This window comes from Megalops cyprinoides, chromosome 5 (genome assembly GCF_013368585.1).
Source record: "Megalops cyprinoides isolate fMegCyp1 chromosome 5, fMegCyp1.pri, whole genome shotgun sequence".
Taxonomy (NCBI): domain Eukaryota; kingdom Metazoa; phylum Chordata; class Actinopteri; order Elopiformes; family Megalopidae; genus Megalops; species Megalops cyprinoides.
The window spans coordinates 38,309,078-38,379,301 of NC_050587.1; the positions used below are offsets into that span (position 1 = coordinate 38,309,078).

At 46.9% G+C, this 70,224-nt stretch overlaps 5 protein-coding genes across 7 annotated transcripts; all 5 read right to left on the reverse strand.

The window, feature by feature from the left end:
- Positions 1–660: 660 nt before the first annotated feature.
- Positions 661–4,500, reverse strand: LOC118778460 (cationic amino acid transporter 4-like). Its single transcript, XM_036529992.1, has 4 exons — positions 3,519–4,500; positions 1,511–2,196; positions 1,079–1,187; positions 661–794 (listed from the first exon to the last, which is right to left on the reverse strand). The coding sequence occupies exons 1-4, from the start codon at positions 4,498–4,500 to the stop codon at positions 661–663; spliced, it is 1,911 nt and encodes a 636-aa protein (XP_036385885.1).
- A 2,786-nt stretch (positions 4,501–7,286) lies between these two features.
- Positions 7,287–11,230, reverse strand: LOC118778461 (cationic amino acid transporter 4-like). The gene is made up of 4 exons (XM_036529993.1): positions 10,249–11,230; positions 8,331–9,016; positions 7,657–7,765; positions 7,287–7,420 (listed from the first exon to the last, which is right to left on the reverse strand). The coding sequence occupies exons 1-4, from the start codon at positions 11,228–11,230 to the stop codon at positions 7,287–7,289; spliced, it is 1,911 nt and encodes a 636-aa protein (XP_036385886.1).
- A 1,409-nt stretch (positions 11,231–12,639) lies between these two features.
- Positions 12,640–19,343, reverse strand: noc4l (nucleolar complex associated 4 homolog). The gene is made up of 15 exons (XM_036529826.1): positions 19,198–19,343; positions 18,699–18,819; positions 17,995–18,101; positions 17,446–17,553; positions 16,754–16,903; positions 16,372–16,474; positions 16,218–16,252; positions 16,047–16,097; positions 15,846–15,957; positions 15,423–15,483; positions 14,989–15,099; positions 14,361–14,524; positions 13,793–13,875; positions 13,234–13,347; positions 12,640–13,012 (listed from the first exon to the last, which is right to left on the reverse strand). Exons 1-15 carry the CDS (start codon positions 19,318–19,320, stop codon positions 12,893–12,895), a joined length of 1,563 nt encoding a protein of 520 aa, XP_036385719.1. The 5' UTR covers positions 19,321–19,343; the 3' UTR covers positions 12,640–12,892.
- A 1,620-nt stretch (positions 19,344–20,963) lies between these two features.
- On the reverse strand, positions 20,964–24,108 carry pus1 (pseudouridine synthase 1). The gene is made up of 6 exons (XM_036529893.1): positions 23,923–24,108; positions 23,426–23,688; positions 23,159–23,293; positions 22,843–22,945; positions 21,981–22,678; positions 20,964–21,075 (listed from the first exon to the last, which is right to left on the reverse strand). Exons 1-6 carry the CDS (start codon positions 23,987–23,989, stop codon positions 21,043–21,045), a joined length of 1,299 nt encoding a protein of 432 aa, XP_036385786.1. The 5' UTR covers positions 23,990–24,108; the 3' UTR covers positions 20,964–21,042.
- A 2,998-nt stretch (positions 24,109–27,106) lies between these two features.
- Positions 27,107–59,056, reverse strand: ulk1b (unc-51 like autophagy activating kinase 1). Of its 3 annotated transcripts, none has more exons than XM_036528499.1 (28): positions 58,453–59,056; positions 57,558–57,650; positions 57,411–57,452; positions 49,289–49,321; positions 48,704–48,740; positions 46,953–47,126; positions 46,134–46,207; positions 45,389–45,490; positions 43,793–43,851; positions 42,865–42,947; positions 42,414–42,464; positions 42,017–42,102; positions 41,408–41,567; positions 40,843–40,903; positions 40,199–40,288; positions 39,003–39,137; positions 38,579–38,733; positions 36,409–36,480; positions 35,629–35,873; positions 35,019–35,212; positions 33,471–33,586; positions 32,820–32,945; positions 32,307–32,494; positions 31,967–32,148; positions 31,352–31,470; positions 30,672–30,829; positions 30,022–30,157; positions 27,107–29,606 (listed from the first exon to the last, which is right to left on the reverse strand). In XM_036528499.1, exons 1-28 carry the CDS (start codon positions 58,540–58,542, stop codon positions 29,551–29,553), a joined length of 3,117 nt encoding a protein of 1,038 aa, XP_036384392.1. In that variant the 5' UTR covers positions 58,543–59,056; the 3' UTR covers positions 27,107–29,550. The 3 variants fall into 3 exon arrangements, with proteins under 3 accessions (XP_036384392.1, XP_036384391.1, XP_036384390.1); XM_036528498.1 differs by having other exon boundaries at positions 39,003–39,134; positions 42,017–42,105; XM_036528497.1 differs by having other exon boundaries at positions 42,017–42,105.
- Between the last annotated feature and the right edge of the window lie 11,168 nt (positions 59,057–70,224).

Below are 70,224 nucleotides of genomic sequence, written 5' to 3' on the forward strand. Positions count from 1 at the left end.
TTTGATGCAAGTATGTAAGCATGTAGTTTTGCAAGATCTAAAGGGCATATATGTCTCTTTCTATTAAAAAGATGTCCCAATTGTACAGAAAACTTTTGCACTGCCAATTAGTACTGCATTAGCAATCAAGACAACATAGTTGCCAAAGAACACTTTTTACATCTCTCCTTTATGCAAAATAAGGATGTTGGGTAGAAAGCGGTTCTTGTGCACATTCAGATACTCAAAAACAATAAGCCAACAGCTCTTGCTACCGTCCGATGGATGTTGGCTTACGTTCATATGCCACCAAACAGTACTGCATTCCTACTGTCATTGTGTTGATAATGTAAGGCACAAAATTCCCATTTTAAACTGAGAAGAGAATAAAAAGGTATGATAAACCTTGACGTGGATTATGTGCAAGAAAGAAAATATTATTTTAATCAATTCCTGAAACGCATTACTCACCTACTGTCAATATACATTGAGAATCATTTTTGTCTTCAGTTTAGAACTGTGCTGTATGTATTTATTTTTTCTTGGGTGAAGTACATTACAGTACTGAATGCATTATAACAGATGGATAGAAAAGGGGGGGAAATATGAAAGCAAACAGGGGAACAGGGAAAGGAATGATATTCTGTCTTCCACTGTTGCCTCAATCTATCAGTCAATTCATCAGTCGAGTTTTATCCCAGCCTGCACTGACTCTCCCAGGCCACCGGTGGGCAGCACTGATTGCTCCTGTGCTGGGAGATCCTGCAAGCCCTCCTTGCTGTGCCTGATCCCATAGCTGAAATACAGCACCAGACCTGCAGAGACACACAGAGGCAGGCAGGGATGTGCACATATACACCTGTACAGCAGACTCACACACACACGATACAGGCACACACACACTGCAAAAAAATACGCAATCAAAATGACCAATCTGAATGTGGCGTTAAAATTCTTTGACAAGCAACCTTGGTCGTGCAAATTCTATGACATGTGTTCTAAGAATGTGTATATGGGGTTCGTCATTGGAGCATCTTTGGGAAATACCATAGGTGTGTCCATGGCAATGGCAGTGGTGTTCTCTGTCTTGGAAGCTTACCTATAAACAACCAGACAGCAAATCGGATCCAGGTGAAAAAGCTCAGATTAAACAGGAGGAAGACATTGAATAGAATGCTCACTCCAGGAATGAAGGGAACCAGAGGCACCTGGGGAGACAACAGCCAATAGTGATCAGGCCTGAGTCCTGGGGGTGTGGTTTACATATGACAAACATTGATTATACCAATACATTCACAAACTGAACCCAGATGACCCTGTTTAATTCTGAATCTAGATTTTCATACAGGCTTTTTTTCCCACATGCTTATACAGTGTGTAATAAACCCAAGAGGCAACACACAGTCTATAAAGTGGGACTAATAATACTTTAGTCCTTGGCAGGGTAGAGCAACTACAGAGCATAGAGTAGTGTGTGAGTGAGTGAGTTGTGGAGTCTGTGTGACTGAAGGAGGCTGTGGGCGTGGCTCACCTGGAATGTGTTGAGCTTGGCCTGTGGCTCGTGGGCCCAGATGAGTCCCAGGCTGAGAAAGAAGGCCAGGCCAAACACCAGCAGCAGCAGGGCAAAGGCCCACAGCGGCAGCAGCTGCAGGTCACTCCCGAACACCAGAACAGCACACAGGCACACCGCGCTCACCATCAGTGCCAGCACAGAGTACTTCACCACCCGTCCCGGCCTGCAGTTACCCAGGGAGCGGCCCAGGTAGCGCTCCCAGCCGGCCTTGAGCTTCCCCGGCACCGGCTGCTCCTTCATCTCCACCTCCACCAGCTGCAGGTCGTCAGAGAAGACATACGGCTTCATCTCCCCAGCAGGTGGAGGATTTGGCATGGGGCGGGGCTGGGGGTCGGTGCTGGTGGAGGATAGGAATGAGGTCCCGGCGCTGGTTCTGTGGGGCTGGAACCGCAGCACAATCACACTGGCTGCCACAAAGGTGTAGGCCAGGAGAGTACCGATGGAGAGGAACTGGACCAGCATTTCCACATCAAAGATCACAGCCAGCAGCACCATGGGACAGCCAAATGAGATGCTGGCTATAACAGGAACCTTGGTGGTCTTGTTGACTCTGGAAAAGATGGAGAAGAGCAGGCCATCGTCTGCCATGGCGTACACGATCCGGGGCAGGGCAAAGACGGTGCTGAGGAGGGTTGTGGTCATAGCTGGCAGGGGAGAGGCGGGTTGTCCTGTTAGCACTGTGGTCACATGATCAAAAGACTCAAAGGATCAAAGTGCCTTAACATCATCTGAGAAATAAATCCTACCTTTTCTTTGAATTTTTATTTTTTATTGTGAGCTTTATTAGGCTGTACATCTCAGCAGTCTACCCAAAAACACAGAAATGCCAGGGCACTTTAATTACATAGACCTGTTGGTTTCCATGCAGTCTCCAGCATATCTCTAACATGAAAGATGTGGGTACACAAAGCAGGAAAATTTGTAAGCCTCCCCAGAGCATGTCATCTATATGGAACTAAAATTAAAAATATTATTTTCTGGCTCTTGTTGATTTCAAAAGATTTCACAGAAAGCTACAGAATCAAATCAGAATGTTTCTCATTGCATTTCTCTTGATTTAACTAGGAAAGCCCAATACACCAAATGGAATTTCACCTACATTTACAGACCATCAGTGGACTGCACTGGAATGGAAAGACTAAGCTAACTGTATGTCAGAACTTCTACTAATCCCAGCCTACAACTGGTGCGCTGCCTCATCAGATTCTGCACACATATACTATACTTCTCCTTATACAGCAAACACGACAGCCCATCTCAGGGCTTTGTGTTCTTTGACCCCATGTAATCTAGATACTAAGCTCACATACACAGTTTTATGAAAGATACATAGTACTAGAATACAACAAATACTGGCCTTAATATAAGGCAGTCCATGCTATAAGTTGAGCAGCTGTTTGGTCTAGTGGCAAGGAGCAGGGCTCATAACCAAAATGCTGCTGGTTGATTCCCTGTTGGGGCACTGCTGTTGTACCCTTGGGCAAGGTACTTCATCTAAATAAATGAATAAAATTCTAACCTCTATAAGCTGCTCTGGATAAGAGTGTCTGCTAAATGATGATAATGTAATGTCATCTTAAGTTTTACAATTGTATCTTGCAGTTTAGTGAAAACTGCTGAAAACTACTAAGTGATGAGATATGGCACCATTGGTCAAAGAAACACCCAGCAGATAGATGGACACAACTTTTTACCCCTTTTTCACCCTCAGTTTGGAACCATTAGTAGAGCATTAACTTTTGCAGTGAAATGTTGAAGTCAGGTGTGTGCCAATACATATCACCCCACATACTCTCTGCGAGGAAAGTGTTTTGTTGGATGTATCAAAAACTCGTAAAGAAAGTGCCCCTTACATGATGTATGCTGATGTATAAATGACTGGAAGATCCAGCCAAAAACTTTTTTTCATCTTTTCTGACAGAACAACCTTTGAGGAACTCTGATGGACAGACAGAGAATCACCCACCACAGATGGCACCGCAGACCACAACGTAGCCAAACCAGCTGTAGCCTCGGCGAAAGAAAGCGTCTGAGATGGCAGAGTCAGGATCCAGGGTGTTCCAGGGCACTATGAGGGTAAGCATGGCAGAGAACAAGGTGGAGAGGGTGCCCACCAGGGCCAGGGAGAGTGAGGTGGCGACGGGCACAGACTTCTGGGGATTCTTCGCCTCCTCACTGGATGTTGCAATCACGTCGAAGCCCACAAAGGCATAGAAGCTTGTGGCTGCGCCAGCTAAGATCCCAGATAGCCCAAAGGGCGCAAACCCTCCTTCGTCCTGGCTCCAGTTGTCAGGTTCGGCCAACACAAATCCGAAGACGATGATGATGGTGATGATGACTATGTTGATGCATGATAAGACGTTGTTCAGCCAGGAGGAGATGCGCACCCCCAAGCACACGAAGCAGGTGACCAGCACAAGAATTCCCGCAGCCAGGAAGTCAGGGTAGCTGGCCAGGAAGGGCACGTCCCAGTGGCAGATGTAGGTCTCAGTAAAGTTCTGGATAGTGTGGTTGAACACGGAGTCCATGTAGCTGCTCCAGGACCGAGCCACAGAAGAACCAGCAATCATGTACTCAAGGATCACATCCCAGCCAATTATGAAGGCCCAGATCTCTCCCATAGACACGTAAGTGTACACATAGGCTGAACCAGCCTTGGGCACGCGGGCCCCAAACTCGGAGTAACAGAGGGCAGCCATGAGGGAGGCAATGGCAGCCATGAGGAAGGAGACCACTATTGCAGGCCCGGCAGTGTCTCTGGCTATGGTGCCAGCCAGGACATAGAGCCCAGACCCCACCATTCCTCCCACCCCCAGGAGTGTCAGGTCCAGGATGGACAGACAGCGCTGCAGTGACGTCTCCATCACGTCTTCCTTTAGACTCTTCCGCCGCTTCAGCTTCTGCCCCAAGCGGAGCAGGGGGGCACAGACCAGGCTGCTGTTCACCATGGTAACGCAGCCAAGCTGGTGATTCAGCTGGAGACACAAGCAGAGTTAGGGGGGGGGAGGGGGGCAGTTTGAACATGAAGTTACATACAGCCTTCATGTGATAATACCAATCATATAATGGTGTTCAACACAAACAAAACCCACTCAAATTTTTCTGTTTCATTGATGTATTAAACATGGTTTCAGTGGACTATGACTGACACTAAAATTGCAGTACAGGGGTACACTGCAGTGAATTGTTAAATGCAACATTGTGTGGTGTATATTTATGAGCAGGCTGTGAGTGAAATAACCCATTCACCCATTGGAGACATCACTCTATTTTCAGTATCACAGAATGTCAAAATCCAGACCCCACATGTCCATTTCTAACGTCTTCAGAATCGGTGTAACCGCGATGTTTTCTCCTTACTTCATCAGACTGGTTTTAGCCCACTATACAACACAAGCGGTCTAAATATATTATACAACGTAACATGCGTAAACTATGAGATGCAAAGCCGGTTTGCGGCATACAATGGAAACAAGGGTTTACGACTATTTGACTAATGGCGGAGCACACATGCGACCCTCGCCTACTCAAGATATATATTAACCCTATTAGGGAAGGAACGCTATTAAGTTCCAAACCGTAAATATAACTCTTAACAGCCAGTCTGTGATCAATATGAAGACGAACGTGAGTGCATTTCAAAGGCGCAACAGTTTCCCAATGCGCACATTACGGGACAAGATTTTCAAATGAGCATCATCAGGCAAGCAAACAAGATCACCGTGGTCTAGTGTGGGTAAAACTCTGGTCAAAATATTCGACTAATGCCAAAACATGTCAGATATAGCCTATTTGTGACCTGTGCGCTGCAGTCCCCCACGTCATGTCTTACCTGAGTTGGAGAGGATGAGATGTTGCGTGGTTTTCGTCAACGGACAGAGAGGAACCGCTTTGCTGGGAAAACTGTATCACAATTACTCGGCCTAATTTACAAGTCAAAAAGTGCGAGCATATTTAGGGTTCGATTATCGTAGATGCTTTTCTCGGCCGTGAAGGCCGTACTCAAGGCATCTTTTCGCAATACTCTTTTAAGATAATTGTATGAAATATATGCAATCAATGTGGACAATGTGGAAAATGCAATGAAAGAACGATTCGATATGGCCATACCAATCATACACGTGACATACAATTTTGTACATTTTAAAATAAGGACTGCAACAAGAGCGACATTTAAATGAATGAAAACGTCATATTTTAAAATTTGGTATAAGTTAAACTTCTCATAGTCATGTTTTCAGAGAACCATGTATCCTATTTATTTTTACCTGGATGTAAAGCCTAACGTCAAAATAAATCATTATTTTGATACCATATTATAACTTAAAAGCAGCATTCCAAAATATTCTTCACATTAGTTTCTTTTATGATGTCTAATGTTTTGTAAGTCACTCTGGATAGGAACATGCCAAATTAACGTAACATAAATGCAATGTATTCTGATTATTAATGTTAAGAAGAATACTCAGTAATGTAAGACCTCACATTTGACATGTTCCATATCACATTTCCGGTGTTTGACTTGTTATTTTAAAATAAATGAGTTGCTCTTTGCTTTTAGTGAGTTAATGGCACATTTTACCTGTTGTAAATGTTTCCATTGACTGTAAAAATATTTTATAGGCGAATATGATTATTTTCGCACACAATGTTTTACTCCTGCTTTGCTGACCGGGGGACGGATTCGCTTCGAGAGGTGCGGCGCTCGTGTTATACAGTATTTTGATTTCTACGCCGTTGTAGATAAGCAGGCCCTTACATTCTGAGTCATTCCGCTTGCAGGCAGACATTTTGGAGAACTAGTTCATCTGCACACTGTCATCCAGCAAACAGGTGACAGCTCGGGAACAGAACTGTTTGAAAGTCAAGTCGGCCATGCAAAGGCAGGTAAATTTTATGGCCATGTTTGTTTTTACAGTTTTTTTTTCTCCGAAATAACTGAATCGGAGTGAACTTTATCACAACCAATACAGAAACCGGCCCAGGAGACTTACTACTCAGATAAGTACAAGTCAGATGACCGTTCCTCGTAACTGCACCTCCTGCCAGGATGTCCGTTCCCCTTTTTTGAACAGCGTCAGTTAAGTGGTCATCAGACTTTACTGAAGACCAACTAAAAGAATGAATGATGTCAGCAATGCGAAGTGTTGATGCCAGACTGCCAAAAGGCGAAAGTATGCACATTTTTAACGGACATATAAATATAGTACAACGAAACCACATCAAGCAAGTCTATGGCTCTAAATATAATACAATATACCCACATCAAGTGATCAGTAATCAATCAGTTAATCAATGATCACCAGTCTGATTCTGATATCAGTCCTGCAATGGCTGCAACACAGTGCAGACTTGGTCTCCCGTGCTGAGCTGCAGCACCGTGGGCAGTGTCAGTCCCGTGGATCCCGTTTTTTCAATTTTTTTTTTATCTTTGTTCAGTACAATCTAAAGGAGCTAATATGATTTATACACAAAACACTTTGATTTTGGTCAAGCGATGGAATATTATTTTATTCAATGCCTCATACACATCACTCACTGTCAAAATAAATTAAGAATAATTGATCAATTAAGACATTTTTTTTTTTTTGCTGATGCTTTTTGGGTAAAATACAGCTTCTACACATTGAATACATTTTAAGACACCGGGAAAAGAGAGAGAGCAAAAATTTTTGCACAAAGAAGTGGACAGGAGCAGGAATGATATTCTGTCTGACACTGTTGCCTCAATCAATCAGTCGAGTTTTATCCCAGCCTGCGCTGACTCCCCCAGGCCACTGGTGGGCAGCACTGATGGTTCCTGTGCTGGGAAGTCCTGCAAGCCCTCCTTACTGTGCCTGATCCCATAGCTGAAATACAGCACCAGACCTGCAGAGACACACAGAGGCACATCAGGCAGGGGTGTGCACATATATACCTGTACAGCAGACTCACACACACACACACATGTGCAGCACAGAACACATAATTCTTTGGTGTGGATCATGAGAGTGTTTTTGCTGTAAATGAGGTCATCTGGTACAAAAGCAATTATGGTGTTGATCACCTCTGTAGGATATACACTTGTGTCCGTGGCAGTAGTGTTCTCTGTGTTGGATGCTTACCTACAACTATCCAAACAGCGAGTAGGATCCAGGTGAGAAGGCTAAGGTAAAACATGAGAAAGACGTTGAATAGAATGCTCATTCCAGGAATGAAGGGGACCAGAGGCACCTGAGAAGACAACAGCCAATCGGGGTCAGCCTTGAATAATGCCGAAGGTCACGTGACCTTAGTGTGGTGTAATCTGAATAAGGCTGAATGACATGAAGGACTGTTAAAATACAGAAGTACCTTGGAGAAAGGAAAGGTAGCAGGGATAGGTGAGTGTGGTGAGCGGCAGCCAAATGTAGTTGTGATTGAATGGACAAGCTGATCAAACAACATGTCCAGGATATCACTGAAGTTGCTGGTCCATTCTTTGGATTAATATAGGTAGTTTATTGGCCTATCTATGTTTGTTAAAGGCAGCGGTGACATATTTAAATACACAAATATACAAAAATACACCTGCATAAAAAGACAAGACAGAACCTCATAATCTGTTCATGTGACATACCCCAGACTCTGTCTGTGACACAGTTAAGGTTGAGCTAAAGTGTCTTAACCCCCAGCCAGGAATTATGACAAAAAGTGCAGTGTTTGTGGTTGCAGGCTGATGATTATGCATGCATGTATGTGAGTACAGAGTTTAGTTGTGGAGTCTGTGTGACTGAAGGAGGCTGTGGGCGTGGCTCACCTGGAATGTGTTGAGCTTGGCCTGTGGCTCGTGGGCCCAGATGAGTCCCAGGCTGAGAAAGAAGGCCAGGCCAAACACCAGCAGCAGCAGGGCAAAGGCCCACAGCGGCAGCAGCTGCAGGTCACTCCCGAACACCAGAACAGCACACAGGCACACCGCGCTCACCATCAGTGCCAGCACAGAGTACTTCACCACCCGTCCCGGCCTGCAGTTACCCAGGGAGCGGCCCAGGTAGCGCTCCCAGCCGGCCTTGAGCTTCCCCGGCACTGGCTGCTCCTTCATCTCCACCTCCACCAGCTGCAGGTCGTCAGAGAAGACATACGGCTTCATCTCCCCAGCAGGTGGAGGATTTGGCATGGGGCGGGGCTGGGGGTCGGTGCTGGTGGAGGATGGGAATGAGGTCCCGGTGCTGGTTCTGTGGGGCTGGAACCGCAGCACAATCACACTGGCTGCCACAAAGGTGTAGGACAGGAGAGGACTGATGGAGAGGAACTCGACCAGCGTCTCCACATCAAAGATCACAGCCAGCAGTATTATGGGACAGCTCAACACTACACTGGCTGCAACGGGGACCTTGGTGGTGGGATTGATCCTCGAAAAGATGGAGAAGAGCAGGCCATCGTCTGCCATGGTGTACACAATCCGGGGCAAGATAAAGAGGACTGAAAGGAGGGTTGTGGTCAAAGCTGCAGGTGGGGGGGAAAGAGGGTTTTTTCATTGACATTATGGTCACATTAACAGTTATTGTGATGCAAAGGGCCAGTAATCACATCTGAGAAATAAATATCGCCATTTCTTTCCATTACTCGACTTTTCATCAACATAGGCTGCATATATCTCAGAAATAGTATAATAAGAAATAATCAATACTATGATTCTGTTGGTTTCAATATAGTCCAACTCATACCTTTCTCAGGAGCATGGCAACTATCATACTGAACCAAGTATAAGGTAGTCCTGAATATAAGGTAGCCCTCCTTACCAAGGGAAATAATGTTATTACCAATAATAGACTACAAAAATAAACTTATCAAGCCATAAACATCATACAACTTCAGCAATCAATGGAGGAAAGACACTTTATTCCACACAATAGGAAGTTGCCAGCTATCTGGTAGAAGTTGCTTTGGTAATCCATTAACAAGGTTTTAAATTCAATAACGTAATGCAAAACATCTTACACATCATGCCATTGTTTTACATTAATTTCTGTGACACCATATATTTTTAGTAGCAGTGCATGAATTTGAGGAGTCATTAAACTTTATGCTTCTTTAATTATCATGATCTTTATCATAATCTTCTTGCACGTATCTGCCTCTAGTTCCCAGCACCTGCAGCAATGTTTTAACATTCAGAAATGGAGACAGAGGGAAAAATGCATTCTGGGATTTCTTTGAGACTTTGATTGTTGTGGAGCTTGTCCTGGAATCAGTAGAATTTCAGATTAGGTTGTTTTATTGCTTTGTAAAAGCAAGTGATCTGCTCTTCTCAATGTGGAAAATAGCAACACGTACATTTCTAAAAGTTTTTTTTTTTAAAGTATGGTTAAATTATATGTAACTGTCACTGCACACCCTTGCCCCACTTTTGGTATAATGGTCACTGCAAATTGTTAAGTAGTCACTGCAGGTGGGCATATACAATTTTGTACAACTGTTTTATCTAATTATACAGCGGGATAGTTTCTGAGTAAATCGTGGGTGAAGTACCTTGCCCAAGAGTACAGCAGCAGTGCCCCAGCAGGGAACTGAAACAGCAGCCTTTCGGTTATGAGCCTTGCTCCTCGCCACTATGCCACACTGCTGCCCTGGTAGAGCCAGTCAAACGCTTTCCCATAATTCCATTTCGGTCTCACAGAGCACCCCTACGTTCATGCGAAACACGGAGACCGACAGACAGACAGAGAATCACCCACCGCAGATGGCACCACAGGACACGACGTATCCCATCCAGCTGTAGCCTCGGCGAAAGAAAGCGTCTGAGATGGCAGAGTCAGGATCCAGGGTGTTCCAGGGCACTATGAGGGTGAGCATGGCGGTCACCAGGATGTAGTAGGCAGCCACCAGGGCCACAGAGATGATGCTGGCAATAGGCAAAGACCTCTGGGGGTCCTTCGCCTCCTCGCCAGACGTTGTGATCGCCTCAAACGCCGAAAAGACAAAGAAGCATGTGGCTGTAGCTGCCAAGATCCCAGACACCCCAAATGGCACAAACCCTCCCTCGTCCTGGCTCCAGTTCATGGGTTCGGCCAAAACAAAGCCAAAGACAACAATGAAGGCAAGGACAGCCATGTTGATGCAGGATAAGATGTGGTTCAGCCAGGAGGAGACACGCACCCCCAAGCACACGAAGCAGGTGGCCAGCACAAGAACGCCTGCAGCCAGGAAGTCAGGGTAGCTGGCCAGGAAGGGCACGTCCCAGTGGCAGATGTAGGTCTTAGTAAAGTTCTGGATGCTGTTGTTGAACATGGAGTCCATGTAGCTGCTCCAGGACCGAGCCACAGTGGCACTGCCAATCATGAACCCAAGGATCGTGTTCCAGCCAATTATGAAGGCCCAGATCTCCCCTATGGACAAGTAAGTGAACACATAGGCTGGCCCAGCCTTGGGCACGCGGACCCCCAACTCGGAGAAGCTGAGGACAGCCAAGAATGTGCCAATGGTGGCAATGAGGAATGACAGCATTGCGCTAGGGCCGGCAATGTCTCTGGCTGTGGTGCCTGTCAGGACATAGACCCCAGAACCCAACATTCCACCTATCCCCAGCAGCACCAGATCCAACGTGGACAGGCAGCGCTTCAGTGACGTCTCCATCACGTCTTTCTTTAGAGTCTTCAGCCGCATCATCTTCCGCCCCAAATGGACAAGGGGGGCACAGTCCCATCTGCAGTTCACCATGGTAACGCAGCCAAGCTGGGGATTCAGCTGGGGATACAAGCGGAAGTAGAGGGTCTAAACAGGAAGTTACATATGTGCTACAGGTGATAATAGGAGTTACATCAATATTATGTTCAACATATAAACAAAATTCACGTTTTCATTTTAATTTCATTGAACCTGACTTTTTTTGTCCAAGTAGATTGGGACTTTATGCTCCCCTTATAGTACAGGCTACAACACCATCTAAAAATCAAACAACTCAAATAACTTGAGTGCTTGCAATAATGTGCACTGTGCACAAAACAACTAAAGTGTTCAGCTGAAACGCGGAGACAAAGCTGATGTTACCGTTTCTTTCCAGGAAGAAGTGTCATTCAGGAAGACATCCTTTTCCGTAAGGTACGCTGTTCAGGTGTAAAGGGTGAGCACAGTTTCAGTATCCTGAGGACTGTCGAGTTTCCCTCGAAGGACAGAAAGGAGGAGCTTTCCTGAGTAAAATTTACCTGCACTCCGTGGCTTTATTTGCATGTCAAAAAGGACAAGCACATTTTTGTGTAGTGCGCTTTTTGTGCACATTGGAGTCAAACACATTTTAAAGGTAGGTTACTCAATGTCCTGATGAGGTTCCTTAGAGGAAAAATTAAAAATTCCCATAATTTTTAATTTAACAATCTGCACCCTTGATTTAATAACTCCTTCCCAACATTTATCAACTGGTATCCTCAATTTTAATTTTTTTTGTTTTAAGTTGTACATCAGTTTAGGCTAAATAAGCCCGTATGTCCTCAGCCATTGTGTCTAAAATTCTTGATGGAACTAGTTTTATTTGCAAATGGTTACAGAAGGCAAACGAGCAAGGGGAGAATGCAACTATTTGAATGTGAAGGAAGCTGGGTAATGATGCAATTCACTTTACTGTCCGTTCTTGTTTGCATGCTTTGTTTGAAAAACAGGTATACCTTGGTTTATGACACTCCTGAAAACAAAGCTTCTTATAACAAAGTTTAAACTATTTTGTAAATGATTAAAATGATGCAGGTTATTTATTTCAAAGTGAAATCCCCATAACTTACATCAAGCTATACAAACAGTGCAAAATCACTTGCTTACATAATGATTAAGTATATATCAGTGCGTTTAGCCAACTGCTGAGTTGCTAGTGTTGAAAGGGTACGGTACAGGAGAGGTAAGTCAGTTTGGGCTAAAAGTTTGTGCAAGTCGTTTAGTATGAGGCTTTCCCCTGGAATAAAACAGTCAATCGAGGGCGTTTTCTCCTCATCGTGTCTGTCAATATTCCTCTGTGTTCAGTTCTCTCAACCCAACACACTGCCACAGGTCAGCTGTCTGCAGCAAACTGGATTTACACTGCATTCAGCATAGTGGTGTCTTGCCTCACACCCTCACTTTAGCCCGTCCGTTTCTGAGGTCATCAAAATACGCACAGTCATTCAATCTGAAATGCACACCAGGCATTCACTGTGGAGAAAGTGTGTTTATTTCTTCACCGTTTTATACAAAAGTCTGACAGCTGACATGCTGTGATGAAAAAGTCTGTTTGCTGAAAGTCACATGGATATAATGATTAACAGAAAGCCGTCTGCAGTGAGGCTTATTGTGGGATGGGGTGGGAGATTAGGGGACCAGTGTGGAGGAAACGGGACGATTCCAGCATGGTGTGTTTTACTCCAGGGAAAAGTATGCACCCAGGACCCCAGCTGAGCCCTGCAGTAACTGTGTGGCAACTTCAAACTCCAGCGGCACCGCCTGCTTCTCACTGTGCTGCAAGCCGCGTTCAAACAGCTGTGGGGAGAGACAGAATCGCACTCACTCAACAGCGTGTTCAGATACAATATGCACGCACACATGCGCGCGCGCACACACACACGCACACACACACACACACACACACACACTCGCACACACTCGCACACACTCGCACACACTCGCACACACTCGCACACACACACACACACACTCTCTCTCACACACTCACTCACACTCGCACACACTCACACACTCACCTCATAGGTGGACAGCTCCAGCAGCTCGCTGACGTCATCCTCCTGCTCTGACAGGGGGTTGTTGATCGCCATGGCAGCCTTGGCCACATCCGGGTGGAAGTGCTTCTGCAGGGTCTGAGGGGGGTGGGGGGGTGGGGGGGGGGCGCATGGGGGCAGGGTTAGAGCAGAGAGGAAGTGTATAAATGATCCAAAGCAATGGGAAAGCACACTCATCACTGTCTATTGCTGATCAATGGATGCTGAGGAAACTAGCATCGTGAGACTGCCTAACACCGTGGCTCACATGTAAGCCTACCTGTGCTGTGGGGACCTTGTCTGCAGATGTGTGCATTAATCTGTATCTGCTTCTGTCAACGTGTGCGTTTACCTGTCTGTCTCTCTGTCCATATACCTGTCTGTGTTTATGTCTGTCTGCCTCTATGTGTCTGTCCACATGTGATTATCTCCGACCATGTGCCTGTCCAACTATGCAAGGTTATATCTCTGTCCATATGTGCTCATCAGTCTGTCTATGTGTCTGTCTGTCCATGTGCGTTTGTCTGTCTGAGTGCCAGCTCACCTGCAGCTCCCACAGGCTGCTCTCCAGGGCGTGGCAGTGGGCGGGGTCATCCTCCTCCATCAGGTACGGGTCATCACAGGGCTCTGAGAAAGCATACGACGGAGCTCAGTGTGAATGCCAGGAAGGCCATCCCCTGTCTGAGCTACACCTGATACTGACACAAGACCAAAACTCCTATTGGGGGGTCCCGCTCCACTGATGAGTACAGCCCTCGCATAAGAGCGTCTGCCAAATGAGTGTAATGTGTTGTTATGTAATGTAAAGTATTATTAGACACGGAACCCATGGTACGTTCACGAGTCTCCTCCGTGAAACATTTGATACCACACCAAAATAATGTTCATAATCATAGCAATCATAATTAATCCCCCCAATTACATAAGCAAACATAGGGACAGTTAGCGCTGCTGGCTACCAGCACATGGTCCACACAGCCTTTTGGGTCTGGTAAACATCATGAAGATGTCCTTCACACAGGTTAGCTGTTCCTCAGAGCTAGGCGTGGCCAATGGGAACAGGAGTGTTACTCCAGAGGGCTGGTAGACTGACTTTGGGGGGCGGGGCTTACCGTCAGATGCACTGGGGCGGTGGATGAGGACTCGGCAGGCCGGGTGTCGGCGGATCAGGTTACAGATGAAAGGCAGCAGCATGAGCAGGGCAGCAGGGGGAGCTGTCAGCGCCAGCCGGGACAGGCGCTTGGCAAACGCTGCCACCAGGTACACCGGCAGGTGGCTGAAAAATGACCAGAGGGTTTCGGGTGTTGAGTGACATCATTGTGTACAAGAATATGGAACGCAAGACAAAGAGATTATCTTTCACTCAAGGGTAGCGGTGTGGTGTAGCGGCAAGGCGCAGGGCTCATAACCAAAAAGGTTGTGGGTTCGATGACCTGCTGGGGCATTGCTACTGAACCCTTGGACAAGGTACTTAACCCACAATTGCCTCAGTAAATATCCAGTGTATAAATTTATAAAACTGTAACCTATGTAAGTCACTCTGAATAAGAGCATCTCCTAAATAACAATAACGCAGTGTAAGATAAGCTTCATTAAACCCCTTTGACACAAAGAGCTGTCCTTCCCTATGTATAGAGTTACCTAAAAAGCTCCCGTGTGTCTTTGACCAAACGTAAAGAGCCGTGTGCGTGCAGCGGACAGGTGTGTGGCGAGCAGTGAGCTCCCGCGAGACGGACTCACCTGGAGGAGAGGAACAGGTTGGCCAGGTGGAAGAAGCGCGCTCTGTACTTGACATGGAAGACAGACGGCTCCAGCAGATTGTACAGCTTCTTATAGAAGTCAGGGTAGTCACTGCAGAGACAGACAAACACACAGATGCAGGGCAGCTGTAAGGGACGGAGGACTCAGCTGACTGACTGACCAGGTGATCTGTGATTCTGTGGTGCAGTGGTTAAGCAGCTGGGCTCATAACCAAAATATTTCAGCCTCAGTGGCTCCGCTGCGGCTCACATGAGTCAGCGCTGTACTGTCTCTGTAAAAGGGTGATGTGTACAGTGTAAAGCAGAGGCAGCTGCCTTGGATATAGCTAAATGCTAAGCTAATAAATAATGCAAATTAACAGTGTGTTTAATGTGGATTTTCAGAGAGAGGGAGGGAGGTGCCTCCTAACTCACAGGTTGTGCTCGTGGATTAGCACAAACAATCCATTCAGCGCCAGCAAGCTAATTGCGCCCCCTGGTGACAAACAGAGAGAAAAACATGCATCAGACATTCTAGATGTATACACAAGACAACCAGCAACATCCATGAGACTTTAAAGCCTATCTGCTTTCTCAGTTACAAAGACTGGCCTGTGTGAGCTAAGCCAGTTACATGCTGCAGGATAACAGTCGCATTACGAACCAGGTTTGCAACTAGTGTTTCCTTAACCATACGAAGAGCAGGAAGTTACGATCCAGAGGCCAAAGAACTTCCACCAAATCTCCACTACATGGCCCTGTTAAAGTCATATCCTCAACACCTCACTCAGGATCTGTTCAGTCACACCCCTGCTGGGGGGGGGGGGGGGGGGGGTAGGGATGTCATTCCAGACTCACCAACATCGTATGCCGCTGTCAGGAAGTCTATCATCAGGGTCGGCTTGCTCATGTGCGGCAAGATGGACTCATGCAAGATCACCAGAACCTTCTTGTACATGTTGCTGGGCAACTGCAGGGGGCAGGAGAGCAGAGTCAGGGGGGCGGAGTTTGTGAGAAGGAGGAGGGGCTTCTCACTGGCGCAGCTGCTGTAGGGCTTACCTTGTACTTCAGAAAGCAAAGCCACATTCGCTCAAACACACGCTTGTGTTCCTGGACAGAGAGGAGAGATTGCGGAAATGGTGAATGGTCATCTAGCTCAATGTGGTCAAAACATAATGTACCAGCGGATAACAATTTCATGGACGCAGACAGCTAAACGCTTCAACTCACTTTTAGTTTTGCTGCTTTCCAGTCCTCATGTTTAGCTGCAAAATAAAGAGAGGAAAAGCCAAACTCAGTTGGGCTACAAAGAGCTCAGAACATCCCAGCTTCCACTGCTGATGTGGGCATGAAGCAGGATGATGGTCAAAGAGCTTGGACTGACCTGCCTGCTTCACCAGGAAGTTGGTGAGTTCACTTTCCTGACTGGGCATGCTGATGTTGGAGATCAGTGTGAGCACATTGTTCTGGTAGATGGGCTGCACAGCCTAAAGGGAAAGACATGAAAACATGAATTTAGTCACTCACTCACAAATACGTACGTACGTACACACACACACCTGTAATGCCAGAGACACAGCAAGGCTAATTTTAATCCCAGTTCCAAACTATCCAACACTCACACACTACAGCAGCACTGTTTTAACCCACTTGACACAATCTAGAGGTCACACAAGGTGCTGAGGACCTGTGCTCAGTGCTGCACAGCGGCAGTGTGGCACAGGAGGCATTAAACTGTGCCGCCTGTGTGAGGCAGCCAGCCGTACCCCTCTGGCTCTCTCCATCACCCGGCCCACGCTGTCGCAGACGGAGCTCATGACGTAGTAGCGCACGTCCTCCATCTCCAGGAACTCCTGGAACCTGGAGATGAGCAAGGACATGTCCTCCTTCTCCAACAGCAGCCGGTCCACCACCGCCTGCGGGGAGAGGGAGAGAGCGTCACAAAACACACACACACACACCACCTATACAGAGAGAGGGAGAGAGCGTCACAAAACACACACACACACACACACCACCTATACAGAGAGAGGGAGAGAGCGTCACAAAATACACACACACACACACACACAAACCACACACACACCACCTATACAGAGAGAGGGAGAGAGCGTCACAAAACACACACACACACACACACACACACACACACACACACACACACACCACCTATACAGAGAGAGGGAGAGGAGAGGGTCACATGACACACAGCAAAACACACACACACCCTGCAGAGAAAGGGAGAGAGGATCACATGACAGACATCCACTCTCACACATACACGCACACCACCTCTGCAGGCTGCAAATGATCACCTTCCTGTCAGCTCTGCTTTCCAATGAGTAAATGCCTCTATACACACACCATTCCGCATGTTCAAAAAATTTACATGATGGTCAATCAAGACATTCCAAACAGGCAGTCTGTATGTTATCCTCCACTTTTATAAGAAACCTACCTTGAGCAGCTCCCTGGGGAAGTTGTAGTGCTCCTCCCAGTCTACAGCCAGAAGGGGGAACTTCCCCTCCACAGACACAAACTTCATGAGTGTGCAGAGAACGCTCTCCTGCAGGGGGACAGAGACAGCGGCACATGCTTACTGCGGCCACGTCCGCAAGGGCGACCTGCTGTCAGAACCACACAGCTGAAAGGGCAGGTGCACTGAGTTAGGACCTGAAAATGAACCACATGCAGCGTGTGTAGTTGAACGTGCAATGCTTAAACAATGGAAATGGCTAACACAAGTCAGACCTGAATTCTTCAAAAATCTCATTGAGAGTTTACCATTTCCTGCTTCAGAAAATGTTTGACACAGATACACAGACACGTTCATGTACATTCACACACACACACACACACACACACACACACACACACACACACACACACACACACAGACCCTTGCCTTGACCTGAGCATCTAAACAACAAACAGCGCTGATCACATGGACACTGAGGAGGATCTGGGGCAGTGCAGTTCACCAGGTCCTCCGCCCCATCACCCTCACCTTGACCTGGTAGGACTCGTGGCCAATCAGATCCAGTAACAGGTCCCTGCAGCTGTTGTATCGGTGCCGCATGAACATGCTGTACTTCTCCTCTGCACTGCGATTTCCTGCCACAACAAACATCGCCACACTGTTCGTACATTTTGCAAAACACATAACACTTCTATGGAAGCAAAAACTCAACATGACAGCTCTCCTTAAACTGGCCATTTCATTTCCTGTGTACATCTTAGAAATGTGGAACGGCTCTTTTGCAAAATGAATATTTTAGCTACAATGCCCAAGTTACGTGCAGAGACAACGAAATTACTAAATACAAATATCATACTGATTGATCACGGGCATCAGATCAGACGAATGGTTGTGCAAACCCACGCATTTCTATGTCATCGACATGGGCCGCCGGTAACTGAAGCATCATTACACTGACGCATTTCTATGACATTCTTGCAAACGGGCATCAATTCAAGCAGGCACTGCGCATATTTAGTATTCTTTACATGGTGTAAGATATCCGTCGCTCTGCACAACCGTTTTCCTAATCTGACGCCCGTGATCAAAAACTAGATTACTATGAACAGTATTGACAAGATCCTCAACACATGCGCAGGTTAGCACGTCGATATTGCAACATGCCCAATTCATTCGGATCACTGCCAGTCTCGGTTACGGTCTCCGGATCCAAAGGAAACACGGTCGCTTACCGGTAAGCAAATCCTCTTCATTGGGCAACCGACCCACGAACAGATCGCCCCTCTCCAGCAACGTGCAGCACAGCTTGTTGCAGGCATTGACCGCGCAGATAACATCCTTCTCTTTGTCCGCCTGGGTGAAAAGGGAATGGCGAAAACTCTCTTTCCACTGAAATGTTGGGACTGACCGAAGAAACTAAGCGTAACATGCTCATTCTAACCACACCTGGACGGCTAGCTAGTTAATCTTGGCAACACCCAATCAAATAGCTAGCTAACCAAATACCTTATTACGGCAAGCTATCCGAAAAAGTTAACCCAATTTTTACTGTTACAGTAAGTTAAAACGCTCGGCTAAACAGACTAGGCACCTGGTAACCTAACGCAAGAGCGAAGTAGCGAATGTTTAGCTACATTACGCCGAATATAGTTCCTAGTTGCCGGCAAGTCGTATTGACTCGCTGGAGACAGACAGTAGTTAAGTTTAAAGAGTACATAATAGGCTACATACCTGCAAATACTCTAGTATGTCAAACACATCATTAGCGTGTTTTCTGTTCTTTATAACAAGTTCTACTTTGGAGTTTATGTCTTTTTTTGAAGACTTCTTTGCCGTTTCTTCGGACTGCCCCATGTTCACGTTGCCGTTTGTGGACGCCGCCATGTTCCCAGTGGAATGTCGACACCAAAGAAATCGAGCTGATCCTCCGCATTTCTCGAGTGAGTTTACACCGCCACCCTGCGGTTGGAGGGTGCATTGCCTTTAAAGACGTGGAACATCTGTCGGACACTGTATTTCCCTAAAACAAAACAACCTGAATTATTCTCAGAATTTCAATGGTTATATTTATCTCCTGGGTACATAACCGGGGTGTATGTTGCATGTGCTAAAGACTACAAATGCAATAAAGAGTTACAGGAACTAATGGAAAAGGTGAGAATAGTACAGTGGAAGCAATTACCATGACTCTAATATTAATTTTGTATATATTGGCTTTTTATTTTCAGAATGTCCTGTTAACTCTTCAGTTAGGTTTATGTCCATATGTTGTGTTTAGTGATAAAAGTGACATTTTGTCATTGTAATTAAACTCTGCATATATTGCTAACAAACGCACTTGCCTGCATATATGCACATTTCTTTATAACCTAAAATGATTACATTGGAGCAAATATTTTTCACACGGCAATCAGGCCACCAACTGGAGTAACAAAGTTTAAAGCAAGTGCTTCAGAGATACGATAATATTAATAACAATCAGTGACTGAATCTGTGCAGGTTATTGACACTCTACTACCATAGGATCACAATATCTTCTTCACTGCTGCTCACTGACCAATGAGATCCCACGGCTGAAGGCCGATTTCAGTTGGTCAGACTGAAAGCATGAGTTCGGTCCGGTTCTGTTCCACGCTGGAGGATAGGGTAGCAGATTGCAAATGGCTGTTGCTCTCCCAAGTTTGAGCAATAAAACAGAATACAAATATATGCGCATAAAATACAGAAATTCAGGTTTTATATAACACGCGATTGAAGGGAGGCATTCTACTGTTGAGCCAATGACAAATCCAATTCAAACACAGGAAACTAATGTTTACAATAATTTTTAAACCAAAGAACCAAATACACTGCAAATTACTCCATGTCCTCTTAAGTACCCTGTCACAGCGGACACACACACCATTACCCTATAACCTGATAAGAAAAGAATGTTTTGTGAAATGCAATCCAAAATAATGTTTTCCTGTGAAAAAAAAATTCAATATTTGTCAATTATTGTAAATGCACTGTTAGTTTCTCTACAAATGCAAAGCCATTTCACCTTGTTTGAGAGTGCTTGCAGGACTGACGGACACAGATCCTCTCAGGATGTAAAGCTATTATTAGGTTGCTCTTTTACATTTTCATGATTAATGTGGAAGATTAGCGATAATTAGCATACATGTAATAAATTACACAGCCAATGTAAAGACAAAAATGAATCCATTGGATCCTCTGTGAATATTCACAGTACATGACAATTTCAAGAACAATTTTAAACACAACTGCTTTCAAAGCAATTTTCCAACTGAAATCAGTGGTAACAACACTTCCAATTCAAGGTGAACCACTTGACTGCGTATTATAAAACACTATAAAATGTTTAGAATAAAATAAAAAAGGCTTTTACAGTAATTGATTTCAAGCTTTAAAATGCTGATTGCTCATCAATCACTTCATTCAAGTTACAAGATAACACTTGAGTCCTTCCCCTCACAATAAACATTTGTCCTTGCTCAGCGTAACCGGGGGGAGAGGGTAAACTCTCCTTGAGACTCGAGGGAACCAGTCGCTATCCATAGTTTCAGCGGAAGTCTAATCCGATCCACTTGCTTCTTCACTGTCATCCTTTGGAAAAAAATAACAATGCGTATGTAAGCAGTGGTCAGAGGTGAAAGAAGCTCATGATAAATACGAACAGCACAACCAGTGACTGCATGCAGCCAATCATGTGCAACCTTCATCAGGGGATGGAAATGGCACTCCCAACGCGCTTTCCTGCACCCAGTCACGCGTGGAGTGGTTCAAACTGCTGTGCATCAGAGCAACTCCACACACATTTGCAATTCATGCACAGCTATCAGTTTATGGAGGAGCTTAAGAATATTTGTAGTCAAAAACAGAAACCATTACAATGTTCAGGGCCTGGCTTGACACAGTGCTAAATGCACTCTAGACTATATTACATTATTGTCCTTTACCAGACACTCTTATCCAGAGCAACTTACATAGGTTACAGTTTTATCCATTGACTGGATATTTACTGAGGCAATCGTGGGTTAGGTACCTTACCCAAGGGTACGACAGGGAATTGAACCAGCAACCTTTCAATTAATAGCCCTGTTCCTTACCATTACACCACACTGCTGCCTGAACTTAGCGTTATCCTCATCCAAGGTAGCTGTGTATACTTTGCGTTTTACACATTAACCTTTTACAGAGGCAGTTAAGGTCATATGAGCCACTGCAGAGCGGCTATTGGAAAACGAGCCAGAAACCTGATGGTTATGAGCTTAGCTCCTTAACTACATTTACATTTACTCACTTGGCAGATGCTTTTATCCAAAGCGACTTACAAGTGAGGCAGAGTACAACTACTACACCACAGACTCACACCTACTGTCAGAACGGTGCACCTAGCTGAGCTGGACAGCCTGTTTTCCTTAAGCATGTTAAGCTGTCACATTCCCTGGCAGTGCCGTTTCCACCCCTGCTGCAATGACCTCATCTGTAAATGTCACACTGCCACCCACCTGCCCAGCGTCTCCTCCCTCCTGGACCCCTGTCCCGGCGGCCTCGAAATTGTGCATGGGCAGCGTCGCCATCCAGCCCTGCATGGACCTCTCCTCCCGCTCCGTCCGAATGATGCTGGAGTAGATGTGCTCCTCCTTGAAGGCCGCGATCTCATCCCCCTCCCGGGTCCAGTCCAGGGGCTGATGGAGCCCGTCAGCGCCGTAGCGGAGGTTGTACTTCTCAAAGTGCACCTGCTCCAGCACCAGGCCTAGGCCCGGGGCTTTGGGGACGTCCACCTTCTCCTCCCCCCAGCTCCGCTCCAGCACGCTGTCCAGCGCGTAGCCCCTCGCCACGGCGATCACCAGCCCGATCATCTTGCGGATCTGGTGCATCATGAAGCTCTGGCCCTTCACCGTGACGATGGCGAACTCCGCCCCCCGCCGCACGAAGGGCTCGCCGCACGCCATCGCCATCACGAAGCGGCGGGCGCTGGCGTCCCGCGCGCCCTTCTGAGAGGTGAAGTTGTGGAAGCTGTGGGTTCCCTCGTACAGGGAGAACAGCCGGTTCACCCTCTGGATGGTCTCCCTCCCCAGCCGGAAGCCGGTGTCGTCGGGGTCCTGCTCTTTGGGGGAGAAGGCCACGGTGGGAAGCAGGTAGGAGTAGGACCGGGCGTCGCAGTTGAATTTGGCGCTGAAGCTTCCGGTCACTTGTCTCAGGCCTGGGGTGAGGGAGACAGAAGCTATGTGGGGGAAATTCTGCCACCTCTGGTCAGAATGGAAGGATAGAAGATTCCCTTTTGTAGTTTCCATCTCTAGATAGCCTTGTAAATGAGCTCAGTTTCCTTGAGGAGACAGCAGCAGAAGAGATGCACTCTGGTCTTACCCAGCACCCTGATCTGCGCTGGCAGGTGAGTGTTGATCTTGGCGATGATGTCATCAATCAGCCACAGCTTGAGGGACACGACCTGCCCAGCGGCTGACACACCCTATCAGAGGGAAGAAGCATTTTAAATAGGGATAAAAAACACACCAACGTGCATCCTTACCAACACTGACTCTATGAAGCAGTATAAAACTACTACACAACTACTACAGACTTTGCCCATCCTGTTACCAAATGCGAAAACAAACCAGGTACGACTACAGAAAACTATTCGGTCACTGATCAGACTGTAAGAGCCGGCAATTTCTTGCCGTACCTTGTCTGTTCGTGCACATCTCTGGAATGCCATCTTCTTCATATCTGTAACATGGCTCTCTGGGATGCAGCCCGCCTTCACCAGGGCTGTGACCAACTCATCTTCGATGGTCTTAAATGAAGAGCCCACGTGTCTCTGCAGCACATAAACACACACACACACACACAGAAAGAGAGTCCAACTGAACTGACCTGCAATGGCTCCAGTACGAAATGCTTTTGTTTTAAATACCTCAGACGTCCCCGCCAGGTACAATGAGGGACCCACCTGCATGCCGTAATATCCTCTGCCAGAGTACGCCAAGAGCAGGGCCACTTTTTTCTTGGGGAATCTCTTCTCTTCTGTCGATTGGCCTTCGCCGACTTCCAGCCTCCCCTCCTCGTGTCCCACAGCGTCTGCCGCGTCTCCGTTCTCCTCCACGGCCCGTTCCGGCACGTCTCTACCCCCCGCCGGCTCATCATTCACGCAATCCCCTCTTAGCTTTCCGGGCGTTTGAAAACAGTGAAACTCCTTGCGCTTGACAGACCAGCCTAAACAAAGCGTTTAAACAAAATTCGTTCTATGCGACCGTCTGATAAATTAAACTGCAAGGTGCCTGGCTACGTCTGATTGTGTAGCTACGTCTGTTGGGATTCGCATGGCATTTTGTTGCACTATCCCTCAGAACACGAAACACGCCGGTTTGATTATGTCGGCAAATCCTACTTATTTTATTGGGTAAAGCGTAGCTAAGCAGCTAGTTAGCAATAGATACACTGACTTACCTTTGCTTCTGACTCCTGTCAATACACGCGTGGTTGATAAAGTACTCAAAAGCAGACTCAACTTCATTTTTGTCAAACCTTCAGTCGTTTCGACCGGACCATTCTCTGGTTGCACAGTTCAGGCTGGATTTGCATACTGTAGCAGCAGGCAAAACACATAGCTAACTAAGCTCGCTACCTAGCAAGCTAACCTTCCAGCATATAACTTTGCCACTGGTTAAACCTAAAAACGGAAAAAACCGGGAGACGCCGACTTTACTGACGCGATCCTAACTATCAATTTATCACCTTGCTTGTGTACCACATCTGCCTGTATTTTCTTCCGGCGCTTTCAGGATCCCACGTGTGAAAACAGCCCCGCCCCCTCACTGCCATTGGCTGCTGGCGTCAAACCCAAATATCGCGGTGACAAATACAAAAGACCCTGTGCTGTACGGCATCACATAGGTTCAAAAATGAACAATCACGTAGACGTTTTGCTATGAACTTTCAATATATATGTGCACATTTTAAATATAAGACATATACATGTTAGGAAAATAAATGATCTGGAGCATAACGGCATATTCAGAGAGCAATAGTCGCAACCTGGTGCAATGATCCTTTTCCTACTGCAGGGGGCAGACTTGCCTCGTCTCTCTCCAAACGTTGAGCGCTGGATTCAGCTTTTGTCATTTGAGTTGCTTGTTGCAGTTTTGTCATTGTCGAGTATGTGATGCGATTAACAGAATAAAAGTTTGAGAACTATGAATTGCGTGTTGAATTGTGTACGTCAATAAGACAAGAGCTATGAAAAAATGTCTGCCCGATATATATCCACCACATCGCACGTTAAAGATATTAGCTTTGACATTGTAACTGAATATTTGTTCAACATAAAAAGTAGGATAAATTTCAGTGTAGGTGGTCAGACTGACTGGGTGACCACATCTGCCCCAACCAAACTTCCCAAAAAGCTACGGTCCAGTTGCGGTCTCACCATTAAAAACACACACAAACACACACACACCGAGCAGGTTGTATTCCTTTTTGTCGGAAGCCTATGTTTCCCATTTAAGTGTGTGTCCTGCTGGGAATTATTAAAGCCATGTTCAAACTGGTGAAAGTAAGAGGATAGCTGGCCTCTTTCAGTGGTTGTGCAGCTCAGCTGGAATGAAATCTCTCATGGCAAGGCCCTCTAGGAGCAGTATTATGTACAATAGTGTGTGAAGAGCGTGACTGTCTCCATAAAGAGGACACATTCTTTGTCATTTCCAGGTTTATTTCCATTACAAATTAAGTGCAGGGGAAAGGTGGGATATTTATTATGAAGATCGATACACGGCAACAGAGGTCCAAACACCTGGTTTGCTTCACCGTTACTAACGAAGGGTCTGAGACACAGCAGTCATACTTTTGTCCTCCAGCGTCATTGTGCTTGACCAACACCTAACGAACATTGGCAGTCCTCCCGAAATGTTTGATTTGTGCAGTTCGTTAAAACCCTCACAGTAAGTTACCAACCTGCTCCTCTGCTACCGTCTCCACTCTGAATGTGAGGCTAATTAAAAAGCTAAGAACGCAGCATGCATGTATTTATTGTTGACACCACCCCAGGAGGCTGCACTGAAGGCAGTGGCAGTCCTCACACTGACAGCCAGACGATGACTTGGGCCCCGAAGACGATGTGCGATGGGACCACTTAGTCCAATCTACAGACAGAGGAAGATTCAGGAGGCACGGCAAAACCTAAGGTTATTCAATTCTGCACGCTGTGTGAAGGCCCAACTGTGCCTGTGGCAAAAAACGACACAGCCGATTGAACAAACATGCTCAGGAATACACTGTCAAGTTAAATAGTCCCTTTGTGGAATTAGTGCCGTGTTGCTGAATAACTGAGGTGAATGCAGACCCCTCCCTGTGGAAACGGTGCTCTCATTGATCAGAGAAGGGCAACAAACAGCCTCACTTCTTAATTGCTTTCACTTAAGACAGCTGAAACTCCAGTCAGGGTAAATCCTGTTATTTGTATACTAAATCTAAAGTATATGAAAGTAAAATCTTGAAGGAAGAAATACCCATTCGCATCGGCCTATCCTTAGAAAACATTGCATGGTTAAAATTCACATACATCTATGTGAGAAATGTAATATAGTTCAACATACAAACTAATATACAATCTGTCGAAGGGAAAAGCATGGCTTTTCAGAAAGATCCATAGAACAAAGTGAATTTGGAAACCTCAACTTTCCAACAAGTCTTTCCATTTCCTGTCTGTATTCTCCTGTCCACATTTCATTAATTTTAGGATAAAGTTCATTTCTTATATACAAACTACAAATAATTACTGAAATGTGATATGTGAGCACAGGCTAGACATGAAGTAGGGCTTGCATACAGTATTAACAAAAAAAATCAACACAAAAACCCCAGACACTTCAGCCTTCAGATCTTTATTTGTATTGCACCTCTCAAAACAAAAAAGGCCACATTACACAGAGAGTAAAATTAAGTGTATTTTTAGTTTTTTATACACTATCAGCAATATCTTACAACTGCTTAGCAACTACAGTAAGTAAAGCCTTTTTCATTTATATGGAGATCTGGCTGGTGGGCTGGCCTTCTGCATGTCTTTCATAAATCTGTGAAGCAATAAATATCCATTTACAATCCTTATTTACAAGCGATATGGAAAGATTAACTAAAATATCTCAACTCAACAAGGTTCTCTATCTAGCTACCTTTCTACGATTATACATATATATATCTCATTGTAACAAACCTTTCAAGTACTATGTACAGATACATTGGTTTAACAAAGGCGTGTGTGTATGTGTGTATGTGTATGTATTTGTATTTGTAACCATTATTGCACTCACGCTCTCTGAGTGTGATTGATTCTGTTGGGCTGCACCCCATAGATATGAACAGCCATGTGTGTCCAGAGAAGACACACCCATCTCACAAACATTTTCCCTTGTGGCATTTTTCCTCAGTCTTTTCACCATCACACCCTCCTGACAGCCACACAAACATGTCTGTTACTCAGTGAAATTCAGTGCTCAATACAGTCAATTCAGAACACTTAACACACACATACGAGCACGCACACACACACACACACACACACATCTTCCATCACTTCCTGTCAGAACTTCAAGGTAAAAACCAATAAATTCAAAATGAAAATCAGTTCCACTCATCCATCCCATATGGCTGCTGTGTTTCATAAAATAAGGAACAAATGGCAAATCTGCTTATTAGAAATGCCATTCCTAAAACATCTGCCATACACATATTTTTTGTTGAGTTTTAAAGGCACCTTTTTATTCTTATTTTTTGTTTATAGCTTAAACCCTTTTTTCTGTTGAGATGCAGACAACCACGCAATACAAAAGAACCAACCAACCAAAGCATCAAGCAACAAGTAAAACACCCAAAAAGCCTCACTCTCAACAAGCAGGAATATTCTGATAACTTACACTTTTGATTGTTACACACACACGCACGCACGCACACACACAATGAAAAGAGAGCTAGGGTGCACATGGATGCCTGTATGTGGGCGTGCTCCTTCCTTCCTTTGCGTCTACCCTACCCTCTCTTACAGTACTGACTGAAAAAAAAGAAACAACCAGGTATCCTTCCCCAACTAACCCTCATTTTAAGGCCACCCCGTGCTGGGCTGGGTTAGGGTTAGGGTTTTCCCACGTGGTCTGTCTCTGCACCCGGTGAGCAGCGGTTCTGAGAGTCCAGCATCGGGGTGGTACCGGGTCTCGGACATGCATAGATGACAGAGGAGGGCGGGAGCTTGCTTTCTGATCTGCACCGTGCTCGAGAGCTGAAGCGGAGAACGTGCAGCCATCACACATCCATGTGGCCACAGAACCCCGGGGGAAAAAACCAGAATGAGCTGGACGCCTCCACTGTGTTTTTTTAACCTGTTGAGTCGTTTGATGGGGCATGAGACAGTAAGCCACCTGAGGAGGAAGGAGGACTCAGAGTGGAGATACTGAGGGATTACAATATGTGGAAAATCCTCTCTCTGCACGGTGTCACCAGGACACCTCAGCTACAGCAGCCCCAAGAGGAGCTCCACTGTTCTGGGCTAAAAGGAGACGGGTGTTCACAATACCACGGTCATCTCAGGCAACAGACCGCTTCACTGCCTCATCCAACAAACAAGATGCGTGAAGTGACAGTCAAAACGAACAAGGATCGCTCCAGGTGGTCGATGAGCCAGTTCTTGCATGTGGTTTTGAATGTGATGTGGATATGGAGATTTTCTCAGTTCGGTCTCTTCTCCTGCTACAGCCCAGTCTAGAGCTTCTGTTTCACAACCTAGGATTGTCAAACATCTCCAAAATGGCCCCGAGTCCGAAAAAAGTAAACGGGTAGGAAAGTAGTCGAACCTGTAAAGGCTGCTGTCGATGGACCGATTTAATATATCAATCACACTCTACATCCACCACACACATATACACATGCATGCAAACAAACATGTATCAATGTTCGCCTCAACAGAGATTGGGGGGCAATTGTGTCTGTGTGGAAAGAGCAGATTTCATTCTGTGATCGCGGGACATGGAAGAGGAGAGTGGTGAGTGGAATGGCAATGAGTCTAAGACTGCATTTGTACTCATCAGCTGAGCCTACTGCGGAAAGGTCAAAAGTGCCTCTTCGTTCGAGCGGGCTGAATTTGGGATAAGGAGAACCAAACCATGACTGCTCTCTCAGCAACCTTTCTTTGTTCAGGCCAAATTGTGAAGCTCCTGTTAAACACTTAATGAAAAAAAAAGAACCTCAGTTGCTCGCTGTAAATGCATGATTATCTCAACAGAGCACGTACTGAGTGCCGTTTGGTTTCCTCTCCCCGGTGCCATCTGTGCCTCTAGGCGTTTGCATTTTAACAACCCGGCTCCGCTGCTGGGGGCCAATACTTTGTGGGAGATAAGCAAGCCTCCCAAATACAGCCCAGAATCTTCAAACTTCCGGGAGACCAGGGTTTTAGTCAGGCTGAAGCGCAGTGGCAACATCCTGGTCTGACATGGGGCCTTTCGGACTGTGGCTATACGGACTTCAGAATGTCATCTATGTGTGTGCCCAAATTCAGGGAGAAACGCTCCCATCGTAACTGTGGACGCACACACAGACACAGACACAGACACACACACACACACACACACACACACACACACACACACACACACACACACACACACACACACACACAGGTGCACTGAGGCATGCACATGTTCGATGACACACTGGACCCGTTTGCAGGTGACGTGTTTGTGATTGCTGGTAGAAGCAGACTCTGCGTGTTTCTGCGACGGCTGTGGGATGGAGGCAGCAGACGGCTCCTCAGTGAGGGGAAGGACCTGCTCTCCCCCTGGGGTACGAGGCCCCTTTGCTCCAGGACTTCCTCACCACCAGCCACACCCTGTAAGCCAATGGCCCCTACCGCAAACAAGGTTTTTCAGAGACGAGGGGGTGTAGGTGAGGGTCCAGCAGAAGAAGCAAAGAAGCCTTGGGGGGGGCATTGCTGGAAGGGGTCAAGGATGGTTTCCCGCGGTAACAGCTGGGGTGTCGGGGGCAGGGAGTCTTCAAGACAAGGCAGCCGATATCCCACAATGCCAAGCACAGTCCTCACGGCCACGGTGCTGACTGTAGAGCTGAGAGACGGCGCTCAATACACTGCTTACCTGTAAAGAGAAACACACACACACACACACACACATACACACACACATACACACACACACACACACACACACACACATACACACACACAGACACGCACATTCAGTCATATGGACCACACATGCGTTTCGGCTAAAGACCCAAATCAGCAACATCCTTAGAGTCTATGCAAAGAAATCCATCCCATAATTAAGACTTCTTATTAGCTAGGGCTAACAGGCCCTAAGTAAGTCAGTATGGACTGCAGTGACACCTCCTCCCCCCAACACCCCCAAACAGTCACCCTGCACTGAGGAGGAGGGGGGGGGTGGAGATGCTGTAAGGGGCGGGTCTTTACACAAGGGTCCGCTCCAGCGATAGGAGAGGCCAGGAGGAGTGGGGGGTAACCGGGGGATGGGGTGGGGCTTTGTTACTCACACTTTGTGATGCTGAGAACATCAGCCTGATCAGTGATGGAGAGAGACAGGCCCTCCATCAGGAGCAGGGCCTTGTGGTAGCGCTGGACTGAGGCCCCCCCATGGTGGAACATCTCATCCAGGGCCGCTGACTGCACCTGGAGGGACGGGGGGGGGGGGGGGGGGGGGGTGTCAGACACTTTAAAGGCTGGGGTTCGAATCTCAGGTGGAACACATGTCCTGCTGGGTACCACTACTGTAGCCTGAATACGCTGCTCCTGTTAAACTCCATCTGAAGAGAGAACATGACATGTCCTGACTACGGATGCGAGATAATCCCTATCAGGATTAGGGCTACATACACACGCTCACTTTTGGTTTTGATCCTTTAATTTGGCACCACATGCTGCTGATGTCATCATGCAGCTTGAGACAGCCTCTCTTCCAGGGGTGCATAAAGAGGGGAACCTCTGACCAGAAGGAAGAGGAGAGGAAAAAATACCCCTCCGCAGGGTATAATGAGCCAGACGGGTTCCAGCTCTACAGTGGGAAACGGGTATAGTGAGCCAGTCTGGATACATAGAGATGGATAAAGAGGGGGAGGAGAGAAGCTAGAGAGGGATAGAGAGAGTGGAGAAGTGGAGAGAGAGGCGTGGGATCGGGACCCCTCACCATCTGCACAGCGTAGCTGAAGACGAGCTTCTCGGCCGTGATGCTGTTGATGCGGTCCATCAGGCGCTGTTTGTGCAGGAAGAAGGGCTGCAGCTGCGCGCTGAGGCAGTGGCACGACCTCACGCTGCTCTTATACAGGTCATTCAGCCTCCTGATCACTGCGGGCAGGAAAGGGTTACAGAGTGACCACTGCGGGCAGGAAAGGGTTACAAGAGTGACCACTGCGGGCAGGAAAGGGTTACAGAGTGACCACTGCGGGCAGGAAAGGGTTACAGAGTGACCACTGCGGGCAGGGAGGGGCGGGGTTACAGAGTGACCACTGCGGGCAGGAAAGGGTTACAGAGTGACCACTGCGGGCAGGGAGGGGCGGGGTTACAGAGTGACCACTGTGGACAGGGAGGGGTGGGGTTACAGTATCACCACTGTGGACAGGAAGCGGCATGGTTCTAGACTAAGCACTGCATACAGGAAGGGAGACTATGTGTCTGTAACTAGGTGTGATTATTGAGAAGCAGCCAGACTGGCCCATAGCAGTGATCTGAGTTTGTTCAGTTTTTTTCTGTGTAATGGCGGGGGTTGGGTGAGCTGATTCTGGGGGCAGTCTGGAGGTGGCTATAATTCTGAAAGTGATCATTTTTCACAAAGGCTGATGGGATTTCACCTCAGTGGGTGCTGCTGACCTTGTTTGACGGTGGAGGAGGGGTACAGCTTGCCCTGTTTGACGCGCTCCATGGCAGTGTGTAGTGAAGATGACAACAGTTCTGCTGTCTTCATGTACAAAACCAGCTGCTCCGCGTAGCTGAAACACACACACACACACAGCAGTCTGTTAAACACACACACCACCCTGCTCTTACTGGGCTGGGGAGAGCTGGATTCTGCAGAGGGATGGAGCCCAGCCCGCTCCTATTACAGTGCTTGTTTCAGCTACTATTAAAAATCATGTAGAACTGCCTTGGGGAAGTACATTTCTTTTTCAGTACATTTATTCTTAGTGTCAATAAAGCTTATGATGAGAGTTTGATGCTAATGAGGCATCTTTTCACTGGATCTGAAAGGGGAATCAATGAGCCAAATGCAATTTACATGAACATGTGAGAGTGACACAGTGCTTACTGTGGTGCAGTAAGTGTAATTAACACACCATGTGAGAGGGACACAGTACACTCTGTGGTGTGGTAAGCCTGATTAACAGAGACCATGTGAGAGGGACACAGTGCTTGCTGTGGTGCGGTGATCCTGATTAACACAGACCATGTGAGGGAACGCACTGCACTGACCGCAGGGATCCTCACCTCCACTCTCGGCTCAGAAGGCTGATCTGGTCGGCCACCAGGCTCTGAGGCTGCTGCAGGAGGCAGGCGGCGGAGGCGTCCCCGCTCTCGAACCTGTAGCCCTTGGCGTTGGCGATCTCCATGACGCAGCTAACGAAGGCCAGCATGAAGCGCAGGCTGCGCAGCATCTCCGTCTGCTCATGCTGCGGTCGGGAGGGAGACGCGGTCAGCATGCGGTCAATGAGCACACAGTCAGACCGTCTCACACACACACACACACACACACACACACACACACACACACACACACACACACACACACACACACACACACACAGAGGGGGCACGGCCGAGCGCTCACCTCCATCAGCGTCTCCTCGGGGAGCTCTGGAGCCTCGAACGTGACCGCTCCCTCAAGACTAGCGGCTGTGCCATCAGTGTAGCCACACCGTGGGCTGGAAGGACCCTCATAGCCGTCCATGCATGTGCCCGCCTGGGGGCGGGGGCTGCTGAAGGACCCGGCTGAACTGATGGAGCTGGAGGAGCCCACTGGAGGACCCAGAAAACAGGAAGTTAATAACCAGTCCCAGCACTACATTCCATTACATTATATTCATTTAGCAGATGCTCTTATCAAAACTGATGTCCCGCACAAGAGAAGTGTATGCCTTCAAGTTGAATGGGCAACAGTGTCAGACCGAGATGCAGTCTGAAGAGGCGGGTCTTCAGGCTACATCGAGAAATGGCCAGTGATTCTACTGTCCTGACCCCCGTGGGAAGTTCATTCAACCACTGGGGGACCAGTACAGACAGGCATTGTGTCTGAGAGGAGTGACCCTGTCATAGTGCGATGCAGTTGTCCTCCACCTCTCACCGGTGAACATTCTGTGAGTGGTCTGTGGAGGGGTGCTTCCATGAGGCGGGGATCCCACGGTGAACACCACCCGGGCTGGACTACCCGAGCCAACTGTCACGCCTCCTTCATCACCACCAGGGGGTGCTGTAGACACAGAATCAATGCTGATGACATGTCAGGGGTGGAGGAGCATTCAAATGGCTGAAAGTTCTCAGGTTTGGCTGGTGCAAAACTATCCTATGTAATCCAGTATCATGAAGGGGAGTACAAACTCACACTCAGCCTAGATGACACTAGACACTGGATGTTTCTACAATTCTTACAGCCTGTCTCAGATGAAGAATTTCACCTGAATTTCTAAATTTGAGATCCAAAAATATGTTTTCAGATCCACTTTATAAGACCCATCACACATCCTCAGCACAGGCAGAACCACCTTTGATTTACACACCACACAAACCAAGCTTCACCTTGAAAGCGCAATCACTTTTTTTCCAGTAGTTGCACATTAGCTACTAACACACTGACCCACACAGATGATACTCTTATCTGGTTTTGAAACCACGTAGCTGTTTAACCCTTAAAGGATCAAAGCAGCTTGGCTTGCGTGGCGTGACAATAAACCAGGAAAGGAGACTACCTCCCAGGACCCCGTTTGGTTGCTCCTACCTGTAGTGTCCATCAGTCTCTCAGCTGCCAGGCTCTCGTTGCTGCCTGCTTCCACCAGAGGTGGCCCGAAGGCAGCCTTTAGCAGCATGTCGGACAGCCTGCCTGTGCTCACAGACCTGGAGGCGAGGACAGAGGTCGGGAGATCAGCGGGGCCTCACGACCTCCAGATACTCAGCAACGCCCCTTTTCCACTGTAGAGCTGGAACCAGGCTGGCTCAAAATATCTCTTTTACACTGTGGAGATGGAACCAGGCTGGCTCATTATACCCCTTTTACACTGTAAACCTGGAACCAGGCTGGCTCACTACATGCCTCTTGTGCTGTAGAGCTGGAAAAAAGACTGGTCCAGAATACCCCTTTTCCACTGTAGAGCTGGAACCAGGCTTGCTTGATTAGGATGGCCTTGTCTTTAGTATTGTGTGTTTGCTGACCTGTTTCAGCTGTGGCACTCCATTATTTACACCAAAATCGGTAATCAATCCTGATAGTATAATGGCGAAAGTGGCAGAGTGATCATATGAAAAAAAACAGACGCAGACAGAAGTTACAAGTTTCTTCTGGATAACCTCATCCCCACACATCTGATGGAGTCAGGCGGTCATCCTGATCTGGGCAGACGTCAGCATTCAGTGACATCTCGCGCTTCAGCACTGGTTGCGTTAGAGAGGTGATCATGCTGCAGCTTGTGCTAGCCTGGCTCCACCTCCACAGTATCACTGACAGCTGGGCGTCTGAGGTTCCTCCAACAGTGACTTCCAAACAAACTTCTCTTTCAGTATGAGCTCAGGGCATGCAGGTCGCTATGATCAGTCATTGAATGAGCTTTTCCTCATCTTCACCCCTGACACGGTCAAACCTTTAACTGAAGTGCTGAGTCTTTACCCTCTCTCTCAACCCAGGAGGTCACTCCACTGTCTCCCAGGGATCAGGGGTCAGAGGGCAGAGTTTACCATAACAGCCGCAACACATGTGTTTCATTATTCATACCCCCCCGTCCCCATCCCACAACACCCATTTCCTGCCCCACAGCTACCCCACCTCTCCCAGGACAAAGCGAAACATTTCCTTCCTGGCTGAGGTCAGCTCTTTCAGCTCGCAGTGTTTTAGCCCCTCCCCTTTTGACCTTAAGTTGCTGATTGGTCGCTGGCGGTGGGAAGAACCAGGTGGCTTTTCATAACCAATTCATTTGACCAAATAGTATTGCTAACAAAAAAAAAAAACACTCCCCCCTAATTACCCTGTACCTAGGAGTGGGCAGAGCCCTGTACTCAAAGCTCAAGGAGCCTCATGATGACCCTGACCTGCTCCACGGTTGTATTCTAGGGTTGTATTCTCAAAACCACCACTGACCTCTGATCAGTGCTCAGTGATTGAGCAGATCTGAAGGTACAACCACAGAGATTGACTGTTTTAGTCCCTCTAGCCCCATGTCTTCCTCTTTGGCTATCTCTCTGCCTCTGCTTCCCTTCATTTCTCTTCTTCTCACCCTCTCCACTCCTCCCACTCTGTAGGCAGTGTTTTATCTGACCTCGTCCTATGAGCCCTCACCTGCCAAACGGCCCCCTATTCTCCTCTGCTGCTCTGCTGAAGCAAGGGCTGGGCTGGCCACCAGGGGGCAGTCTGGGGTTGAGATCCAAGGTGGTCCTGTCACAGGTCGGTGCCAGAACCAGGCCTTGGTACGTAAGCAAGTTGACCAGGTTCGAGGAGCTGGGGGGTTTGGGGAACTCAAACGGAGGCATGACCTGGGGAGAAGGCACCAACATGAGGGTCTGAACCATGGCTCAGTCAGTCAGTCAGTAAGTCAGTACATGTTACTCAAATATGGCGTAATCCTGGTGATAGTTTCAAAAGGGAACTACTCGCCTTAAGCTCCAACCATGTCTGCTAATTAAGCAAATCTACAGCACCAATGGGAAAATTGTGCTTGACTGCGGTGAGGATGATGAGAGGCCAGCTGGCACAGAGAGAGAGAGAGAGAGAGAGAGAGGGAGAGGGAGAGAGAGAGAAGGAGAGAGGGAGAGAGAGGGAAAGAGAGAGAAGCAGAGAGGGAGAGAGAGAGGGAAAGAGAGAGAGAGAGAAAGGGAGAGAGAGAGAGAGAGAGAGAGAGAGAGAGAGAGAAAGAGGGGTGACTGATCCAGGATCAGGGGAAGGAACTCACCTTGGAGGGGGACCCCAGGATGGTGGGGAGGGGGCTCCTGTGGATGAGCTCGCTGAGCCTGGGGGAGGAGTGCAGGGCCCGGAGCTGCACCCCCACCGGGGGGGCCTGTCCTGAAGGGTCAGAGTGCTGCTTCCGGATCCTGTGCCGGCAGCTGCTTCCGGCCTCCAGCAGGCAAGGGGCGCTGTGCAGCCGCGAGCCCAGGCCCTGCTTCTGCGGGGACAGCTGGACGTCCAGGCCTGTCAGAGCTGCAGCAGGCAGGTGTGAGATACGACTCCACCCGGCACATCAAAGCCCCATTCACGCCCTTGCAACCGTGTTACATCATACAGCAAGAGACCTGCGTGCTGTTCAACTGAGAGATGCGCTCAAACGCTACAGAAAAACTCTGAAGTGTAAGCACCCCCCACCCGTCACCCTTAGAGAACACAGCCGTGGTTGCAGGGACAAATCCAGGCTTACATCAGTGATATAAACAGGAACAGCACACTTCAAAGTGGGCTCAGAACACAAAAACCTCCCCGCTACAGATTAACTTTTGTTAGCTGTTTGCTCTGTTGACAAGGGCAATTATAGCAAGTATTACAAAAGTATTTTTTTCCAGAAGTAAAATAAGAAAAAATGGTAGACGTGTAACTTCTCAAAAACAGTTTTCATAAGTATTTATTCTGGGTTCTGAATAGCTATTTAAACACCTTAACATGAGCAGCTTGGTTACCGGAGAACAGAGAATACACAAGCACCCCCAAAAAGGCACGGTGGACATGGGGAGACTGCTCTCACCTCTGTCCCGCTGTCCGCTGCCTGTCTGTGCAGGTGCGCAGGTGTGGCCTGGCAGCTCAGGTATGGTGCCCACTGTGAGAGAGAGAGAGAGAGAGAGAGAGAGAGAGAGAGAGAGAGAGAGAGAGAGAGAGAGAGAGGGAGGGAGAAAGAGAGGGAGAGAGAGAGAGAGAGAGAGAGAGCCCAAGACAGAGAGCATGTTGACATGATGGGTCAGAGTTTTGGGGTCCAGAAGAATAATGGCAAAACAGATATTAAACTTCCGACTCAGTAATGTTTTTGCACACACTAACAAATCTGACTCTCTAACTATTCATTTAAAAACATCTCTAACACATCAGAAATATTGAGAGCTACCTTCCTGGATGGTGCTGCCAAAAGTCAATTAAAAATGACTAAAACGACAGAATTCAATTGTGAACTACAAAATTCACCTAAATGAGTTGCAAACAATGGTGAACGCTCACCGATTTCATAGTTTCTGGACTGACTTGACAGACTAAGCATGGAGATACAATTTCTCCTTTTCCAAGTGTGTAAAGGTACCGCTGGACTGAGAGAGAGGTACCTGACACACTTATGTGAGCTGAAACCACATCTCCCCTGCAGTCAGTCAATCAGTTAATCTAATCTAGCACAGACAGCCTTTCTCCAAAGGACTTTGCCACAGCACCTCACACTGGTTATCTGAGAACTGATGCCACTGATTATGAAGCCACTGAATACACGTAATGTGTGTATACATACTGAGGTCTGGTTGTGCCTGCCACATCCTGCCTGCAGGGGGCACTGTGCTTGGGAGAATAAAAGATTCAACCCCAGGGGTTACCCAACATCCTCCTGGGCTGCATGTGCATGAACTACTTCCCATTCTAGCAAAAAAAAATGCAATTCCCCTCACCAATAGTAAATTCCCTGAATTTAGATCTGTAGTCATATAGCCATTAACAGTTATTGGCTTTAACAGTTAAGGCCACATTATGAATATTTTTGTACTGTGCTTAATAAAGGATAATCAGTTGGGTCAATTCTCAGGTAACTACTTGATGTGAGATGAAAAGTCCTTTCAGAGGAGGCTGTCTCCTAGGTTGACTGATTGATTGATTGATTGATCAAAAGTCAAAGGGAATCAAACTGACTTCCTGAATTCTAGAAGTGTGGGCAGCTGGTTGTCAACACTAAAAAAAACCTGCTTGAGGGAAAAAGGAAAAAAGACAAGACAAGGCAAAGCATTAATGAGCCAGAGATGCATTCGGTTAAAATTGGTTTAAAGGCAAAACTCACGGAGGCACTTAAATGCATGTTTTCTGTAGCCAGGACTAATGAGCAAACTGGATGGACTGCTCTGTATCCTCCACAATGCCCCGCCCACTGCTGCTGTCAGCCAATCGCACGGCGCTGAAGGCCTGATAGGTAACAGCCTTTACTAACGGCACACCTGTACCGCCATCTGTCTCCTCTCTCTGTGCTGTGATCCCCTTTAAATTCACCCGCTTACGCACTCCTTCTCCCACCATCTGTCTTTGCTCCCTGCAAACGGCATCTCTAATCTGCTCTGAACTCAACTTCGCTTCGCGATTCCCGCCGACGGCGCAGCTGTCTGTCCCGGCTTCCACCGCGCGTGAAAACTGCCGTGGGAGTGTCCTTTTCCCGCACAGCTGGACTCAGATGCACGCCGTCTGACTGTCTCCGCTTCTCTTTAGAGACGGAGTCAGTTGCGTTACCCGTGGCTCTATTAAGGACTGTCTTTCCACTACCATACAAGTTCACTACATTGCATTACATTAACGGCTTTTATCAGATGCTCTCATCCAGAGCGACTTACATAGGATACAATTTTTACATGTTATCCAGTTATACAGCTAGATATTTACTGAGGCAATTCTGGGTTAAGCCTCTTTCCCAAGGGTACAGCAGCAGCGCCCCAGCGGGGAATCGAACCAGCAACCTTTCAGTTATCAGCCCTGTTCCTTACCCCTATGCTACACTGCCGCCACAAGTGATGTGAAATGACAACTGATGGCTGTGCTCTAGGTAAACAGTCACCCAAAGCACTGGTCCAGGGTCACCTGGCCTACCCCCAGTTCTCATCACAGCTGTTCTCTGCAGAAAGGGTGAAACTGACCCAGGGTCAGTGCTTGGGGGGGCTCTGTGTGTTTATGCGTACGCCTACCCTGAGGAGAGGGCGGAAGGGGTCTGGACCCCCCGGGCGAAACCCTGCGGGAACTGAAGGCTGGTCCATGGCTTCCTGGGTACGGGGGCGAAGCTCCGATCCTCCCAAAACACAGCGAGCCGCCACTGCTGCACCTGCGTACAGGTGGCGCCACCCTGAGGAGGGATGTGGCATATGTTACTGCAATACTGGTAAGAGGATCGCACTGTTCACGCTGAAGACCAGAGACAGTTCAGGAAAGCACAACTGATCACACTGCGGTGTGAACAGCTCAGGAAAGCTCATTGTGCATGAGTGCTCGTGCCTGTGTGCGTGTGTGCGTGCGTGCGTGCGTGCGTGCGTGTGTGTGTGTGCGTGTGCGTGTGCGTGTGCGTGTGTGCGCGTGTGCGTGTGTGTGCGCGTACGTGCGTGCGTGTTCACTGACCTGGGTGAGCCCTGCTGGCTGGGGGAATGTAGGTTCTGCTCCAAGCGCTGGTAGTTGTGGATCTGAGTTGGGACTGGAATGGGCGTCGACTGACCATAGTTTCTATGGTTACTGGCTGAGACTCCTGTGGTCCTGCTGCCCCCAGAGAGGGGGAGAGAGAGAGAAAGAAGGAAAGAAAGACAGGAAGAAAAAAAAGAGGAAGAGAAAGGAACAGAGAGAGAAGAGAGAGGAAGAAAGAGACCCAGAGACAGAGAAACGAGAGAGAAGGAGAGAGAGAAACAGACAGAGACTGAGTCCTTTTCGTCTCCACTTCTCCGTGACTGCTGTGATAGGGACCGTGTTAGCGACAGTGATGGATGGAGAGCAACAAACGAAGTGACTTTGCTCATTAAGCCTGCTCATTATGATCCTACACACCGCCATCAATTCCCCCGAGGCGGGAGTGACGCGGGTTGGGGAGCCTCGGTTAGGGGAGGCAGAGGACTTAACTTTATTAGACACTAATCCCAGACACGCATTCACTTGTTTTTTTACAATATAACAAGCAGGTCGGTTTGATTAAGGATCACTGGTGTGGAGCCGATTCTACAAAGGTAATGCTTCTTTATAAAATAAAATTAAGTACAAACTGGGCGGCAGTTTGGCGTAGCAGTAAGAAGCAGGACACATAACCCAAAAGGCTGCCACCTCAATTCCCAGGTAGGCCACTGTTGCTGCACCCCTGGCCAAGGTGCTTAACCCGAATTGCCTCAGTAAATATCTACGTGTATAACTGAATAAAATGCAAATACCTCAATCAATTTGAGCCATGCTGGATAAGAGCATCTGGTAAGCAAAGGCAATATAGCATAAAAAGGAAACAGCAGCTGATGGCAACCTCTTCATGAACAAGCTTCGTCCTCAGACTCCCTTATTTGCGACTCACCTCCTGCTAGCAGCCGTCAGTGCGCTCCAGAGATTCTTCAAAGCCGTGCAGGGAAATCGACACCTTGCAAAGCGCACTTTGAGACCCAGTGACAGCCGTTTAACATGGCTGCTTTAGACAAAAAAACCACCTCCGAGGAACTGACCGCTCCTCATTCAGCTGTCTGGTGTGGTGTGTTAGACTGTGGCCTGCAGCAGTGAGGCTCAGCTTTCTCCATTGTCATCTCCATTACGCCCCCCCACCCCACCCCAAAATGCACCCCAGCTCTTACCTTCCACAGCTCGGGGAGCTGCTGAGAGTGGGCGAGGGTGGCGGGGTCTTGTCCTGCATCCCCAGGCCACCAGAGGTCAGCAGAGAGCTCCTGCACACAAGGGCAAAGAAAAGGCAAGGCATCAGATACGAGAGAATCAGCTTGATCCTTCCTGTAACAGTGTCCTGTAAGGGATGAAGAATTTCAGCTTTTAGCCAGAAGGTTGCAGGTTTGATTCTATGGAGGGGAGGTAGCAATGGAACCTCAAGAAAAGTACTAAAAACAAACCATCTCAGAAAAAAAGAAGAAAATAAATTGTCAGTCAGCTATGCAGGTTCTCCCAGGTGAGGTTGTCTTCAGAGCAAATTGCATGCCGCTTTTATCGCCACGGAAGATCATTATTCTTCTGCTGTGTCTGTTTACTGTTATATATATATATACTTTCAAATACATATCCTGATGGTGAAGCAATGCTTAGCCCCACACTCTCACTTACTCAAAGACGGCCTCTGACTTAATGCAGTCTGAGATTGCGAAGCCACTCTCAGGAATACTATAGACTAGTGAAGAGATGGAGTCTTGTGCTCTGTGACTCAGGCTGCATGTAACAAGGTACTCATGTGGAAGAGAAGATGACAGCTCTTGTGTGTTTCTGTCTCACTCACCCACAGTACATTAGACTGTCCTGAGCCACTTTCCCATCATGCACCTCTCCAGCGATCTCACCTGGGGAGACGGAGAGAGAGCAGGATATTTAAACATACTTCTTGCGCACATTGGATATGATTTCTTTGGCAACATAGCTTTTGTTTGTCATGAACATCATGGTGAACTGAACTGAGGGAGAGTGGGAGAGAGAGGGAGAAAGAGAGAGAGAGAGAGAGAGAGGGGGGTTATATATAGACATAGGGAAGGGGAAAAAAGAATCTTCTTAAGTATCTGTTGGGATGATTTTTAAATTGACTATTTTGTTCATTGTTGTGTTGCAGCATTTTTTCCAGATATATTTTTTTCTGTGTCCAAGCTTGTGTTTTTGCAACACAAGCCAGCTCATTGCGTAAGCGAAGCTTTTCTTTATTTTGATTTGAGAAAGAGAAATAAACATGAAGAATATCTCCAGCTCATCTCTCCCTACCCCCCCGCCCCCCCAAACCCGTCTGCCCTTTTCCCATATCTGCTGCACAAACGCTGAGCTCTCATTGGACGCCTGAGGACAGGAGGCGGGCTTACTGGGGAACTGGGCGGGCACAATGACAAAGTCGTCTGTGTCACAGGACGAGTCCTTGCTGCTGCCGCCGCCCGCCGAGTCCTTCAGCAGGAAGTCAGGGGAATGCTGGGGAGGGGAGGCCGGGGCTTTGGGGCGGAGCTGCTGGATCTCTGCGACTGACAGCTGGGGACACAGAGACGGAGGAGGACACACAGGTGACTCTCCACACAGAAGCTGGAAGTGTACATGGCTTCCCTTGTCTAGTCAGGTTGCACAAGTTAACTCGTGGTAGGGTTTGAATAGTGTTGTGCTCAAACTCACTGGTCCGGGAGTGATGTTAGCCTGATCTGACACTGTTGCTCATTCAATTTGAATGGATATGCTTATGTTCTGTTGTGCTGGAAGTAGCTCTGGATAAGAGCATCTGCTAAATGAATATAATATAACGTAATGTAATGTAAAGCTGTCTGACTGGAAGGAGTGGCCAGTGACGGGTATATAGAAGCCAGGCAGCTGTTCCTTATTCCCACAGAATCTGCACCTATCAGATTTGCTGGCTAACGTCTGACCCGCCCAAACCTGTGCCGGCTTCCTGTGCTCCTGACCCATGTCATGTGACGGGGGGTACTCACTGGAGGGGATGCCAGGTGAGATGTGGAGGAGCTGCTACAGGAACTGGCCGATCCGGAGCTCGGGTATGAGGGGGTGGCCACAAGGGCTGCTGTTAACACACACACACACGCGCGCACACACACACACACACATAAAACATCACTAATGAGCCTCATGTCCATGTAAAAGTTACAATGGTGTAGCTAGTATAAATATAGGCTCATTAAAATCCAACTTTTACCTTGTTCTTAATATGAAGAAACAGCATTTAGTGCTGTATTTCCAGCCTTACCAGCAGATCTAAGATCTGCTTGCTTGTCCCCAGTCCTAACCCCAACCATCTAATTACAAAATCTGAACCTGATTCAGGATCTGTTTCAAATGATGCCAAGTTCCATTTGGCTGGCAGAGACTCACATTTCCTTATGGACGAATTCACCTCCAGGAAGGGATGCTGGAAAAACTCATCTGAAAGCAACCAGGAAAAAAGGCATTACGAAACACAGGTCTGCTATAACCGCAGCAGATCAGTGTGTTTGTGAACACTGCAAAGATGTGTCAGCAGGGCAATGAAGAATACGGAACACTCATACCTGAACTGCACCACTGCCCCACAAACCTAACTGTGCATCTACAGACAGAAGACAGAGCATGACCACACTGACCAAAGTCCTACCACTGAACCAGGACTCACGTCCATGGAGAGACCACAGCGCATGAACGCAAAGTCCACGAGGTCATTCTTTCATGTCTACGCAGAGACTGCGGTGTGTGACCTTACTGACTGAAGTTCACACAGCTGTTGTGGCTGGACCAAAGTCCGTGCAGTATATGTACAGGTGAGACAGCAGTGTAGCAGAGCACTGACCGAAGTCCATGCGGTCTTTGGGGTTGCGCTGTAGCAAGCCCTGAAGCAGGTGTTTCAGGTGACTGGACGTTTCCCGGGGAATGCTGGGAAAAAAAAAAAAACACAACAGTATGTCAGAGATATTTAATATTTATACCAGTAACATACAAGCAATTTCAATATCCTAGAGAGCAATTGTCAGGGTGTACTGTTATAATTTATATTGCAAGTCGGCCACAGTTTTATCATTCATTTCTTGGTGACCGGTTAACCTTTCGATATCCTTTCCAGAATGTTCACATTGCACAGTAAGAGGGGCACAGCACAGAAAAGGTAATAACAAAAAGTGAGGAAACGTTAAGCTTTAAAACGCTGAGGGAGCACACCGTTTCCTGGCTGTGAAGGAGTTGTTATGGTACTAGACGTACCGTTTTATGATACAGAGCTGTGTGTGTGTGTGTATACGTGCGTGTGTGTGTGTGTGTACGTGCGTGTGTGCATGTCTGCGTGACACAGCGAGAGACAAAGAGAAAGAGACAGAGATAAAGAGAGAGAGAGAGGTGCGCATTTATATCAAATTGTTTTGTTTATCATGTTAATCTAACTGAAATCAGGGTGTGGGCCTGGGTGGAGAGACCAGAGATTCAAATGAACAGCAAGCGCCTGGAGACAGATCACACAAACTGTGCAGTCGGGTCCACCAAACACATAAACCACAGAAACTGCTCAGTCAGGTTTCACTTGACAAACAAAGGACTCATACACACAATAACTCGAGTGCGCTTATTGGTATTATTGATATTGATTGCTAACTGTGCATGTGTGTGACACATCCACTTGAGGCGCTCACAGAATTAATAACCAAGTAAAACCACTTTGGTCATGGCTAAAGAGCGTGGGGTTTGGGACTGTGGTTTTTTTGTTCAGCAAAAGAAAAGGAGCCACTTACTTGGGGTTCAAGTTCTTGTTTTTCTCATAGAACAACCGGAGGTCCTGGGGGCTACTCGCCTGTGGGTACAGGGGGCAGGGGTGGGCATTACTGTAGCACACAGACTGTGTATGCCTTACATTACACCACATTTGCGTGATGCTCACTTGTTTTCAGATGTGAGGAAAAGTATACATCAAACCTGCAAGAGTTCCAGCGTTGACAGTTCAACTAAGCCATTTAGTTCATCAACATCTATGCAGCAGATCGTTGTTTTACTTTACAGTGTATTTTAGTAGCAGGGCACAGTTAAAAAACCTCTTAAGAAGGTATTTTATTGCTCAATGAGGGGACGACGTCCTGTTTCTCCTCCAACACAAGATAAGGGATCAGCTGTAAGGCTGTGATGCAAATGACCCGCTATCATCATGGAGGCCACCTCCTGCACAACTGTTACAGCGGGAAGCGGAGGGAGCGGAAGCACACAGGAACGCTCTGCTTCTGTCAGCCCCCTGAGGGGGAAGCTGAAGCAGGAAGCACCGGAAGACTTATTTATCATTCTCGCTCTCTTCCAGACAAAGAGGAGCGGTCAGTTCCTCCTCAGAGACGCTCACGAACGAGAGCCTCGCAGTGAGAAGCACAGCCGCCTTCCTGACTGCAGCACATCGGACTCGGCATTTGCTTATCACACCCAGCGAAACTTGCATGGCTCACATACTATTATCATCCGTTCATAAGGATGGATATTAGCTAAAGTAAGAAACCTGCTCGAAGTGTATAACATCAGAGCCCAACGAGGGATTCAAACTTGTAGCCTTCTGGTTTCCAGCTTAAATCCCGGACCACAGTTCTGACCTCTCTGTGCACAGTGCTGACGATTAAACTGGTGTTCATTCATTCCTCCCTGATCCTGACGTGTTTATATTGTCAGTCAGGCTTTTGGCTGGGGGGGGGGGACCAGGAGTCCTGCACGGTCTGTTCCCGTCAGACTTCACAGGTGTCTGCCAGGAGGCCCTGACCCGGCACGAGGACTCACTCTGATAATGATTAAGCCCTCCCCGCACCCCCGCACCCCTCTGACCTCCATTTCACCCTCATCAGGGGCAGTTCTGTCTCTGCGTGACCAAGGGACAGCAGCGGGACAGGGGCAAAGTTAATCACTGCAAAAACACTACATTCTCACTCACTCTGTTCTGAGAAACCCACTTGACCCAGACTGAAAACTGATCACTGTCTCTGCCACAGATATTCTATATTATGATAAGTTATTCAGCCCCCTGCATTGCTTAATCCTGCACAGAGGGGGTTGGTAACAGCGCGTTCTTGTACTGTCTGCTCTGCCGTACTGGCCACGGATGCTTGGTCGTACATTAAAACCCTTCTTAACGAGTCAAGAACCTGGAAAGCTTTCAACTTAAACAATAGCACAGACAGAGCTTTCAATGTGAAGCACATCGAGGTGATTATCTGTCAATATATAGAAAATCTGTGGTCTGCGCCCAAAGATTTTATTAAAAGACTACATAATAACGGTCAGATTCTGCTGTTTTTGTTGAAAGTTTTTCGCATGTGCCTCACATTCTATGCACTCGTCCTATGGTGCAGCTGGGTGCTCACCTGAAATGGAGCCTTCCCGGTCAGACACTGGAAAACAATGGTTCCTATGCTCCACAGGTCTGCCTTGGCATCGTAGTTCTGGGACATGATGACTTCAGGGGCCTGGGGGGTGGCGGGGGGGGACACATGTCAAAGTCACACCCACTCTCAGGAATGTTGGATATGTCTGCGGGAATCCTGGACTGTGCTCCGAATCGCATTAGCTGCATAGTGCATAGTTGTGTGCTGGGTGGTATGTACCAAACATACGACTGAGGATGTCCCCAATCATGCTAGTGTGCAGTAAAATGATTACATTTGGCAGGGACTTTATGTCATCACAGCACTGTGTCCTTTGAACCTGCCTGCACATTAAGTACGCTTACTGAACATCCTGATGTATTTAGAGGCCATAAATATCTAGTAATTCTTCTAGTTAAAGATCAAGGATCAAGAAAATTCCTCCATGGCTGCCTTCCTCTTTGTGCAAATTTGAACATAAAGATTGACATCACTAGGGGCTATGAGAACAGCGTACATGGATAAATATGTCTTCATGCTTCAGCCATCCGAAGTACATGAAATCATGTTCTTGCTTGTACACGGTTGAGCTGTGGGAGTCATATCTAGTATAGTGACTGTGCACATCCACATTGTTGTGCAATGGCTGGCGTGCAATCTGGAACGCAGCCCTGGGTTTGCAGGTGGCGTTAAGCCATGAACATGTGACACAGAGACAGAGGGACAGAGGGACACTGGCACTGACCATGTACATGGGGGACCCACACAGCGTGGCGGCCATCATGTTGTTCTGGAGGTACCGCGCAAATCCAAAGTCAGCTGGAAACAAGGAGAGGAGAGGAGGAGAGAGGGAGAGAGGAGGGATCAGAGCTGAAAACAGGACTCTGTAATTTACACCCTCTGTGAGTACCGAAGTGAGGCGCTGAACCCGTCTGTGCTCAGGAGTCAAATGGTTTACTATCAACGAGGGATATCTGCAGAATGTTCACCTCAGAGTGAGGAAAACCTTCGCTGGATGATGGAAACTGGCAAACTTTCCCCAAAGTTCCCCAAACAAGACTTCTCTATTTATAACACGCTGTCTGCCGGAGCAGAGTCCTCTGTGTGGTGTATTTCACAGACCGCCGAGGATTGTAGCGCTCGGCTGCAGAACAGGAATCTGTTCTCATGGAGTTTCTCAGTGGGATTCACCCGCAAGCCATGTCACAATCCTCTACCCAGGCCTCAGCTCTACGGGCGGGGGACTGATGTCACTGCAAATGAACTTTGGGTTGTAAAAGTCATCTTAACCATAAAGATATTAAAATTTATCATGCAATATCCATACCCCAGTTACTGGAGTAAATCTCTTTTATTAGGAAATCACTGACAAATTAACAAGGGGATTTTTTTTCATGGATTTTTGGCAATAAATGCATGCAGGCACGCACGCACACACACACACACACACACACACACACACATACACACACACAGGCGGATAGCCGCACAGGCACATGCGCGCGCACACACACACACACACATACACACAGGCAGGCAGGCAGACAGCCATGCGTGCACACACCTATCTTGATACAGGTGTTGCTGGGGCTGGACTTGCGTCCCCCGCTGTGGGACAGCAGAATGTTCTGGGGCTTGAGGTCACGGTGGATGATGCCCTTGGACTGCAGCACCCGCATGGCACCGGCGATCTGGTGCAGGAACACGCGAATCGTGTCCTCACTCAGAGTACCCTTAGCTGCAGAGAGGTGACACACAGACAGGCTGTTAGACGCAGTCAGACACAGCCCGAGTACCCCATCTCATTTGACTGATGTAAGAAAAAGCTCTTCAGAAGGTAAAATGAAGACATACTATTTGGTTAAACCATTAACAGCTGCAGGCACTTCACAGTGAACTGAACAGTTAAAAACCGCACTAACGCTGACACAACCAACAGCCAGAGCTGATGAAGGATTCTGTTTACTAAATCCAGGGAAGGCTGAGAGATGCGGTAAAGAAGCGTGACTGCTGGTCACAAGACTGGACCGCAGACTTTCTCTGAGTAAACAAGCCTCGGTCCCCGCAGGGGATCTGTGCATGACCGTGGTCAACGTCTCTGTAATGCAGGTCAGCCGGTGGATGTGAGCCACAGGGAACGTCTGTGGTCAGCCTCTGCCTGATGGAGGCCACTCTCAACCGCTTCACTGTGTTACACCAACCATGCGGCGGGTTTGCAAATACATCATCCAGAAACAAACCAAAACAAACAGACACGGCCTTCACTCATTCTCAATAGGTCTATAAGTGCTGAAGCTGGGCTATCCTGGGTTCCTTCTCTACAGGTCTATAGGCACTGAGGCTGGGCTATTCTGCTCCATTAGCGGGGAGAGGGGGGGTGCAGGTGGGACCTGCCTTTGGGACCACGGTAAGGATGGTGTCAGGGTGATCCCTGGGTTCTTCATGGGTGAGGCCAGGGAGTGAGGCCTGGTCCTTACTGCTGCATGGTAAGGCAGGAAGCCAATGAATGACTAGGCCCCACAGCAGACCTCTGCTCAGAGACCCAGTCAGCCCAGGCCAGTCCCACCAGCTCTGCATGCCAACGCCATCGGAGGGACGAGTGAGAAAATGGTGAGTGAGTGTGTGTGTGTGTGTGCTATATGCACTGGGTCAGATAGAGAACCACGCTGTGGGCTGATGCAGTGTGCGTGTGTGTTAGTGAGACAGTGTGTGTATGTACGCATGTGTGTGTTTGTGGGAGAGAGTGTGTGTTATGCACTGGGTCAAATATAGAACGATGCTTTAGGCTGATGCAGTGCATGTGTGTGTGTATATATATGTGTGTGTGTAATGACCCCTAAACGGCATGTGGGACATTTACTCCACTTCCACTTGCCACCAGTCCACCTCTGATAGAGCGACGCTACAGCAGCCCGGGCTGTGTGTTTCACAGAGCAGAGTCTCAGTGCTCTCCTGACAGCAGAGCTGGAATGTGGCGAGGGGAAGAGGCTGATAGGATTTGCCCGACGGCAGCAAACTGCTGGCAGCTGGCCCGCTGCTGCCCAAAGCTCTCACTGAGCAAATCCACGTCAAACAAAAAAAAAAAAAAATCAAAAATAAAAAAATCCGCCACTTCCCCCTCCAGTTCCGCCCTCGCTGTGAGTGAGGGAGGCCCGTAGTCTGCACACTTCGTCCAAACACAGGAAGGGTGATGTACTGGCCTCCTGCTAGCAGCTGGCTTATTTCAGCAAGTGTGTTCCATTATTAATAATGACAGGGGACCACGGGGGGGTTACCGCTTGTGCAGGGTTTTGATTGATGAAGAGAAGCACTTACAGTGAAGGCAGTCTGCCAGGTCTCCGCCATTGCAGTACTGGGAGAAACACACAAGATAAAGCGGCATAGCATTAGGAAAATAATCTCTGCGGTTCCAACTGTGTGAAGTGGATATTTGAACAAAGACACAGGAAACCAGGGAGACTATACTACCAGGAGATCAATCGCAACTGCCAATAGCTAGCTGACAAAAACAAGCAGGAACTAACAGGAAGTTGCCAGAAGTGTGGGGGAGACAGACAAATGCCTAAATGAAAATGGCCTTCCATGGACACAATCAGCTCCTTTAATGTCATCTCTGGTGAACGTGAAGGACAGTAAAGCATAACCACTATTACCATTTCCCCAGCAATGCCCCAGATCTGAGGTAAATTGGCTCCACTGGCCTCTGTCACGTAACGTTAGAGACCGATCCTGCTGGCCCATGCTACCCGATCCGCCCCACGCAATCCCTCACCACCAGCCTCATTCAGGCCTCCTGCTCGAGTTTCTGCCTGCAGAGTATGTGCTTTCTCATTACTATTCCTTTCATTGGGGAGTTAGACGTGACAGACCTGAACACACGGTCGCCGCGCGCCATCTTACCTCCATCACCAGGTACACGCAGCTCGCCGTTTCCTAGGGAGGCAGAGAGAGAGTCACTGTGAGAGACCATGCACGCTAAGAGAGACCACACAGATCATCACACAGGATGCAGTGTAACATGTGCTACCCAGTCTTGCGAAATATAGAAGTGTGATGTAATAATAAGAACAGAAGAGAAAATTACAAATTCCACTGCAAATAAATGTGTTAGTGTAAAAGTAGCCTTAACAACTAACACTGATAACACCATCAAAGCAGGAACTTGCTGTACTAAGGAGGACAACAATTCAATTAATCCTGGAGTAATTCAGTAATTGCTTTCAGGGGGTTAGCGGAGTGCAAAGCTCTTAGACGCGATATTGTAAGTGGAGCAGAACAGACATCAAGAGCCTGACCTTCCAAAACAAAAGTGAAAAACACTGCACCCGGCACTGGGAATTCTTCCAAGTGATTCTTCCCGGCTAGGGGTTGCGGTCCACCACGAGTCCTTCAAGCCAAGTGACTGGTCAGTTAGTGCTAGCTTTAAGAGCATACCTTGGAGGCATAATCCTGGGAAATGTGTCAATTGTTGCTTGAACGAGAGAACACTTTACTCAAGAATGTTGTTTAGAAAAGGTACAAAAGGCAGTTTAGGAAGAGCGGCGTTTACTGTTTCAGGGCTGACCAGGGACATTGAGCAGCGCTCAGCAGTTCACACACAGTCCCTGCCTCGGGAACGTGTCGAAAGCGAAATAACTGAACGCTGTCAAACGCTACAAACACGTAAAAAAAAAACCACAGCCGGTGGTCTTAATGGGCAGGAGTGCAGGAGACCCAGGCCAATGAAAACATACTTTTATGCACATGTGCACACACTGAGCGATGAGCATGGCAAAATCTGAGCGAAACTGTCGCCAAGTGTGATCAACAGTCAAGGAAGAGGAGCAAAAAGAAATAAAGCGGCCGAAAAAAGGGGCTGGGGGCTGGGGGGGGCAGATGCCGTCTGGAATGACTTGCCATCGTCCTGCCCAAACCAGATGCACGGCAGCACAGAGCAGATACACAAAGGTGACGAAGGCCAAGCCCTACATTCCTTTGCTTTGTCACAGTAAAGCTGTGAACACCCAACAATCCAACAACCAGAACAGAAAGAAGCCCGCTGTTTAAACCCCCCCCCCCCCCAAAAAAAACTCTCCTTTATCATCTAGTAACAGTTGACCTCTCTCTCTCTCTCTGCTTCTCTCTTTCTCTGCAGGCAATCAGCTAACAGGAACTGGCTCATCTCTGGGCAAATGGCTGCTGACTCAGCAATTTTCTGTTTTCTTTTGCAATGGTGAAGATTGAGGAGCTGTGGAAGGTATGTATGTTACCACTGGGCTCCCACACATGCTAGGACAACACTGACTGCTTGGTGTCCTACACAGCCTGTGCTCTCTCTTCTTTCTGAGGACGGACAAATAAATACAGTGGCAACACAGACGCTGGTGACGTCACCCATCCTTCTTGCTACGTGCCCGACCAGTACCAATCGCCAAGGTGATAAGACTCCGCTCCCCGAAACTACAAGGGGCGAGGGGAGATAAGGGTTGGTTTTTCCCTCTGACATGAATTAGTAACCTATTGAGTCGTGGTGTAGGTCTAGTAAAAACACACTCTCACGCTCTTTGCCCACCAACAAAAACAGACGCCTAGTCGGGCCAACCTATCTGAAAGAGGACACACTTCCTGTCTTTTAAGCAGGATGGGCTACTACACACAAGCCTCCTTCAAGGGAAGCATGAGCAGAGGATTATGACAATCTGAGGGTTTAAACACAATCTGTTTCTGCCACACAAGCTTGAGATATCAGCGTCTCATACGTGCAATATAATGAATATAGCATATGAATATAATGATATATGAATGTTGCCCCAACACCAGCAATCAAATTCCCCGAGCTGAAATTTCCATTTTGATACTGTTAGTCAAAGTCCGGAACACCAAAAAGGGTTTCGTTACGACAAGAAGCAGATTCGATGTTCGTAGCAAAAGACAGGAAGTTTATTAGCACAGCCGGCCGTGGGAACATCAGCATTGAGCAGAAGTTCAACAGGTATAGAATTCAGTTCATTTTTATACAGTTAATAGCAGTCACATTTGCATATGAGCTATGATAACCAGCAGGGGTGCTGTTTCTGATTGGTCTTGCGGAGCTGTGCATAGCTAAACAGCTCCCTCTCTAATCGGGTATTTCCTGAGCCCTGTAACCTAATTGGCTCCATAGGGTTCACAAGAGGCGCCATTTGGCTCCGGTCGGATGTAGCCACATCGCTTTGTAGTCAAATACACATCGCTTGTCTCCAGCGTTTGTATTCGAATACACATCGCGTGTCTCCGGAACAAACGCCATGCCATTCCACAAAACTGTCTCCTAACAGTCCCTCCTGTTTGACCCAACATACAGCGAATGATGAGGTCAACCTTACGATTAACCTTTAACAGAGTTACACATGTAGAGGCAGTATAAGTTGACCAGTGGTTGTGTGTAGGAAAATAGCTTTGCATAGATCCCAGGCCTGAGACCCCCTCAGAGCAAGCTTATAAGCGACAGTGGCAAGGAAAAACTTCCTGGCTAATAGGAAGAAACCTTGAGCAGAACCTGGCTCAGAGAGGAAGCCCATCTGCTTCTGGCTGGCACTGGGCAGACTATGACTGGAATAGTCCAATGTAAAACTGACCGACTGTGCATAGGTAGGGGTTCCATTACATGAGAGGGGAAAAAACACAAAACAAAAAACAGTGATGCAAAGAAAAAAAACGAGAGGAAAAGGAAGCCTTCTAAATATGTTGACAATAATCATATACACAGCCTAATGCTGAGTATAGGCATCTCTACTCATAGTGTAAAATAAAAGAAGACGTTGGTGTGGTAGATGGTTCCACACTTGGGTGCCAGACTGCGTCGGTGGTGGAGATCTTCTGAAGCTGATGTCGGCCAGGTGCCAGGTGTTGGTTGTCAGCATCACCAGCAGCAGCAGCCAGGTGTCAGATGTCCTTCAGCACAGGTGTCTTCAGGCGATGGACACGGCTTGGCCCAAAAGTGGTGGACTGGACTGGAATACCTGCGACTCGAAGGGCAGACTCAGAGGTTAACAGCACTTGGTATGATCCTTGCCATCGGGGTTGGAAGGACTTCGGATGATGGGCTTTTATCATAACCCATTGTCCAGACTCATACTCCTGCTCATGTTGTTCACCCTCCTGTTGTTTGTCCTTCAGATCCTGTAATGATACAGCATGAGTGGTTGCATTTTCAACCCAAGTCCATTTTTCTTCTCTGGTACAGTCAGTCTGTAATTTGGCTATGTCCTATTCAGTCGGGCCCGACACTTTAGTTGTCATTATTTGGTAGATGGGTAGTGAGTCATTTACAACCTTGATGTATTTCTTGAGATTTTGAACCATCCATCCCCCCCTTTTTTATCGGGGTGCCTGATGAAGACAGGAAACCCCGAGAAGATCAGTTAGGCATGAAATCACGAACAGCATCACTCACCATCACCCTCAACAGGTAGGAGATTGGCCAGACTCACAGCAGGGGAGTGAATGAGTGTGATATGTGGGACCAGTAAGATGGCTTCCCATTGAGTACACACCAGCAGAGAGTGGTATCACCGAGACCAGCGGAGCAGAGACTGCCACTGCTGCTGCAGCAGCAGCCCGCACCCCCCACAAGCAAGGAGAAAGACCAGACACCACAGGGCCCAGCCGAGAACAATATGCAACAGGGTGTTGCAAACCTCCATGGGGCCAGGCAAGAACGGCTGCAGCGTGGCCCTGTCCTGTCCAACAACTGACCACAGAATGAACGGCAGGTCAGAGCAAGTCATTCCCAAAGCAGGGGCCACCTCTAGAGCAGCAAATGCAACACCACATCCAGATGACCAGTCAACTTCCCCCAGGGGCAACACGGGCCCCCCAAGAGTGCGCCGACTGGTGCAGCAGCAACAGAAAAGTTAGGAATATGGCTCCTGCAGAAATTGAAAAGACCCAGAATACCAGAACCCCCCGGATACCACGCACAGCACGGGGGCACGGAGTAGTGACAACAGCAGCTCCCTCGCCAACAGGGAGCTGCCTCGACTCTTCAGAACAGCAAAGCCCAAGTACCGAACAGTCTCCCGAGCAATTTGAGCTTTCTCCTTCCAATTGCTTGCAGAGCCTGAAAATGAGAGTCAGAGTCAGAAGAAGCCAGCAGAATGTCATCAACATATTGGAGGCACTGAGTCCCTCCATACTGAGACCATGAGACTGTTGCTAGAATCTCAGCCATTGCACAATGGAAGAGTGTAGGACTTTGTGAAAACCCTGGGGCACACGTGTCCAGGTATATTGTGTACATTGGTGTGTGAAGGCAAACCATGCTCTTGAGGTCTCAGCAACGGGCAAAGTCCAGAAACCATTTGCAATATCTACAATTCAGCTAGCACGGGTAGAGATTTATATGCACAAACTGAGTTACCCCCAATGCCAACACGATCAATGAAAGGTTTAGTACACGGAAGTGGCAGATCAGTAGTAGAAACTGAAGCACCAGTATCAATTAGCATATCACATGGCCGGTTTCCTAACCACGCACTAAGATACGGTCTACTGGAAGGGGGGGGTGCTTATACTACTGACTGCAGAGGAAGCCGCAAATTCCTATTGTTTTAAATTATCCAGCATAGTTGTTCTCTATTCAGGTGCGAACTACTATCGTTTGAAGATTACACGCAAGCGCGGCGCTCTGATCAGAGTTTTTACATTTTCTTCTAAATCACTTTTGCGCAATTCCGATAATTTACCCTGTGTTTGTACGCGGTCATGCATTGTATCACACTTCTCGATTAGCTTTCTATGCTGTTACCAAAATAACAGTACCACTTGCATTTTTATCCTTCTTCTGATTCGCCCACCATTCTAACGATGTCTAAATGGATCCGTATTGGATCCCAACCATGTCTCAACATTTCACTTTCCTTCTTCACATACTTTTCCAACAAATACATAATGCTGCCCGCGTAACCACGAGGGGCTTTAGATGTTTCTTTAGTTGTCGGCATTTTACCGCAGTTTATATAGTTTTTATTATTATTAATTAAATATAGGCCTGCGTTAATTGTTATCTATAAACGTACGTTATTGGCCAAGGCACAACATCCAAACAACATAGAAACAACGTAAATCACAATGACGTGATCCCACTCCTAAGTAACAATTGTTACCTAGCTTCCCAGCGATCCGTAAGCACAGCGGCAACTGCCTAAACGCGATCAACGACCCGTAAGCACAGCGGCAACTGCCTAAACGCGATCACTGAGGCGGCCACCGGTCCAAACACAAAAAGACAAACGAACATAAACCTCACGATAATCCCTACCAGAATATACGCGAGCTTCCCAGGCAAGCCCCCTGGGGTACCGGTGCCGTCGACCACGTCGGACAACAAGCGCGCTTTTCTAGGTACCACCTAGCTTCCCAGGAGACGGCTGCTCTCCTGAGGCCCCACCGGGGAAACACAAAACACAAATCCCGGAACCCGGGCTCCCAGGAGACGGCGATCTCTCCTGGGGCTCCCGATGGGGTCCAAAAGACGACAGACAACTTATAATCACGATAGACGAAACTAACACTTAACCTGACAATACGAATGGACAGACACTACAACAGACGAACTTCAAACAAACGACATGATCAATACTTTGAACAAACACATTTAAACTAATTCCACGATAGACAAATTAAATGAAAGACACAGTCTTTAACTACGAACACGGAATCCCCTCATCGCAATATAACATGAGAGGTTCGTACCTCTAGGTGGAGCGCTCTGATCCCCGCGGGTCTGTCCTGCGATACACTCTAACTATGGAGGTGGTAAAAGTAAACGTACTCACCTCGTGTATCACGACGAGAGACCCGCTGAAGTCCGAGTCGGCCTCCACCCTGCTCGCAGCGCCAAATTGTTAGTCAAAGTCCGGAACACCAAAAAGGGTTTCGTTACGACAAGAAGCAGATTCGATGTTCGTAGCAAAAGACAGGAAGTTTATTAGCACAGCCGGCCGTGGGAACATCAGCATTGAGCAGAAGTTCAACAGGTATAGAATTCAGTTCATTTTTATACAGTTAATAGCAGTCACATTTGCATATGAGCTATGATAACCAGCAGGGGTGCTGTTTCTGATTGGTCTTGCGGAGCTGTGCATAGCTAAACAGCTCCCTCTCTAATCGGGTATTTCCTGAGCCCTGTAACCTAATTGGCTCCATAGGGTTCACAAGAGGCGCCATTTGGCTCCGGTCGGATGTAGCCACATCGCTTTGTAGTCAAATACACATCGCTTGTCTCCAGCGTTTGTATTCGAATACACATCGCGTGTCTCCGGAACAAACGCCATGCCATTCCACAAAACTGTCTCCTAACAATACCATTGACTAAATTCAGTGCTGAAGCTTCCATTCTGACATCAGCTGTTAAATTCATTTGTGATGGTCCCATTGTGACATCAGAGGACTAAAAAGAGCTGGGACAAGATAGCCTGAAGCCACTCTCAATCCCCATAGGGAGTATCGATTAAGGAGCGACGGTGGTTGCATTCTCTTCCAAAAATCCATCAGATGCAAAACAAAGCAAACCCATGGAAACAGGTCAAGCCCTAACCTACCTACAGCACAGGGATCAGGGGTCAAAACCTTCGACACTAATCCATAAAACAGAGCTGGCCTCTGCAATCCTTTCCAATGCTGTGCGTGACCACACTAAAGAGTGCCTCTGATGGATGAGGTGTCCGATGAGGTGTCCTAAAAAAAAGCTACTAATTCTATTGCCAGCACACAACCCAACAGACTGAAAATTGCTAGCCGAACCATTTGTCATTAAACTCCAGCTGTCTAAATGTCCAGTCCTGAAAGCAACAATATGTTTTAAAAAGGGGGCCTTTCGGTAAATACAGCAACTGTTTGCAAATCACTCAGAAGATTTAAATTAGTTATCACAGACACTGAAATGCACATTTCAATTTAATATACGATAAAGGCTAATATCACTCTCTTGCGCCATGCACTGTTTGCGTTTGGGGTTTCCTAATGAGACATCTGCATCTCTGTCCGATTCAAAGACCGAAAACAACAGCACAGCCTTTCTCTGGCGTGCTCGCGTGCAGACCTGCCCATGCCGGCTGCATACCACAGCACGCGTTCTCTCGCTATCCATGCAAAGCATCGTGAAACAAATATTCTACTCCGAGGAGAAACAGAGAAACATTCATCACTTTAACCACACGAAACACAACCAGCTTGCGTCAGAGCAGCAGAAAGTCTATGAACAAAGACGTGTGTAATGATGCATGTTGTTTAGGTTTTTAAACATACATTGCAGTTTCTGTGTGGCTTTTGAGTAATGTACTGTGCGTCGCTGAAAATTTTAATTTATTTTTTTGCAAGGCAGAGCAATACCAGGAGGAATTACTGAAATAAGCATTCACGATGAGGACTTGTCTAAGCATTTTCTAAGCTTTCGTTATCTTCCAGAAAAAATAACGACATTTGATGAGATAAAGTAGGCACATTATATTCAGGAAATAGTAATAATAATACACGCTCTACATGATACCGCAGTTCAACTTTTTTGATCAATTACCGGAAAGGTCCTAAAGAACTACGATTCCCATAAAGCACTGCAGTAAACCCCACACAAAAGCCGAGCAACAAGAACGTCAACAAGACAACACGTGATGAAAACGTGCCACCAAGAAAATCAAGTTAAACCATATAAACCAATTATACAAAAGACTGTGCAGTGGGGCAGAGATCTTTGCATGAAAAATAAAAACAACAAAAGATATCCTGTGAAACACTGTTGCATCGGCACGTATACATTCGTTGACACTGCATCAGAGTAAGTTAAAACTATCAACATTGATTTTTTTACAATGTAGGAAGGGCTGGAGTCAGATAGGAACATGCCACTGACAGCTTAACTTATCGGGATAACTGGGACGGAAAAGGAAGTCGGGTCAACTTCGCAACAGTTGGTCAGGCAAAGTCCGGTTTAAAATATGTACACTAGGCTAAGCCAAATTTGACCACCGGCCCCTCTTCAGGTTTACAACCAATAACTGCGTACCTGGAAGTCGTGGAGTGCAACTATGTGTTCGTGTTTCAGCTCCTGTAGAATTGGAAAAAAATAACGATCAAACGTGTTCTGCAGGCACTGTTATATATAACAATAACGGCAATCACACATGCGGGGAATATGATTCGTGCTTCGTACCTTTAATATTTTTATTTCTTTCCCCAAAAGGGTCTGGGATTTTGCCAAGTTCTTCTTGTTTATGCATTTGACCGCCACCTCCCAGTCGTGTTTCTGAAAATCAAAACCAGAAGAATTTGAAAGCAACACAAATTATATTATTCCCATGATTACCTTCTAGCTTTAGTTATTGGAGTTGGCTGTTTTCCCATCGTAAATAAACGATGGTGCTGGTTTACACTGGATGTTCTCTGGTAAGGCCTCCGCAGATGTAAAACAATGAATACTTTATTAGGATGGGGTTGGCTTACAACAGCTGTACACACTGTACATAATATGAGCTGCATAAAGGGCATGTCGCGACTTGTTTTTAGCGTCCTGCGGAAACAGGACTCATTTACAAAATAAACTAGCAAAGCAATCGCTGATCATGGAGCAAGAAAAGACAAAACTTGCTAAACATAGCTGTCGTCCTTCGTTTTCATGTTTTTGACTGATAAATAATAAAAAATGACAACAATAATGAGAATAGCCTACGACGGACGCAACGTATTTTCTGTGATGTGCAATAGCTAGGAATATTTGTAGGTTGATGCATTTGCCACAACCTTCAATAACTGCTGAGGTAGCAGGGTTTATTTGGTGATGCATCAGATTCGTGACTTTTGTACGTGAATTTTCCTGTTGTTCGCCTCAACCAGATGATAACATCGTTCGCCACGGAGGCCTCGTTTTAAGGTGGTATGCTGCAACAACAGGGTTCTCCAAGGAGGGGCCTTCACAAAAACGTGTAAATAATGCATTTGGATACAAACCAGACACTGTGATGAAAGCCGTGCATTCTAAGACATATTTCCCAAACACGACACAGCGTTGACACGTCAGGAAAGCAGAATATCAGACATATTTCTCTTACCTCTCTGTGTCTCCCTTTGAACACGACTGCAAAAGCGCCGTGTCCGATCAGGTCTTTCCTGCTGAACTCAAATTTTCCGACGGTCTCCATCTTCCCAAAGTCCTGCTTCACTTGAATATGAAGGCTTAAAATCAGGACCGGGGCCTCTTCTCGGGGATATCCCACTCCTCTCCGTTATTGAACTCCGGGCAGCAAGAAAGTCGCCCCTTGCTTTCGCACGCCACGGAAACCCTTCCTAAGCAAAAACAGTTCTCTTCTCTCATGTTAGCTACCTTACAACGGGAACGGTGCTACTCTCCTTTTAACGCTATATTTCCATGGCGATAAGAAGCATCCTTAACCACGACTGTCAGAAAATGTTCAGGTGATCCATAGCTAATAAATATCTCCAAGCGCGACCTTAAGAAGCGCAGGCTAGGTTTTGTTTATATACAAAGGCAAGCGTCAGCGCCTTAACGACCCGTTAAATTAGCTTGCCTAAATACTAATTCTGGTTTTATTGCTGTCGGGATCCCATCTGCAGACATCTCTGTTTTATTTAGGCTGATGCTGACTTGTATCAACACCTTAGCGAAAACCCGTCCCTGCCGTTGGTCCTGACAAAGCCCTGCGCTTTCCACAGCCAAGTGCCATTGAGCATGCGCAGCATCGCTCCAGCTGAGCGCTCACGTCAAGCATCGCCCGCTTATCACGACCCAAACGGGCGAAATGCACGTAGTGATGCCGATTAACATAAACGAGAAGTAAATGTCCCATATTTACTCTTTTATGACCCCTTACTCACGCAATAGTCTGTCTATATTTCTTGCAAGCCTCCTGTGTTGAACAGGCGCGATTTTTCTCTTTTAGTCAAATTGTATTCAAATTTGTAATTGCACAGCGATAGCCTGGAAATCTTAAATTTATTGAATCATCAATACGAAATCTTTGAAGTATGCTTTATGGTGTGCCAATACAACAATGCGACCACAGTCGAATAGTCTGGTAATAGTATTACTAAATAATAACAACAATAATAAGCAGAGTAACAAAAATGCGCCCTCTACGTGACAATTGAAGATTTTAGATTTTCATAGGTACAGCCTGTCCATAACTGCAGACAAAGTACAATATTTTCCTCTCCTGGGACATGTCTCTACTGACACCATGCGGTGGATTGTCATATTGCAACGTCTCAAACACACACGCCTACCGGGCTTGTAGTGGAACTGGCCGATGTGATTGTCATACACAGCGGTCTACAGAACCAGGGCTGTTTTTAGATGTATATATACAGCTTCAAAACGTTCAGTATGAAAACATCACCAATAAAGACCTGATCATTGCCCTGGAAAACCACAGCCTCAGCCTCCCAGACTGTCAAGACCCTCGCAGAGATACTTCACAGTGATCTGACATATGCAGACTACATAACCACAACCAGCAGGACCTAGAGCTTTTTCTTATACAACATCAGAAGATTTTTTCCCCCTCCTCACCACCTCCTCAGACCAACTCCTGGTCTAAGCCCTGGTTCTCTCCTGCAACTCCTTGCTTGCTGCCCGAACTGCGTTGTGATCAAACTCCTGCAAGTTTCATAATGCTGCTGCTTGTTTTGTCCACAATTTCCCAAAAATTCTCCCATGACTCGCCCTTCCTGATCTTCCTTCACTGGCTACCAATGGTGGCCCACATCCATTACATTACATTCTTGGCATTTACCAGGCGCTCTTATCTAAAGCGACTTACATCAGTTACAATTTTTTTTTTAAACAATGTTATCCATTTATACAGCTGGATATTTAAGTCAGAGCTGGGAATGACGTCACACCTGAGTTGACCGCGTTCCAGTACAAGTACGACAAGAAAACCAAGATAGCTAGCTAGCTACCCCCGACCCGCCATTGTTAGCCATTGTTAGCAATACCAGTTGATAACAACATATTACGCGGTATGTTGTGCATACAGACACCGTAGCAACATGTCCACAGCCAGAAGTTGGACAGTGCTGTGCATACGACTGATTTAATGTGACACAAATAAGACAGAAGTGCTAATGAACAGTATAATACTACAGCTTTCAGTTCTGTTGATGCGCGGAGCTGCCATCTTGGATTTTGAGGTTGGGGTTGGTGAGGTTCTCCGACTTTCCGAGACTTCAGGGGGCGTTCCAGTTGAAATTTCCGACTGGGAACTCGGAAACTCCGACTTCCCAGTTCAAATGGAACGCAGCATAAGTACCTTGCCCGAGGTACAGCAGCTGTGCCCCGGCAGGGAATCAAACTGACAACCTTCCAGTTACAAGTCCTGCTCCTTAACCACTGTGCTACTATGCTACACTGCCACCCCTACAACCCACCCCTACATCCACTTCAAAATGCTAATGTCAGTCTACCAAGCGGTGAGGGGAATGGCCCAACCCTACACCAACCCTACCCTGCACCATGATAGGCGGGCGGTATTTGACGTGAGCACGCAGATGATCGCCCCACCCTACACCAGTCCGGCTGTTCCCCTCCCTCCTTGTAACCTCACGTCCCGGCCACACCCAATGTCTGCCTCGGTCTCTATGTGCTGGAATGAACTTCCTGTTTCAGCTAGAAAACAGCAACACTCAGGATGCAACAGTTCTGTAGCCTGTATAGCATATATTCAGCCTGTATATTCAGCTAGTTTGGCCAGAACAGCTGAGAAATTGACCATCTTTCATCACAGACTGAAGACTCACCTCTTCAGGCTACATGTCAGCCCCCCCCTACCCAAAGGTGATCTTTCGCCCCTCTCATGTGTAATTATACATGTAGGAAGTGTACTTTAGGGCTTCATCTAATTAGATATGTGGTTTACCTCAGGGCATGTGTTAGCACAGAATTTGGAATGGTGTAGTCCATAGTCCATAGGCTATGCATATTGCATTGCACTTACATGTTGATCTAGGCATGCACTTGTGATCTCATCACTGACCCTTATTCACGTGTGATTTGTTGTGTACTGTTTGTGCAACCTCTCATGCCACTTCATTAGATGTACTGTGTAAGTCTCTCAGGCTAGGAGCACCTGTTAAATGCCAGTAATGTAATGTAATGCAATTAGGCAGCCCTGTTTGACTCACATTTCGATGGCTCTCAGATGAAAACTAGAAATGGTGCTGACTCATCACTTACAAGCTTAAGATGCGGAGGATATTCCAGCAGGTGCAGTTTGTGGAGTGAAGCTTCTTCCCTCCGTCACTCCCTGCAGTCTCCTGCTGTTTAAGGGGATGCCACTGCAAGGCAATCATTGTGAGTCACCCTGGATACGAGAAAATAATGAGAGTTACTCTGTTTGTAAGGAGAAGATGGCCAATACTTCTCACAAAAAAAACAGGCACAAAACTGAAAAGAAATCAATATTTAAAAGACAAATAAAAAGGAAACAGCCTTCAGCACACAGCCAAACCTCTGAAAAATAATCTCCCACTTTCCAACCACACACCCTTTGTTATCATAAATACAATTAACCAAACAAACGGGTCTGCGGGGAGGCAGGTGGAGACTCTCCTTCACACCTCCCTCCGTCTCTCCCAGTCTTGTATAATGCAAGACGGGCCAAGCTGTGGCTTCAAAATGCCTTGTTTCCAGAAGTGCACAGTCCCTCTGACCCAAAACTGTCATGGCAACCAACACGGGAAGAGTTACATCATTGAGGGTCCCACTGTCACACAGGACCCCTGGACACTAGCAAATCCCTCCAGCCTTGCAGATAGACAGTGCCCTCTGTGTAACACGCTGGGGGCACACATATCTCTCCTCCATGGCTCTTACCAGCCTCCAGGGGCTCCTACGCTATTCTCACTCAGGGCTATAGGGAACCTCTCGCTGGTCACCAGGCAGGTCCTCACTGGTACCTCAGACTTCCTCTCCTGCTGCTTCTGGGGTCAGCTCTCCCTCCTGGCCCTGCCAGCTGCTTCCTGTCCCAGGCCCCACAGGGCAGCTGAGACCCCTGGGACAGTCCCTTTCAGGCCCCTCCCCCCCTCTCTGATCCACAATGGCGCCCTGATGTTCACAGCTCCGGTTCCTTGTCTTGATGGTCCTTCTACTCTTGTTATTTGGCAATATCAAAGATTAAGCACTGGGTCACTCCTTAGCTGTGGGGAGTATGAATCCCACTCTGACACCAAATGTAATGAGAATCTGGCCAAATACCTTTCAGAAAAACCAAACAAAAGGAGGAAAATTTACAAAAAATAATAATTTATTTTAAAAATGAACAAACCAAAAGAACCAGGCTTCAGCACACAGCCAAACCACTGACAAAAGTAAGCTCCTGCTCTCCAGCTACTCTCCTGCTTTATAATGAGCCCAGTTAGGGCAGGTGAGGCTCGTTAACAAGGCAGTTCCCAACAGTCACAATTATAACAATTCATCTGTTTATCTGTCAATCTGAAATTGATCTGTTATTGATAGGTATGAATCAGTGATTTATACCAAGGATCCTTCAACAACATACAAATATTAAAACAATTAATACAAATTATTAATTAACCAAACATCTACAAACTGTTAATGGAGGAAGCTGGAGTAATAGATTTTTTTTTTCTACAGTCCCTGAAACTACTCAAGTTATCATGCCTGCAGTCTTATATCCATGCAGTTACACATCAAACATTATGTAATAATATTACCTTTTCATGTGGAATGCAGCCGGCAGTTTTGTTATTATCAATAACCCTGACCACACTCAGGAACACGTTAAAAACCCCAGTGCTAAAAACAATAATCTCACAATCAACCTCCTATATAATCACATTGTGCGTGCCAGTGTGGGAACATGCATGCAGTGTGTAACACACAGTGACTCAGTACAGGGCCTCCATCAGCATGTCAGTCTTTATCCACTGTCACCATGAGGATATAGGAGGGAAAGAGTGAACTGCTTCAAGGCCTGTGTGTGTGTGAGGGACTGCTCCAGACAGAACTGCTCTAACACTCAATTTAAAATAAAGAGCACCACGCTGACTGCAAGGCCATTTAATTATTTCATACCAAACAAATGAAGTGAAACCATGTTTTTTTATTTTTTTTTCAAAATCTAGGAATCATGGGTACTGTAGTCAAAAATGCCAAGCATCTGTTGAACTGGTAAAACAGGAAAGGAAGAAGCAAAGAGTAACACATTTGGTATACACTGTGACTGTATGGAGCAGCATGTGGTCCTTAGTACAGGAGTGACTGCGTTTTCCTTCCTGCCTCCGCTGTTATACATCCCCCCAGTCCAGAATGGCTGCGGTCTGGTAGGCTGAGGAGGTGTCTTTGTGCCTCCACATTCTCAAGAGCAAAAACAAAAAAAAAGGAGGGAACTCAGACTTCTTTTCAGCAGAAAAACTATTCAGAATAATTCAGCATCAATTATTAAGAGATGAACTTCAAAAAAAAAACGAAACAAAAAAACAGGCACCATCTGGTCCTCCAGAGATGGAACTGAAGTACACTGCTCGCAGCACAACAGCAGAATGCTTTTTTTCTCAGAGAGACACACTTCCAGAACTGGTGCTCTATATAGATATTGAAAGATATAGAGCCGTAGCTCCGCCCAAGGGGGCAGGGAATGTGAGAAAATAGGCCGAACACCAAAAGTAGGCCGAAGTCTCAGGCCAGACCTCAACAAGACCAAAATCCCTTTCTTCATGCTGTGTTCACATGTACGTTCACTGAACGTACAATGAAATTGTTTTTTTTTTTAAATCTCAGGACATTAAATTTAACAGTACATGAATTGCCTTATATTGTTGTTCCCAGATATTGTCTGAGAAGCTTTGTAATTTTGTTAATTGCTTTGAGTCTTCTCACAACAGCTCTGTGACATTGTAGGAATGCTTCCACATCCTCACAACATTACAGAAACAGTGAGAAGCATTATCATGTTTAAAGGACAGTGGGCAGATGTGGAAACACTGATAGACAGGAGATTACATACACATATACACACATATGTTTTGTCATTCAACAAATGCTCTTACTCAGAGTGACTTACGAAGTAGGAGCACAAAGGTTATCTAAGAGCCATATTCATGTGCTTCAGCAGTCTTGTGCTGCCACGTGTTTTTGGTGCCTCTTTGACTTGAAAGCACCACAGTGATGTGATGGGGCACAAAGTTAATTGGCTCATACAAGGTAGTGATTGACAGTGTGTGTTGGCTCCGCCTATTATGGCTCACTTCCCCATCACTGAGAAACACCCTGAGAAACAGCATCATAGGGGGGCGACGTTGAGCTTCTGCAGAGGAAAGAGATGGAGGTGTGTGTGTGTGTGTGTGGATGTGTGTGTGTGGATGTGTGTGTGTGTGTGTGTGTGGATGTGTGTGTGTGTGTGTGGATGTGTGTGTGTGTGTGTGTGTGTGTGTGTGTGTGTGTGTGTGTGTGTAGGTGTGTGTGTGTGTGTGTAGGTGAGTGTGTGTGTGTGTGTGTGTGTGTGTGTGTGTGTGTGTGTGTGTGTGTGTGTGTGTAGGTGTGTGTGTGTGTGTGTGCAGATGTGTGTGTGTGTGTGTGTGTGTGTGTGTGTGTGTTTGTGTGTGGACATGTGTTTATGTGTGAGTGTGGATATGTGTGTGTGTGTGTGTGTGTATATGTGTGTGTGTGAGTGTGTGTGTGTACGGGGGGGTGGGGGGTGGGGGTGGGGGAAGGATCCAGCCGAAAGCAGTCAGCATCCTCTGTTCCAGCCCAGTTACCACGCCGACGGGCCTGCTTAGCATTCTGGCGCTGAGTGAGCTGGGAGCCCGGGCGGCGGCGGCGAGGGGGACATGGCTGCGAACACCATGATGAAAGGCATCAAACCGCTCCTTTGTGCTGCTCCCGCAGGAGAGGCACTCTGGCTGCTCAGGAAGCCGCTCACGCATCTCCGATCTGTCCGGCGGCCCCCGCACCTCGCCCCCCCCCGTCCCAGCCTGCCTCGTACCCTTGCACCGGGCTCTACAGCCGTGCCTCAGCTTTGGGAAACAGCCACAACAGACCAGACCAGAATGTATTCATATTAATGTGGAAACACATACGTGCAGGTGCACACACATACATACAAAAAAAGAGCAAATACACAATCACCCACATGTGCCCTGACATACAAACATACACACGCAAAAAGACACACAACTGCATGCTTTCACATACACACTCATGCTGTCACACACACACACACACACACACACACACACACACACACATGCACACACACACAGGTGATCTCATTACTGATGTGCTCATAACTGCTTCTCTCTGGCTTGCGTCATTAGCAGAGCGATCTTTGCTGTGAGTCACCCACAATCTCTTCAGAGGTGTTGTGTAAGAGAGGAGGTGCTCTGGGCCTGAAAAGAAGCCCAAGAGGCTGCGCTGAAAACCATCCTAAACTGGTAAAGGTGTGTGGCATGAAACGACAAGAAGGGGTTATTCATACCAGACACATACAAATGCTACGGAGCTAAAACAAATACATGACCTACTTTATCATCTCTTTTTCTATATTTCAGATTCTGTCTGCAAGGTTTATGACTTCTCTTGTGTTAAAGTAATAAATAATAGCTTGTTTCGTGATGTACAATATGACATTTTGTATTTAGAGAGTCTTTGCTCTCTAAATACAAAACCTCTGATGCACTACATATACACTACACGTATCTGATGAACGTCATCAAGCAATAGCAAATAGTGAAGAATAGGAATAAGAATAAGAATAAGAATAAGAATAAGAATAAGAATAAGAATAAGAGTAAGAGTAAGAATAAGAGTAAGAGTAAGAATAAGAATAAGAATAAGAATAAGAATAAGAATAAGAATAAGAATAAGAGTAAGAATAAGAATAAGAATAAGAATAAGAATAAGAATAAGAGTAAGAATAAGAATAAGAATAAGAATGAGAATAAGAATGATTATAAGAATAAGAATCATAGGAATAGTCACAGGGAAACAGTGACCGTGAGCTGCTATATTTTATAAAAGGCCGATTTCGTCGTCTGAATGAGAAGTTAACTGCTGACAAAGTCTGTAAGACAGAAGTTCAGACAGAACCCGCAGGCGTGCTGTCATGGAGGGTCCGACACCCGCCACCGCACCACTATCAGCTTCCCCCCAGATTCCCCTCTGTGTGCGTTTGCTTTAGCCTGGGATGTGGAGCGGTGCAGCGGTTCCCTCGGGGTGATGGATTGGTCCTCCCTGAACCATCTGGAGGAGGCCTGGCGTGACTGCCGGGCCCAGGGCAGGCGAAGCTTTCTGGATCTTCTCTCTCTCTCTCTCTCGGGGAGGGAGCTGCCACGCTTACACACTCCCACTCACACACCTGCCAAACCCCACACCCAGCGGCTCCATGTCCATCCTACAGGAACTGGCAGTGCCGATGCCGCCCTGTTCGTCTGACTCTAACACAGGAAGAATGTTATTCGGGGCCCCACGGCCCCCAGGCATCCCCTCGCCACCAGCTCGGGATCCTCGGAATGCAAACTTAGTTTGCAAAACGAATAAGAAAAAAAATCCTCACAATGTGTTGGTCTGTGATAATGCATGGGTTTGCACTGTCATGAGCTCTTTTTTCTTGAAAACTTGAAACTTGAAACTTGAAACTTGAAAGGTTCAGTGAGTAACTTTGAGCAATATATTTGAGTGCAGCATATTTTAACAGCATTTTTGAAGGCAAAAGTTGCCTGTTTCAAATGTAAGGTTACATGCTGACAGCGACATGTATTCCCATTCAGGTTTGGGTCGAGGTTAAGGTTCACTGGGTTTATGGTTTGTTCGGTTTGGTTTTTTGCAGTGGCACCCAGCTGGAGAGCCACAGAGCGGCGACTGTCTCAGCCACACCCGACTCCTCTCACCCTGCGTTACTGTTGGTGCCCTCAGCAGTTCCTCCTAGCCGGGGAAACTGAAATAGCTTTCATTAGCTTACATTTTCCTTTCTCTCATTTATTATGCAGCTGGACGTTTACAGAGGCCATTCAGGTTAAGCACTTCACTCAAAGCCACAACAAAAGTGCCCCCTGGGAATCGAACTGGCAACTCTTGTGCTGGAAGTCAAGCAGGCTGCCAAACGAATGTAACGTAATGTAACCTGGCAGTTATGAACACAGCTACTTAACCAGCACACAACACATGTTGTATTCGTAAGAATGAACTCATAAGAATTGACTCATAAGAATTGCCCTGGAGCCATTGAGGTATCTTGGTGTCAGAGGGTATTCAAACCCCACTGTTGCTTTTCTTCTCACACACAACCCTCTCACTTCTGATTGGCCCACATGCATCACGTGGGGCGTTTCAGTGAATCAGAACCCAACATTCTCTGCATGTGAAGATTTAAAGTGCCTGCCCTTTTCGAATTCTCAGGTCAAAACCCTCTCTGATGTACCTGATCTGATAATAACCAGGCCGCGCTGGTTGAACGAGGCGCTCGGCTCATCTCTCCGGTTCGTGCCCTCCGCTGTGCCACCACTCCCCAGCAGCTCCTGAAGTTTACCACCCCCGGACTGCGTGATATTTCTCCACGTTTCTGACAATACGAAACCTGACCGCGTCAGGGCTCAGCGAGGTTTAATTAAAGTGTGTAAAACGAGGGAGCTGAAATTGCTGGGCGTAGCTTTCTCTCCCACCTGTCGCTGCGCTTGTGAGCACATCCACTTTTGGGGAAAATAGCCTCTTTGTCGTAGGGCCGTGTGAGTTAATTAACGGCACCCAGCTGTATCGGTAAAAAAAAGAAAATACTGCAGCTGTAAGCAGAAAGCACCAGAGAGGCTGCTTTTACAGTAGAGGTGACGATGGTGAAAACCTCTTGATTTGTCCAGGCTATTTATATACTCATGTCCCACAAAAATGGGAAGCATCATTTATAAATATCATCAAGAGGCACCCAATGTCTTATGCATGGTCTCATGTGATACTGAAGTATTTGTCTAACAATGAAGAGCTCATTAACTCAGTTCTGCAATATCACGTGTGTAGGTTGGCTTAACTTGTACGTTTTCCCAAAAATGGAATACTAAGCCTGCAATGTACCTAAAAGGACTGGCCCAAGCTACCCAAATAGCAGATCTGATCAAGATGATTGTTTTTCACTGGAGTTTGTAGAGAGAGCCTCCAAGGAGGCTGATTGACAATAAACCAGCTAACCAAAAACATAAAGAAAACAGTGAACGAAGGGGTCCACTGAGGTTTAAGCAGAGTTGGCGGTGATGTTTCATTCTTAAGGTCTATAAGATCAATATGTGTTCAGTCCCTTGTGGCTGCAGCCCATCGCCCTCGCAGTGACACAGGCTAATGGATTATCTGAATCTTTGACCATGAGATCAGTGATCAATCACTCGGATCCTAACTGGAATGTTGCAGTGAACCTCTAAAAAAATGAAGAGAAACCCAGAGTTGTATTCCTCCTCATCAATATTCATGACTGGAGAACCTTGCCCAAAATAAAGAGCTAATTCACTGCAGTCAGTAGAGTCTCCTGTCTGAAAGTGTGCGTGAAAAGGGGAAGCTCATTGCGGTGACTCATCCTTCACATGGAAACAGTCGCAGGTTCACGCTGCGTTTGGGGCTCTGGTGCGTGAGGATCTCAAAACGGCGGCCGAAGAATATTGCGGTGGAAGATGGTTTGAAACGCGGTGGCGGGCTCGCGGGGTCTCCAGGGGACACAAAAACACAAAACTCTGCACACTCCTTCCTCTTTATTTTTGTACAAAAATATCTCAGAAGTAAGAAAAGGCGGCTTACGAATCACATTTCTGCAGCCGTCAAACATTTTCCTCTTAAATATATATATGTGTATTTCTCAATAATAACAAGTCTGTGTAACAATGTCAGCAAACTCAGCATTCTTCTACTGCTAAAGGCCCTGTGTTCTTTCCATAGATTTATATTGATTAAACAGACATAGCCAGTTTGAACTGTCCCAGTCATTGGTTATAATAAGTGGCTAATAGTCATGTCAGGACCCTGTAGTAGTAGCTGCTTCAATCATGGCCAAGGTGGATTGGATGGTTCAGTGAAATACCATAGAAAATCAGTCCGATCATTAAAGATGTTAGCTGAGCATTGTTACGGCATTTCACTCGCTGAGGTGACCGAGGCATTGTGAAAAAGTAACTCGCTTTCCCTGTCATGGACAATCAGCTTGTTTTGATCAAAAAAAAAAAATCAAAACAACAACACAATAATAATAAAAACATTGCCAATCGATAATAAGGACTCTTATTGTTTACAGCTATAAGGATGCTGATTTGCTAGATTTAAAAAAAACAAAAAGCAAAGGTGTAACAGCAGAGCTAGAGATGGGAAAGAAAGACTGTGTGCACCCCAGAGTGGGTGGAGCCAACATGAATCATTATACCAATCACTGAGTTCTCGTCGCTGGAAAGCACATTATTTTGATTGGTTCAAATGAATGATTGACAACATATGATAGCTCCACCCATCATGTGGGTTAACCAAGCTTCACCTTCCCATCACCGACTGCAAAACCATTCTCAGACCTGATAATCAATCCAGAGTAAGGATATGTATGTCCAGCCAGGTAGGTGCGCTCCGCTCAGACATTATCAAACCAAATGGAGAAGTCCATCTGTGATGGGGAATCGGAAAGCTCTTGGAGACAGATGGCAAAATAAAAATCAAAGAAATTAAGGGGTCGTGCTTTCTCTGTACCGCAAACTGATGTCAATGCTTGTTATGCCTGCACTATTATTAGACATTTTTATTGTTATTATTAATATTATTATTATTACAACAATAGGTATTATGAAAACATCAGTATTTCCTTTGAAGATCAGAAACTTGAAATTTAAGT

Bases quoted from the DNA above. Each gene is read 5' to 3' on its own strand.
- LOC118778460 (XM_036529992.1), bottom strand. From the start codon at position 4,500: ATGGTGAACAGCAGCCTGGTCTGTGCCCCCCTGCTCCGCTTGGGGCAG. The intron at 1,188-1,510 runs GTGAGCCACGCC...TTGTCTCCCCAG, and splicing joins CCAAGCTCAACACATTCCAG to GTGCCTCTGGTTCCCTTCAT. The intron at 795-1,078 runs GTAAGCTTCCAA...GTGTCTCTGCAG, and splicing joins TGCTGTCTGGTTGTTTATAG to GTCTGGTGCTGTATTTCAGC.
- LOC118778461 (XM_036529993.1), bottom strand. From the start codon at position 11,230: ATGGTGAACTGCAGATGGGACTGTGCCCCCCTTGTCCATTTGGGGCGG. The intron at 9,017-10,248 runs GTGGGTGATTCT...CCCCACCTGCAG, and splicing joins GTCCTGTGGTGCCATCTGCG to CTTTGACCACAACCCTCCTT. The intron at 7,766-8,330 runs GTGAGCCACGCC...TTGTCTTCTCAG, and splicing joins CCAAGCTCAACACATTCCAG to GTGCCTCTGGTCCCCTTCAT.
- noc4l (XM_036529826.1), bottom strand. From the start codon at position 19,320: ATGGGGCAGTCCGAAGAAACGGCAAAGAAGTCTTCAAAAAAAGACATA. The intron at 18,820-19,197 runs GTATGTAGCCTA...CTTTTCACCCAG, and splicing joins ACATACTAGAGTATTTGCAG to GCGGACAAAGAGAAGGATGT. The intron at 18,102-18,698 runs GTAAGCGACCGT...TTGTTGTGGCAG, and splicing joins TGAAGAGGATTTGCTTACCG to GAAATCGCAGTGCAGAGGAG.
- pus1 (XM_036529893.1), bottom strand. From the start codon at position 23,989: ATGAAGTTGAGTCTGCTTTTGAGTACTTTATCAACCACGCGTGTATTG. The intron at 23,689-23,922 runs GTAAGTCAGTGT...CGCTTTGTTTAG, and splicing joins GACAGGAGTCAGAAGCAAAG to GCTGGTCTGTCAAGCGCAAG. The intron at 22,946-23,158 runs GTACGGCAAGAA...TCCCTCTGATAG, and splicing joins GATGTGCACGAACAGACAAG to GGTGTGTCAGCCGCTGGGCA.
- ulk1b (XM_036528497.1), bottom strand. From the start codon at position 58,542: ATGGAGACCGTCGGAAAATTTGAGTTCAGCAGGAAAGACCTGATCGGA. The intron at 57,453-57,557 runs GTACGAAGCACG...CCAATTCTACAG, and splicing joins AAGAAATAAAAATATTAAAG to GAGCTGAAACACGAACACAT. The intron at 32,495-32,819 runs GTGAGAGGTGGA...TGGGTCCTCCAG, and splicing joins CACTCACAGAATGTTCACCG to TGGGCTCCTCCAGCTCCATC.